This window comes from Pleurodeles waltl, chromosome 10 (assembly GCF_031143425.1).
Source record: "Pleurodeles waltl isolate 20211129_DDA chromosome 10, aPleWal1.hap1.20221129, whole genome shotgun sequence".
In the NCBI taxonomy this organism is placed as follows: Eukaryota; Metazoa; Chordata; class Amphibia; order Caudata; family Salamandridae; genus Pleurodeles; species Pleurodeles waltl.
This window is the reverse complement of record NC_090449.1, coordinates 357,047,507-357,119,595: the sequence shown is the minus strand read 5'-3', so window position 1 is coordinate 357,119,595 and position 72,089 is coordinate 357,047,507.

Below are 72,089 nucleotides of genomic sequence, written 5' to 3'. Positions count from 1 at the left end.
CACCTGTAGAATAACATTGGAGATTCCTGATACATTTTATAAGCTGCAGTTTCCAATTGGGTTCAGGTTGCTATGTCATGCTTTTTGTCATTGGAATTGTGGAAAGGAGCTCTATTTAATGTGAAAGTTGGGTTCTTGATCCCAATTTTAAAAATGCCACTTTTAGCAAGTTGGCATTTTTCTTCCCTACGCCCTTTTTTTTTACCTGACTCAAGTCTTGGGTTACATGACTGTGTGTAACAGACAGACTTTGTGAATTCCTCCCAGACAGTCACACAAGAGAGGGTTTAGGTGTGCCTGGATGGGCCATCTGCTGACGGGTTGGTGGGTGGTAGAGTGGAGCACAGCCCAACTTACAGCTGAATAGCCTGTGCTCTGCCTTCCCACAAATGGCCTAACAACCCTGTATTGTTACTGCAGCCAGCTTGGAGCCAGTTCATGACAGAAATGGAATTCCATGCATTTCAAAGCCACTGTCTAGAAGCTTCTCCCACCTTCCAGAACAAAGGCCCCAGGGTGTAAAAGGGGACCTCAAATAGAAACTCTTGAATACACTTCTGGACCCCTCAATACTCTGCCAGGAAGAAGTAGTGATGTGCTACTGGAAGGCCTGCCACTGTGCTGGACTGTTACTCTGAGGGAGCTCCTGCCCTGATGAGCTGACCTGCTGCCCTCTTGCCTGAGGAAGAAGAACCTAAGCTGCAACTTCATCTTGAGCCCAGGATCCCAGAGTGACGCCAAGTCTTGTCTGCTGGCCTACTGATCTGAATCTCAGGGACATAGCAGGCTCCCCATCATTATGCACCACCTCCTGGACCCACTGCAGGGACTTCCTGGCCCCCAAGTAGTTCCCCCCAGGTACTGGACTCTTGGTGTTTCTCAGGGAGGTTAAATAAGGCTTTTAAGCTTCTTACAACCACTAATGGGCCTGTTTGCATTAAGACTGTGCCCCTTGCACAAAAACAAAATGTGTGAAACACCACCAGCCTGACTCTTCGACCTGCAGAAACAGCCCGTGGAGGACCACCAACATGTGATGTCTAGTCTGCTCCTTGCGCCACACCAACAGGTCCCACAAGGCTCTCCTTGCTTTTAGGTGCTATTTTACACTTTGTTCTTAATATTCCTTCATTCAGCTGATTCTACTAACCAGATTTATTTTATTTATAAAATTTTGCTCTCCTTCTCTAACTTGGTGTTTGCTTGTGCCATACCCTGGCAAATGTTTGAGCAAGGTCCACAATCCAGTCAAGTAAAAACTCAACCTAATTTCTCATGGTTAGGCATTAGAATCATAACGCTAATTTTAACTTTAGAAGGCCATCTCTCTGCGCACATCTATATTTTAAGTAAGAGATAGCTTAACAAATAGGAATGCATGGTGAAACTAGAGAATGAATTATACTAAACGCCATATCACTTTTTGTACATTCTTTTTTGAGTGTTTAACAACTGAGCAATATAAAATGTGGTTTTACCTGTGGAACATAAATATTTGTGCGTGTGTGACATAAATATGTTCAAGCTATAAGACCTTCCATGAAACATTAATATAAGCACTATGGTTAACCTCTGAATACAGTTTTTGAATTGTGCTTTACATATTGAGTATCCCAGCGCACTGGGCGTTCAGCATAAGCCTTATGTTTATTTCTGAGAAGACGATTACTTATTCTGAGAAGCACATCTCGGGAAACTGAAGAATCCAGTCCAGGAGCCGACACGGGCATACATACCTACAGTCTCAAAGCAGAGCTGAGCTCCCGTTGTATGCGTTTGCAATATTTAAGCACAAACATAATTTCCACTCACTAGTGCCCGGGCTTGGGGCAGTTATTATATTAGCATGTGCGGTTGATGCACAGTGCAAGCCCATTTGGCACTGGCTACATTTTACACATTTTTAGTTTCTTGGACTCTGATGCGGTTTTTGCTCCAACACAATCAAACCTATTACACGCAGGTGTTCAGTTCTTAATGTGTGCTTGTTGTTTCAAGTGCGGTGTACCGGCACTTATTTTTCTGCCTCAAGCATTTACTGCGAGCACACAACACATATAGGAAAGACGGAGGAAGAGAAAAACGAAAAAACGTCACAGAGGGAGAAAGAAAAAAGGTGCAAGGGTGAGCTGAAGGGCGCGGGTGGCTGTAAATTGAATAAAGAGGCCTGAGATGGCTTCAGGATTACGCTGCCTCAGTATTCAGTGCTCGCACATTTAATTACAGCAGCCACGTGTTTAGGAGGAGGGCTTTGGGCACCTGCACATTTTTTATTTGCAAATTAAGTACTGCACATGTTAATGTGAAACAATGCAAATGAGGAAAGTTAGATGTGATGTTACAAACGCGGGAAATAACAATGGGTTAAAACATAGAAAATTTGGTGTAGTGAAGTACCCATTGCAACACTTTCAAAAGGACTGCCGCCTTAAATATATATTGGGTCACACACAAGCAGGAAGATAAAGAAAAAACAATGGGGCACATTTATACTCTGTTCGCGCTGCATTTGCGTCATTTTTTTTTACAAAAATGCGGCGCAAGCTTAACTCCATATTTATATTTTGACGCTAGACAATTCTAACATAAAAAAATATTGGAGTTTGCACCATTTTTTGGATGTGTAAACCTACCTTGCGTCAATAAGATGCAAGGTAGGCGCTCCCATCCAAAAAATAGCACTATCCCCATAGCGCCATATTTATCCCCCCGTACAAAGATGATGCACGGGTGGGATTCGGCCCCAACTAATGGTGCTAAGCTTGCTTAGTGCCATTATTTAACACCTGGGTCAGACCAGGCATTGGGGAGGCGTGGACCCATTTCCATTGTCAAACACCAAGAAATGGGCCTACAGGTGCCCACCCCAAGCCCCAGGAACACCCCCACCCACAACAGCGGGACACCAGAGGATGGGGACACCATCCCAGGTAAGTAGGGTAAGTATAGGAAAGTATTTTGTTTTTACCAAGGGGCCCCCTGTATGGCACTGGGTGCAAAGGCCATTCATAGGGGACACTAGTCCCCAGTGCTGGCCTTTGGGGTGGTGGTCATGACGTCTGTCTTTTCTAAGAGAGGAGCCATCTTTTAGGATGGTTGTGCACCTGGAAATGATGCAAGGCTAGTTAGCGGCATCTTTTTTGCTGCTAATCAGCCTAATGTCATTTGTTGATGCACAACCTCCTAACCACGTACCACCAACCCCACCAAGCTAGCATCATTTTTGTTGACGCTAGCCCAAGCTTAGTGCCATTCCATTAATATGGCGCCTGGCTGGGGCTCAGGAATGGTGCATGCTGGCGGTAAACATTTTGGTGCAGAACCGGGTTAGCGCAGTTATACATCAAAAAGTTTAAATATGCCCCAGTGTATCCCCGAATGTGGCATAGTCTTAAACGATTGCTTTTTAGTATGCACATCCTTATTCCCTCTAAATATTACCTATACATTTGGATGCTTGATACTTCTGCAGCCGTTTCCCTGTGGTTAAATTCAACCAACTGGGGCTGAAGCTGTCATTTAATGCGCAGTTTTGAACACACCTATTATGTAAAGAAGATGGAAAGTTGTTTCCAAACGCTCGGATTTCAAACTTTACAGGAAATGTCAGCTGTGTCGAGCACATGCTTTTCTTCCATCCATCTGTGGTCCTGAGCATAATAATACGGTGTAACCTCAAGGGTGAGGCGCCCTGTACACGCAAAAGGCAAATGCCTGTCTGCAGATATAGACATGAACAGCAATTAACAACTGACGTATTTAATACAAACACCTGCTGGTCTACCTCCTTGTCACTTTCCATGCCACAGCCTTCGGGTGTCCTGATCACATCGAACAACGGATGATGTCTATTAATTTTCCTTAGAAGTGAAGAGCAAACTTGAAATAGCATGCATAACTTTCAACGCTATTCGAAAGAACATCCACTTTACCTCTTGGATAAATACAGGCTCCCTTGGAAGCCCCAGATGTCCGGGAACCAGTGACATTCTAAGGGGCATATTTACAAAGAACTGGCGCAGTGCAATGCTGCACCAAAACTGGCAGTGCGTGTCAGTTCTGAAATTCAGGGATGTGCTGTATTAAAAAAATATGACAAATCACTGTTTCCCCCCGCGCTGGCATTAAGTTAGCTGCCTAGTGAAAAAGCAGCCACCCTTGCGCCACGGTGCAAGGTTGGCTGCATTGCGGGGAGATTGTTTTTGTGCAAGAAGGGTCACCTTCCTGCACAAAAACAATAATCAATGGCAATTTGCTCTTTCTATGTGTGCAGCGGAATGCAGCGCACATAAAAAGAGCAAAAAACAAGGAAAAATGAAAGCATTTTGAGTTTCGCCATGCTAACGCCATCCCTGGGATGGCATTAGATTTTGGCACTGCCACAGATTTACGATTTCCTTTAAATCTGGGTCAGCATCAAAATGCAATGGGTATTGCTGTGTTATGCCCACAGCAACACCCATTGCACGCCCCTTCAAAGCAAAGTGCTGAATGTCAAGGGACTGTATTTCAAGGTGGCTTTAAGCCACAGAAAGTGGCTTAATGCCACCTTGTAAATATGGCGCATCGGACAGCTCCACCGGAGCGTCACAAAAAGTGACGTTCCGGTGCCTAGCGGCTTGTAAATATGCCCCTAATATGCCCCTAAGTTGGATACCTAAATTTGAGTATTGGGAGAGGGCAACATTCATTTGGTTAACCATCTTCTATAATTATATTTGCTTTCAGTAGTACTTTATTGCAATTACATTTAAAACTGTATTTTAGAAAACATCTTTCTATGATATGTACAATAATTTTAAAATACATTTTTTTCACATGGACAACCTACATTAAAACTTGAAGGTGTCTCATTTTAACTCATTGCTCATGTTGACTCGTGAAAACATTTCGCCCCATTTTGCCCGAAGTTGCGTAATTTCTTTTTACGCAAATTAGGCACAAAACTGTCTCCATATTTATATTTTAACAGTAGACCCGTCTAACGTAAAAATATTGGAGTTTGCACCATTTTTCAGATCCTTGAACCTTCCTTATGTCAATGAGATGCAAGGTATACGTTTCTCATCTAAAAAAATAGTGCTAACCCCATAGCCCCATATTTATCCCTCTGTGCTAAAATGACGCACGGGTGTGAAGAGGGGCTAAATAATGGCGCAAAGCTTGCTTTGCACCATTATTTAACACCTTGGTCAGACCAGGCGTTAAGGGTCCTGTGGACCTATTTTCAAGGTTAAACACATAGAATGGGTCCATAGGTGCCCTCCTCAAGCCCCAGGAACACTGCCACCCACACCAAAGGGACACCAGAGGATGAGGGACCCCATCCCAGGTAAATAGCGTAAGTATAGGTAAGTATTATTATTTTCCATTAAAGTCCCATTGGGAGCCCAACTTGGGGCCCCCTGCATGGCACAGGGTGCAATGGCCATGCCCAGGGGACACTGGTCCCTGTGCTGACCATAGAGGTGGTGGGCATGACTCTTTTCTAAGACAGGAGTCATGTGGTATGGATGGTTTTGCTTCAGAAAATGACACTAGGCTGGTTAGAGTCATCTTTTTTTACTCTAACCAGACTAACGTCACTTTTTGTTGCAAAACTCCCTTCTCCAATAACACCAGCCCCAGGAACCTCAGGAATGGTGGAAGGCAGTGCTAAACTTTTTAGTGCAAAACTGCGTTAGTGCAGTTTTGCACCAAAAAGTATTAATACGCCCCTTCATATCTCTAGAGAAAGTGTTTATTCATTTCTAAAGTGCACAGCTACCCAGGCATATAGGGGGTCATTCCGACCCCGGCGGGCGGCGGGCACCGCCCGCCGGGCGGAAACCGCCCAAAGACCGCACCGCGGTCAAATGACCGCGGGGGTCATTTTAACTTTCCCGAATGGAGCTGGCGGATTTGCAGGGGTGCGACGGGTGCAGTAGCACCCGTCGTGATTTTCACTGTCTGCTAAGCAGACAGTGAAAATCTTTGTGGGGCCCTGTTAGGGGGCCCCTGCACTGCCCATGCCAGTGGCATGGGCAGTGCAGGGGCCCCCAGGGGCACGACGACACCCGTTCCCGCCAGCCTCTTCCGCCAGGAACAGGCTGGCGGGAAGGGGGTCGGAATCCCCATGGCGGCGCTGCAAGCAGCGCCGCCATGGAAGATTCCCTGGGCCAGGGGAAAACCGGCGGGAAAACGCCGGTTCCCCTTTTCTGACTGCGGCTTTACCGCCGCGGTCAGAATGGCCCGGGAAGCACCGCCAGCCTGTTGGCGGTGCTTCCTCTGCCCTCCACCCTGGCGGTTTGAAACCGCCAGGGTCGGAATGAGGGCCATAATGTCCTGTTGTGTGTCAGCACAATATTTCTGAACTTGTAACGGGTATGTCTTTAGCAAGACTTCTTTCTTCTTCTAATCCATACTCAAGACTAGCAACAAGAACTTGGGGCCAGATGTAGCAAAGGGTTTTCCCCATTCTGTGTCAATGGGAAAATGTGTTTGTACATATGGCCCTTAATTCCTTGTAATTTTTCCAAACCATTATTGATCTTCAAACACTTATGAGCAAGATTACAATTTCGGAGGCTAACTCTCACAAGTATCTGTATGAGAACTGTTCAATCGTTGGCAACTTATACTATGTCCCCACCTCAGTAAATCGTCGACTTCAGACCATCATTACAAAATTATTAAAGATCTGCATACTTTAATTTTCTCTAGGGCTTTCTTCTGCTCCGTGTGTATGTGAAGTGTGCAGACTGATTGTGGCAGGTGAATTAACGTCGCAGGCCTCTTTGCAAGTCACTATAACAAGAGCAAGAAGGAAGCGTAAAACCATGTAGTCACCAAAGAACAAATAGATTATCATACATATCTTGAAGAGTCAGATATCTTCTGCAGGGGAGTTGTTTTGTTGAGGCACCAGAGAGTTCAAAGACTCTAGAGAGGTTTTTTTTAGCAGAATGTTGAGTGAGGCAGTTGCAAGTACGTTGTCCGTTGGGCATTTATTTTGACCAAATTCAGCAAGTGTGCCAGCATGTATATATGATTCTCCCACAAAGTAACCACAGCGAGAAGCAAAGCCCTTTCTGAAGAGTGGACTGGATCCTTGGAGCAACAAGAGTTTGACATTTTGGTACAATGCAAGTTCACAGCAACCAACCAGTCATATTATCGGGATCAACCATGTCTTGGAACATCCTTAACTGCTGCAAGGCAGTTACACAAATGAGTCACACAAAAATGAAGTAAACAGTGGAGGGATCACGAGTTATTGAAACAAAACATTCTGAAAGAAATCAAGGCAAACTTATTTCTATATTATTCGATAGGATGTGTGAGACAGAGGAGCTGGCACCACTGGCATTGAGGTTCATGGTATGCGTTTCAAAACGTTTCTCCACTTTCTAGGTTTTTTAAGTCAAAATGTTCCAGTAAGGGCCAGTGATGCAAGGCAGAAAGCCGTAGCAAGAAAAATAAAAAGCTGAGGAGAGCTGAATACTCTGGTTTACAGTCCTTCTGCAGCATCATCCCTTACAGTTAAACTCCAAGAATGACAAACTGCAGACATACAGCTGTTTTTTTTTATTTTTCAGGAAGTCTGGCCACTTTGTTTCCAAAAGATTAAGGTCTTCTAATTTCCAGCAACTTAAAAAGGATTGGAACACTTTCTATTGGTTTACATATCTCCTAACCCTTCAAACTGCTCAAACTGCAGTAAATTTCCCTACAATTCCAGTTCAAGTTCACAGTAAAATATTTAGTACCAACTGGTATCATGGTTTCACATGCAGCAGCAGCTCTCTTCGTCCATATAGCAGGCTTCACTTCCCAGACACTCTGAATATAATTTTCTGGAACATGACTGAGAAATGCCCAGTAATATCTGGTAAACTGTTTTTCACCTAGCCTGAAAAGGATTCCCCTTTATCCTGGGCGTTGTGTCCTCCTTAGATTTAGGAGTGAAATACCAAATGATCGAGCAGGCTTTTATGCAGGACCTGCATCCCACTGTTCTTGCCTGTTAGGAAAAGGCTTTCCTCCTTAGCCTGCGGGGGCACTTTTCCAGTCCTGGGGTTTGAAGGAACAATTTTAGACACAATCTATACAGAGTTCTTTGTAAAGCAGACAGGAATTCCTGTCACAGGAAGCATTTAAGTCGTATCTTCTTTATAGAGTACTCCAACCCCTCTTTTATTTGAATAGATGAGCACTGTAATAGTGGTGTGAGTTATTAGCCATGTGAGGCACAGATGTAGTCCTAAATATTAAGTTGAGTGAAATATACTTAATATTCACTTAAAATCCACTCATTATAACCAGCCCCCAGGTCCTTGGGTGCTGTTTCACAATCTCACTGAGAACAAATCAGTCCATCTAAGCCTGTGACGTGTACCCTTCCCAATTTAATAAACAACTCATGTTAGGTCTCGAAACAAATGTTATTTGATCTCTGCTCAACCCTTTGCAGTCTGTAATGGAAGAAGCAGTAGACATTCCTCCAAATAAATAGATGAGCACTGGTCTATAATACAGGTGTGGTTTATTAGCCATTTGAGGCACAGATGTAACCCTAAATATTGAGTTGAGTGAAATATACTTAATATTCAATCATTATAACCAGCCCCATGGTCCTTGGGTGTTATTTCACAATCGCAATGAGAACAAATCAGTCCATCTAAGCCTGTGACGTGTACCCTTCCCAATTTAATAAACAAACCATGGTTAGGTCTCAATACAAATTTCATTTGAACTCTGCTCAACTCTTGGCAGGGTGTACTGGAAGAAGCAGCAGGCATTCCTCCAAGAAATCAATGTTATATTCAACCAATAATGTAAGAAACGTCATTATTGGTGGTGGCTAACTATTCACTTCAAGAAATAATCCTTGTCAGGGTGAACTCTTAAAGTCACTGAATTAACCCTACCTTAGCACCCTGGTAGCTATGGCATAGAGCAGACAAGCTTATGTTAGTGCAGAATGTAAAGGATTTAAGCAGCGTAAAACAATTAGTAAAGTTAAAATGCAACACAAAATATCAAATCAGATTAGAAAAAGAATAAAATAGCACCAAAATGACAGAAGTCCAATAAAAAGAACCAGAGATGTAAAGTTTTAAACTTGTAAGTAAGATTAGTGCCAAGAAAGTAAACGGTCATAGTAGACCAAGACCTAGGAACAGGTTGACACTGACCATGACAGAGTATAGGTCAGCTATACCGACCAAGTGTGAGCCAGTTGAACATTTTACCTTCTGACTTTAGTCATTTAAGTTCCAGTTCACCACAGGAGTACACTTCAAAACTCCCAGGAACTCAGGGTAGGCATAGGGTGTCAAGTAGCGTCCAAACAGCAGGGTTCAGTCAAAGTCCAATTACCAATGGTAAGATGAGAAGATACAGGAAAACACAGCTTGTAGCTTGTTGCTTCACAGCATTTTTAACAGGAGGTCAGCCTTATGATCCTTAGAGTCAATTTCTTAGCCCTGGGTACAAGAGAGCAGTTCAAGTCCCCCAGGGCTCTTTTCAGATAACAAACAGCAGGTTTAGTCCTCCTCTAATCTTCCCCAGGTGCAGGTGTGTTCTGAGGTGTAAGCTTGTAGGTACTACATTTTTGTCTGCCTCATGCTGCTGGGTGGGAATGGCAACTGGGCACACACTTAACAATAAGGTAAAAGTTTGAGGATCCAACTCTACACACTTTGGGCGTTTTCATAATGGCTTAAGCCTTCAGCTACACTAACCTTGAGATCTGAGGGCTTGGGGTGAGTGAGGGGAGCATACTATGGTATTCTTAGGCCCATATTTATACTTTTTTAGTGCCACATTTGCGTCATTTTTTGATGCAAAAGCGGCGCAAACTTATAAAATGCAATTATATTTTGTAAGTTTGCACCGCTTTTGCGTCAAAAAATGATGCAAATGCAGCACTAAAAAGTACAAATATGGGCCTTAGTGCCCTTCCACATCTAACACTAAAATACAGTTTGGGGCAGTGATGGTACCGACAAAGTCAGATACAGAGGTCAGGTATGACAAAGCACATCTTTCAACAACTGGAAAGTAGATTCACAAAAATGGTTTTGGCATTCGATTTCCGTCCCTTTCAAGTGAGGCCCCAGTGTACATATGTAGAAATCCCTCAGACCTGTCAAGCAGGATTTGACACTTCAGCATTATTTGACACTTCTGTAAAAAAAAAAAAACATTGTGATTGGAGCCTGCATATGGGAACACATGAAGAACCCTGTTCAGCTGTCAGCTAAAATTGCCTGAACAAGGGAGGCCTCTCTGAATTTAGAATAGTTCCTGGGTCCATTCCCCTGTTCATCCTGTCAAGGTAACACTACCACCTACCATACCCAGGTCTTAGTTCACTGTTCTGTAAGCAATTTTCACACCTCTTTAAATGCTAACTACATGCTGGTAGAAGTGGGAGAACAAATGCAAATTTAGCCTCCAGGTAATACATGGAGGGCAAAGGTAACTTTCTTAAATCGCTTTTCCTTAACATTTTTCAAACCTCCAACTACAGCCTACCTAGGTGTGCCCTCAGCGTGCAAGCTTAGGCACCTTGGTCTTTGTTTCCCGGAGACAGAAAAATTACTAAGCCTTATGTTTCCACAACTAAAATAGCCTGGTAAATAGCCTCCTAGTCAATTCTGCAATGCTCCTAGCAGGCTTCTAGACACTAGGGCCCTCATTATGATTGCAATGACAGCAGACAGGGAGGTCTGACAGCCCTATATGACTGCAACACATGGGCCACGGTCTGACCGCTGGCACACCAGGATGCCGCATGTCGACAGCCTGGCAGTTGCAGTCCATCATGGCAGTGCTGCAAGCAGTGCTGCCCTGGGGATTACGAGTACCCTTTCCGCCAGCCTTTGCATGGACAGCACCATCGCGCATTTCACTGCCTAATGACCTGCAGAGAAATACGCAATGGGTGGTGTTGCACCCGACGCACCACAGCATTGCCATCGGCTCGATTACGAATCGGTGTCAATGTTGTGGTGAGTCTTCCGCTGGGCCAGCGGAAATCTCCTAATAGGGTGGCCAGCATACCACCAGCACTGGCGGTATGCTAGCTTCAGTGGGTTCAGCGTCTTCAAAAAAGAATGCTGAAGCCATAATGAGAGCCTAGGTCTCTCTCCAGCCATAACATCCCCAGTATCCAGTCATCTATAGTTACTCTGGTTCTCTTTGAGTCAGGGATTCTTCCAATTTGTATGTCCCTGGAGCTTGGCAATATACAACCTTGGAGAGCAGTTTCAGTCTCAAGTATCACCAGTAGTCAGGAGTCCTAGAGTCTTTTTTTGTTCCTACTGAGTCTACAGGTGTAACCTTCCAAGGTCTAAAAATGCCAAGAGGAGGTAGTGCAAGATGGCTGTTTTACCTTTTGCATAAGCCTGTGATTGGAGAATCTATGCTACACCTTAATTCTGTCATTTTCTTCCCTTAGTATACAACTTTTCTTTTTACTAAAAACATTCCCAGAGGTGTTCATTCCAAAACGGCAATACCCTTCTTTCTTTGCAAGAGGTTCTGGTTGTCTCTAAACTCCTCCTATTTGGATGAGTCTTCTTCCCTCTGCCTTAGCAAAGAACTGGTATTTTCATTGCTGGGAAAACAGCCAGAACAATTAGGAGGGTCCTGTGAATGATTGAGAGAGCAAGACATCCTAATTGGCATCTCCAAATGAAAAGAGGCAGTGTTGAGACTGCCTTTGTTTGGCCAACTGTTCCTGCCACCTTCCCAAAGGCCTCATATTTGTACATGGCCAGTTGTTAACAACATCCATGCCTACCTGAGCACAGAGGCCAAGGCACTGTCAGCTGCAGAGCAGGGTTTTTATATCCAGTCAGGAACATGTATTAGGCCTCCTATGGTAAGCAAAACTGGTTCTGGGCCAGTCTATACACAAGCTGCACAAAATAAGTTTTTATTAAGGTACTTTTCCAAATGCCTTAAATGTCTATTGACAACATGAAGTTAGATTTTTTTAAATGCCATGGATCATTTTGAGAGCATTTTCTCAGAGAAATAAAGAATGTAATTGTTCATTTTAGCTAGGCCAGTTCATGAAGAATCTAGTTGAATCCATACAGGAACATTTACTGACTGTGGGGGACACATTCCATAATTTAGTGTGCCACTTTTTTTTAGAATAAGCATTGAACCCAGTGGGTATACACGGCACAATTTAGCGGCGACTTAAATTAAAAATAGTTTTCCATGCATGTCAATGCAATTTTTTTTTTCTCCATATGTCACTGTAGTACTTTTAATCTTTTTGGTGTGGCTCTTGAACCATTGCAGATGGCCACATTAGAAAAGAAAACGATCCTGGTGAAAACTACAGAAACATTTTCCTTTCAAATATCAAAGCCAGGATGCGATGGAAGACTTTCCATTGCATACAGAGTCATGTTTTGTTTTCTCATTATATTGCTGCACCATCTGTCCGTAGTACGCAGTGATATCACAGTAAAACTAAGTGAAAGTAGCCTGGGCTAACCACATGACTACTTTCACTTTTGATCATTTGCTAGGGACACAACTTTGTCTGCCAAAAACCTATCTCTGTGAAAGAAGAAACTCTGGAAAGGGGACAAAATCCCCCTTCCCATCTTGTCACTCCCCAGTGGACCATAGCTTGGGTATCACTCTCAGAGTAAAATCCCCAAGCAGGGATTCATTTGATTTGATGCCAGGGAGCAATTCTTTGCAGGATGAGCAGCACTTTGCGCAAGGCCAGTGGTATGCAGATGCAGGAGGAAATCACTAAATTGATTCCAGATATGTTGGCCACAGAAATGTTAGGGACATGCATCATTTTTGCCACAGTGTGATGCTTGTAGGGCATTGTGGATAAGAAAAGAACCTGGGATCCACCTAAGCACACCACACTGGATTACCTTGGTTGTCTTGTTTTCATAAACGTTTGGTTTTGATAGGTCTCCCTAAGTGATGGCCAAGCCTCGGTCCAATTACAAATCTATCCCATCTCCAAAACACATAATTTCTTTGACTGGAGATGTTTCCATGTTGCTTTGACGAATAGTGGCTGTGTATTACAATGGTGCGCACTTCCCAAAAATTCCTTGCTAATGTATAAATCCGAAACAGTCAGTGATGTTGAAACCTGAGCATATACGTTATGAAGAGTGACAGGGTAGTTCCACACCCAGCCACTGGGTGCGTAGGTTGTGATCCAAGAGGTCCACAATGAATAAATGAAGTTGAAAGAACCACGGCACATCCAATCATTCCAAATATTTGTCCTTTAATCCTCTTTGGTTATTCATCGGATAAAACAACCGCTATAATGTTCCATGTACAAACAGCCGAAATGTGTTTCGTCGTAACAACGACTTTTTCAAGGCTGTGAAATAATATTCAAAATAACATAGTAAGGCAATAGTTCCAATGTCTAGAATAAGATCTTTACTCTCACCCAAATGTGATATGACCAGTTAATATGGCCAAGTCATTGCCTTAGACACTCACCAAGAGGTGTTTCATTATCCTTGTTTCGGTGCAGGGTGAGTTAGCAGACAGCTATTTAGTGCTTTCTATAATACTAGAAATAGGTAATAGGCATACCGAACAAATGTTACTCTTGGATAGAGAGTTCAAAAGTGAATTATTAAACCACAAAGTGCAGAAAATTATAAAAATGCATTCCAGTGACCCTAGCGACAATGGTACGGAGAAAACCAAAGGTTACACCAGAGAACGTAACTTATTGATGTAGTATATGTTATTAGAACCTTGTCAAAACACATCCATATTGTGTCCTTCAAAGTAGAAATTATTTTCCAAATATGAGAGTATAACGATTTGTGTTCAGGGGTACACCTTAGAAGTAAGTCAATGGTAGTACCTGGACCATGATAAGTCCAACTAAGGGAGAAAGGGACCAAGAAATCAACTAAGTGCCAAGCGCTAGTAAAGTAATTTGTATGGATCGTGATGTTGTATACAATGGAGGTCTTTAATAAAGAAAGCGTCCCACTTTATGGATAAGGGGATATATATTCTCACGATGTGAGGCACTACATACATATTAATATCCTAAAACAACCTAATGCTATGGTTGTGTGCATGAAATACCAATAAAATTAAAAATTCCCAAAACTCAAAAATATTCACTTCCAATCACACTGCCCCAAACACCCACAAGAAAGATAAATACTGGGGTGAGGCAATCCAGCATATATTATCACGAAGGAAGAAAGTAGTTCTAAAATCTTACGCCAAGTAAGCAGTATTGATTGTTACAGCCAATAATTCCTATCTGTGAGAGATACCTGTTATGAAACGCTAACCGCATGTCGTAAAACGGAGAGAAAGGAAAGGCACGCTGCTTTTAAAATTGCTGCCTAATTCTGTTCCACTGTATGAAACCAAAGTCAACCCGGATAAATGAGCTAGTCTAAGAGTTCGTAAAGTTGAATAGGCGGCAGGGAAAACGGTTAAAAGTTCAATTCAAGGCGGAGGTGAGATCTTACCCGTAGTGTGTCAGAGCTCGTCTGTCACTTCGAGTGTTAAACGGGCTCGTGCTGAATCAGACGGGCATTTAAAGTTTATCGAACTATAGAAATGGAAAAAGGACCAAAATGTCACTATATCGGTGGCGGTCATCTTATAACGAGCAGAAACAACACACAATCGGGAGGAATCCAGCAGTAAAGGTCTAATATCAAGAAGGTTCGTCAAAGATATAGAGTGAATGGTGAAAAAATGAATCCAACTACACATTGGATGATGCCAGCAACGTTTATTTTAACTTTAGACCATTATAAATCTCTCCTAGGATAGGTTTGCACTCTCGAGCTGATAAAGAATAGATCACTAATTGTTTGGCAAACGTGGGTCACACCTTTGGTGTTTTTCTCTGGGTTCATTTTTTCACCTTTCACTCTATATCTTTGACGAACCTTCTTGATATTAGACCTTTACTGCTGGATTCCTCCCGATTGTGTGTTGTTTCTGCTCGTTATAAGATGGCCGCCACCGAGATAGTGAAATGTTGGTCCTTTTTCCATTTCTATTGTTCGATAAACTTTAAATGCCCGTCTGATTCAGCACGAGCCCGTTTAACACTCGAAGTGACAGGCGAGCTCCGACACACTACGGGTAAGATCTCACTTCCGCATTGTATTGACCTTTTAACCGTTTTCCCTGCCGCCTTTTCAACTTTACGAACTCTTAGACTAGCTCATTTATCCGGGTTGACTTTGGTTTCATACAGTGGAACGGAATTAGGCAGCAATTTTAAAAGCAGCGTGCCTTTCCTTTCTCTCATTTTACGACATGCGGTTAGCGTTTCATAACAGGTATTTCTCACAGATAGGAGTTATTGGCTGTAACAATCAATGCTGCTTACTTGGCATAAGATTTTACAACTACTTTCTTCCTTCGTAATAATATATGCTGGATTACCTCACTCCAGTATTTATCTTACTTGTGGGTGTTTGGGGCAATGTGATTGGACGTGGATATTTTTGAGTTTTGAGAATTTTTTATTTTATTGGTATTTCGTGCACACAACCATAGCATTAGGTTGTTGTAGGATATGAATATGTATGCGGTGTCTCACAGCGTGAGAATATATATCCCCTTATCCATAAAGTGGGACGCTTTCTTTATTAAAGACCTCCATTGTATACAACATCACGATCCATACAAATTACTTTACTAGCGCTTGGCACTTAGTTGATTTCTTGCTCCCTTCTCCCTTAGTTGGACTTATCATGGTCCAGGTACGACCATTGACTTACTTCTAAGGTGTACCCCTGAACACAAATTGTTATACCCTCATATTTGGAAAATAATTTCTACTTTGAACGACACAATATGGATGTGGTTTAACACAGTTCTAATAACATATACTACATCAATAAGGTACGTTCTCTGGTGTAACCTTTGGTTTTCTCCGTACCATTGTCACTAGGGTCACTGGAATGCATTTTTATAATTTTCTGCACTTTGTGGTGTAATAATTCACTTTTGAACTCTCTATCTATGTGTAACATTTGTTCGGTATGCCTATTACCTATTTCTAGTATTATAGAAAGCACTAAATAGCTGTCTGCTAACTCACCCTGCACCGAAACAAGGATAATGAAACACCTCTTGGTGAGTGTCTAAGGCAATGACTTGGCCATAATAACTGGTCATATCACATTTGGGTGAGAGTAAAGATCTTTTACTAGACATTGGAACTATTGCCTTACTATGTTATTTTGAATATTATTTCACAGCCTTGAAAAAGTCGTTGTTACGACGAAACACGTGTCGGCTGTTTGTACATGGAACATTATAGCGGTTGTTTTATTAGATGAATAACCAAAGAGGATTAAAGGACAAATAATTGGAATGATTGGATGTGCTGTGGTTCTTTCAACTTCATTTAGTTGACAGCTCCTTGTGCATTCACTCAGACACACCCCAAACACAGGATACTCAGCCTCACTTGCATTCATCTGCATTTTGAATGGGTCTTTCCTGGGCTGGGAGGATGGAGGGCCTGCTCTCACACAAAGGACTGCCACACCCCCACTTGGACCCTGGCAGACAGGATTGAACTGAAAGGGGGCCTGGTGCACTTCTTCGCCACTCTTTGAAGTCTCCCCCACTTCAAGGTACATTTGGGTATATAAACAGGGCCTCTGCCCCTACCAACTCAGACACTTCCTGGAGAAGAAACTTGTAACCAGAATCTGCATCCTGCCAAGAAGAACTGCCTGGCTACCCAAAGGACTCACCTGCCTGCTTTCTGTGAAGGACTGCTGCCTTGCTGTTGCCCTGCTGCCTTGCTGCTCTCTGGCTGAGGTGAAGAAGTGCTCTCCAGGGGCTTGGATAGAGCTTGCCTCCTCTTCCCTGAAGTCTCAGGACTAAAAATACTTCATCTCTTCAAGAAGGACTCTTTGTGAGGTGAAATTTGACACACAGCCTGCCAGAATCGACGCACAGCCTGCCCTGCAGTGAAAAGTTCACCGAACGGCAAACCGGAACGATGCAGCCTGACTTTGCAATGAGCAGATTGACGCAGCGCCAGCGTAGCAACTGAAAATGTGATGCACGGCCCACTAGATCGACGCATAGCCAAGCTGGAACAACGCATCCCGTCTTCCAGAGAGGAATCGACACAGCATCTGCCGTGCGGTAGAAAATTTGATGCAACGCCCACCGGATCAGCATAGGTCCTGTGACTTTGTCCTGCCAGTGCAGGAAATTCTTGCACCATCCCCGGGGCGGCTGAAAATCCCGCAACCCAAAGAGGATCCACGACCGAGTGACGGAAATCGATGCACAGCTGTCCCTGCGTGGAAACTAAACAACACATTGCTGTGTGCGGCCCGAGAAATCGACGATCACCCCTTTGTTCCCCACTTCTCCTCCTCTGTGGCCCTTTGCGGAGATTTTTCTTGCAAACCAGGTACTTTGTGCTTGAAAGAGACTTTGTTTGCTTTTTAAAGACTTAAGACACTTTATATCACTTTTCAGTGATATCTCTACATTTGCTTATTGCATCTTTGATCGTTTTGACCTGGATTTAACCAGATAAATATTATATAACACTGTGTGGCGCATTTCTGTGGTGCTCTATGGTGGTATTGTATGATTTATTGCACAAATACTTTACGCATTGCCTTCTAGGTTAAGCCTGACTGCTCAGTGCCAAGCTACCCGAGGGTGGTCACAGGATCATTTGGATTGTGTGTGACTTACCCTGACTACAGTGAGGGTTCTTGCTTGGACAGGGGGTAACCTGACTGTCAACCAAAGACCCCATTTCTAACAATGGCCCTCACATAGAAGGAGAAAACACCTTGTGCATCTGACACTGATTGTTTTTCGAATGTAAAGTTCCTCTTTGGTAGTTTATTTTTTAAATGAAGAGCGGGTGAGTTATTTTCCACAATGGACACAAAGACCCTCTCATTAGCTCAACTGGTTTGGCTTGCAGGCTACGTCCCAAGGGTAAAATGCAGCCCTTAATCTTCAAATATGCCACTGCAGAGAACAGTCACCATAAATTGTGTCACATGCAACATTGAGTCCTCTCCCCCAAGCAGTAGTTGGGGGAGAGGGATCGAATGTGAGCACAACAGTACCTCCATTTATCATCAGGAAAAGGCATAGTCAAATCATGTTCCCACAACTCTCTAGCAGCTGGGGGGACCAGACGGATCCAAGTTCTGCATAGTGAGGCAAAAATGTGTAATGAGCTGGCATGGTGGTTGGGTAGAAAATAGTAAGTCTAAAGCAAGAAACACCGGCGGAGCAGTGGGAAAGTCAATGTTCTGGGTGCACATTGCAGCACATAATTGACGGTAAATGAGTCTGCATATCGGGGTGTTGTAGGGCACCTGTTGGGCTAGCTCAGGTGCAATGAATTGGCCCTAGGGTATTGGGAGGCCATACTAGTAAGCTGCATGTTTTGCAGCCTGATGCATACTTCGGTTGCACACGTTAACGGCATAGTTGGTGGATCAAGCAGTGGCATGGACGGGGCATAAAGGGTGTGTATGTGAGTTCGACGGTGTAGTGCATGCCACGCCAGAGTTGTGCAACCCAGTGTCTCTGGCAGAGCACGGACGCCACTGAGTTGTGTTACAATACCTTGATTAAAATTAAGGGTAGACTATTTTCTGGAAACCCTGGAGGGCAGAAAACTTTTATAGGTTAAACAACTTGTGGATAATTAGGAGCATATATCCTTCCAAAAGGCACTTACTGGACAATCTTGCTCAAAAATACATACTAAAGATACAATATCACAAATATTGCAGACCCTTCCCACTGCAGACGGGTCTGTAACATCTAACCATGCATTAAACAACTCATTTCATCATTATGGCATCAACAATTTACAGAACATTTAACACATCAAATACATTAAGAAATACAACTAAAATTGAACTACAATGGGAAACTGATTTTTTTTATTTCATGGCCCATACAATTATGGAATAAAACTAAAGACTAAACTATATAAATTCCTCTAGAGTAGCAAAGACTATCCTTACACACCAAATTCAAATATGTTTTTTGAATCTGTAAAATATGCCTCTTGTCTGCTGACTTTCAGACTAGTTACACTGATAAATTCAAACTATAAATTATTAGCTAAGGCCCTGGCAATAAGAATAACAAAATATTCTTGTTTACCGGTTCATTAATATTAGAATGGATTAATTATTGGTTGCCAGCTCTGAATCATGAACCATTACCTGATCAAAATACTTGGTTTATATACCCAAAAAAACCTGTGTCTAATATGTTTTTATATCTTGAAAAAATATTCTTCCAAGTCAGTTATTTTACTAAATGAGGTTATTGGTTTACAAAACTACAAACCTTGTCAGGGTGAACCAGAAAAGTCACTAATGTAACCTATGCTTAACCGTCTGGTACCTGGCCACAAAAGCAGGCAGGTTTAGCCTAGAGGCAACATGTAAATATTTATGGAGAACGCAAACAGTAATAAAATGAAGACACATCACAAGAAAAAAAGAAAATACATTTAGAAAAAGAGTACATTTTAATAGGTAAAGTAATACCAGAACAAAAATATAATAAATAGATCTGGAGATATTCAATTTTAAAGACTTAGTAAAAATAGCACCTAAATACACAAAGGGCCTGATTCTAACTTTGGAGGACGGTGTTAAACCGTCCCAAAAGTGGCGGATATACCACCTACCGTATTACGAGTTCCATAGGATATAATGGACTCGTAATACGGTAGGTGGTATATCCGCCACTTTTGGGACGGTTTAACACCGTCCTCCAAAGTTAGAATCAGGCCCAAAGTGCCACTCATGGTTATCTTATCATGGTAGACAGCAGGAAAATCACAAATTCAGGCTCAACTTGATGGAGCACAGGTCAGAAAGGGAAATGAGGTTAGTTCAGCTGAAAAGTAACCTTCTGAGGTCAGTTCAATGCTCTGAGTTCCATTACTAAAGAAGGCGACAACAAGAAGGGTGCTGAGCTTCATTGATATTCATTGCTGTATTGCAAAGTGCAGGTTGGGCATTGCAGATGGATGTTGCTGTAGCACAGAGACTGTCTAATGTAGGGGACAGTCATTGAGAGCTTTTGATGCAGTAGTGAAGAGCATGTTTCAATTTCACTTTGCGTTGGCAGTCATCAATATTTGGCAGAGTCTTGGTGGGAATGGGCTACTTCACGGCAAGGAGCTCAAACTTCAGCATTTCATTTTCACTTCTGGAGGATTACATTCTGATGACAATCAAGGGTCCAAGACCTGGGGAGGCACCTCTTGGGGATTAGGCACTCACTCTACTTGAGGCAACCTGGGCTCAGAAATGTCCAGATGATGGTCCAGTTGCTAGTCTCATTCATAGGGAGACTTCTGAAGCTTGTTTTGTCCCTACAGCTCACACAAGAGGTCGACCAACTGACCCTTTGAGTCACTTTCTATAACTTAGGATGAAGATAAGTAGGTTCCAGTGTTTTCCTCATACAGCATGGCTGTCCTTCAAGCAGCAGGACAGTCCTTCTGTAAGTTCCACAGGTCCGTGAGTGCTCAGAGTGGCTCTGGAAGTCCACTATTTATACCAGGTGCCAGCCTGTGTGTGAGGGCATGTGGGAACACTCCCTGTACTTAGCCCACATCTGGTTCTGGAAAGTACTTCTCCTTCTGTCAAAGTTCAAAAATGCCTGAAGTGACAAAAGGCAGGGCAGGCCTGGTGACAGGCTCCTTTGTGAATACGTGAGACTAAGCCCTTTGAAGTTTAATTTGGGCTGGGTACATCCTTTCCCCTTTCATCCTGCCAAGATGGTCCATTCCATAAACTCCTTTTATTTTATTGTCTGAAAGCTATACACAAACCCCAGTAGCAGAGTTATTCATGGTCGTGTGACCCAGAACACTGCAGAAGGCATACAAGTTTGGAAGAAGAAAATGCCAACTTCCTAATAGTGGCATCTTCAGAATTTTAACTTAAAATACTTCACCATTTAAGAGAATTTAAAATTATGGTCCATTTGAGGATAAACACCATACCACTATCTGCTCCCAATCTAAAGTTGGCACACATTAAATTTAATAAAGGTATCTTGGTGTTAATTATTGGGAAACATAAACCTTACAACAGTAAAAAGCAATTGTTGGAGTTTTTCACTACCAAGACATGTGAAACGTATGTTTACACGTCCTACTTTTCAAATACAATGCACTCTGCCCTATTGGCATTTAGGGTCTCCCTTAGGGGTGACATATGTAATACAAAGGAAGGTTTAGGCCTGCCACTATGTTTATTTTGCCTGGTCAAAACAGCAGTTTAAAACTGCAGTCCAGGCTGCAGCAGCAAGCCTGAGACATTGTTTTTACAGTTATTGTGATGGGTGGCAAAGTGAATGCTCCAGGTCTGCTAGAAGCATTTACTTTACATGCCCTGGGTGGGTACTTGTAGTAACATTTACTAAGGACTTACATGTAAAGTTAATATGCCAATTAGGTGTAGGCCACTTTTACCATGTTTAAAGAAGAAAGTACAAGCAGTTTAGCACTGGTTAGCATTGATAAAGTGCACAGAGTCCTAAAGCCAACAGAAACATGTTCAGCAAAACAGGAGGAGTGAAGGCAAAGTGTTTTGTTTTTTGGAAGGAGAGGTTACTGCACCAATGATGTTAGGTCTAACAGGTAGGATCACGTTTTTACCATTGTTTATGTGATGGGTTTGCACTCTCAGATCACAATGATACTTGCATCCTTGTATCAAGTGTCATCTATTTCAGAATTCAAGCTTAAGAGTGAGAGACAGCTGAAGTGACACTGTGGGCCTATCAAGGATGTCCAATATCTGTAGCTGACTTTGCTGTCTTTATAGATCCATTGTCAGGCAATTTCAATCCATTCTTAAACCCTCGTGCTTTTTCCAGAGACTTATTATTCCAAAACAAAAGTTTCACTGATGGCGTTTCCCTACCACTTAAAGCCGAGCATCCAAATATTGCAAAAGTATTATCGCTCTCAATAAGACTTTTTAGATGGCTTTGAAATAAACTCATGAGCACTTGAGTTGTGCTACTTAACACCATATCAAAAGTGCTACCCAATGATCATTTTAGCATGGTACACCTTGAAGTCAGAGGTAATTGGAGTTTTCATCATGGAGAATTACAACAATCTCCATGATCTTAACTGACGTCCATTGATAGAGAATATTAAGAAAATCCACCAGCAATACAACAAATGTAGCCAAGATATTTGTTGTTCTTCCCATGGCAGTCAAGTTTCCTGCAAACTAGTTTTTCATTAATATTTAAAGTTTAATATGGAGGTTTATTTTGGCAAATCTTAGATACCACATACATCTACAGAAGCTGTTTCTTCTAACGGAAGGTGGCTGAATAAAGCTTCCTAATTTTAGCTTTATCTTCAAGCCTCTTTTGAATATTATTTCACCTATCCGTGCAATGCACATTTGTTTTATAATTCTCTAAATACATGAAATGAATGACGAGTATGATACTATTTTCAGGGATTGCTCTGCAGCCCTCAAAAAGTGCAATACAAGACACAGATCATATTTCAGCAGAAAGATGCTTTGTAAAGAATGTTTAAATTTTTTGATTTGCATGCCGATACCAGGCCAATAGATTATAAAAGCGAGTTTCCTTTTTTTAACAAAATAAAGTGTAAAGGTTGTAAAAAGTAAGTATGATACATTTTTTTTTTTTTAAGTTGTGCTGCGATCAACCAGAATCTTGGGATTTAAATAAACAAATGATCATGAAGTATTGTCATCTAGTGAGATGGTATATATTTTCAAATATTTTCAAATAGTCAAATATTTAATGTTAACCATTCTCCGCCTTGACAAATAAATAGGACATTGGATTTGACAAACAATTTTCTTAGAAATATTCACTTCTAGGGACTGCACCCTGAAGCTCTTAAACCGAATGGCTTATTGGAAAAAAGCAGAGAATAGTTGACAATTACATTTAATTTTCCTTCATATATGCAGATTTGAAGCAAATTCAGTTTTTCCCTAGGTGGACGTCACATAACACTCACTCATCTATGCAAACGTTTAACATCAACATCGCAATCTCATGTCCTGTGAGCCTGCATAATAATGCTGGGGATCAGTTTCACATAGCATGGGTTCGCCACTACCTCACTTCTTTCATATAGGTAGTTTGGCAATTTGTGACCTTTTGTAGAAAAGTAATTCAGAAGAACCATTTTTAACCCTTTGGTTAATCTACTACAATGATAGGGTTTAGGAAAATCTGAATCAATCATTAAACCATTGTGGGACTCAGTACTACTAACATGAAGTTCTATGGGTAACGCACCTCTCAAAATTAGAAAATGCAAGTGCTAGTACATATAATAAAATAGGCAACCAGAAAACAGTCAAATATGTGGACATTTAGATAATTTTGTATTGGAGAAAGACGTCGTGGAAGGTTTAAGTATAAACATAATTATTTTTGAATTACGATTGCAAAGATGTTAATGACAATGTGGAATACGAAGATTCGGTTTTACCACCATTTCTATTTGTTATAAATAACCTAATGTTTTAGCTTATAATTTGTAGCCTACCTATCATGATCATTCTGTGAGGAATGCACAAAAAACAATATACAAATCAGTTAACTGTCAAGGAAGCCTAGATTCCAAATGCACCAAGGGTCAAAAGAAAAAGTAGATTGTACTATGCACTATGTACTAAGAGGTAAACGCCTCTTGGGAATGTGTTTGTACAGAAAGGCACCCCTTCTGCGCAATACCACTCCTGCAGGCAAAGCATGCTGCAAGGGTGCTTGCATTACTGCTAAGCAGCCAATGTGGGAAGTATTTATGCAGCACACAAACAGGAATAGAGTGAGAACACAAGAAAAGTCCTGCACTAATTTTGAAAAATATAGTAAATTGTGATAAAGTATTTGACACTAAAACAACAAAAGTCCAATCTGTAGAACTGCAGTTATGAATTTTTAAATGTTTTTGTGAAAGCAAGTGCCTAAAAGATGAAAGCAACAAAATAAAAAATATGGGCGACTGCAATGGTGCTCGGTTATGGTCCAAGATGTGGATTGGGCAGGTCAGCACTTACCTTTTGACTTGCAAAAATGTTTGAGAAACTTGTTCTGCGATGGGACAAGGCTGCAGGAGATATCCGGAGAGAAAGCGTAGTCACTGGATAGCCTTGTGCCAAAGCCACAATGAAGATTTCTACATTCGGACTCTGAATGGAAGTTGAAAATCTCCAGCAGGATGAGGCAGAGGGCTGTAGCCAAAACCAGTTCCACAAATCTGGATACTTTGTTGGTGAAGGACCACTGAAATGGATTTGCTGCTGCAGACAACAATGTAACAGGAGAAGCCACAAAGTCAATGTGACCCGTGATGCACCACAGACAGATAGGTCAAAAAAGGTAGGTCTCGTTCTCCTGGGTGGCAGAATAGTTTTTAGCCAAAACCTTTCTGTCTTCACTTTTGGATATTGTCTATCTGGGCATATTTAGTACCAATTCCAATGGTCCAGGACAGGAGGGGCACCACTTGGAGGGTGCAGTCTTCCAGAGTGACAGTCCAGCAGAGTAAGATTCCTTCCGGCAGCACAGCAGCCCTTTTTCCTTTCAGTGTATTCACAGGTCCAGCTGTGTATTGCTGAGTGGGTCTGAAGGTCCTATTTTTAAGCCCTGGTGCCCTGGTTCTGGAAGACAAGAAAAACTTTTAGACAGTGACTTTGAAATGCATGGAATTTCCTGCCTCACCTGCTATGGCTCCAAGATGGCTGTATTGAAAATGTGGGGTTGTTAGGCCCTCTGTGTGAAGGCAGATAACAGGCTATTTAGTTACAAGTGGTGCTGTGCTCAGCTCTGCACCTCCAATCCTGCCGGCAAATGGCCTGTTGTGAGACATATAAACCCTCTATTTTGTGACTCTCTGGGAGGAATTCAGAAGGTCTAACTGTTAGTGACATTGTGTTATGTGACCCAGGCCAGGCTACAGGCACAAAAGAGCTAAGGACAGAAAATTGCCAATGTTTCTAAAAGTACCATTTTTTAAGTTGTGATCAATAGCCTTACTCTACTATTGAAAAGCCTCTTTACCACAATTCCAAAGACATCAAACATGGTAAAGCTACCAGTTCCCATTTGGAAATTGCAGCTTGTTAAATGTAATCAGGAATCCCCAATGTCATCCCATGAGTGGGCTGGGCCTCACAAAAGGACATGTAGAACTTAAAAGTACATGTCCAGCCTTTTATTTACAATGTACCCTGCCATATGGGCTACCTAGGGCCTATTTTAGGGATGCTTTATATGTAATAAATGGGGAGTTTAACGCTTGGCAGGGTGTTTCAATGCTAAGAGGACATGGTAACCTAAAACTGCATTCAGGCTACAATGGCAGACCTGGGACATGTTTAAAGGTGCTATTAAGTGGGTGACACAATAAGTGCTGCAGGTCTACTGGTAGCATTTAAATTGCAGGACCTGGGTTTATGGTAAACCAATATAAAAGTGAAGTAAATACAACATTTGGGTATAAGCCAATTAAACTATGTTTTAAGGGAGTGATTTGGTAATTAGGACCACTGAGGTCTGACAATACCCTCTCCAGTACATGGATAGAAGATTGTCACTGTGTAACAAGGACTGTAATTATGTCTGACTCTGTACTTTCAAGCTATAAGAAGCAAGAAATCATAAAACTTAGCATATTGGTGCAGCAGAAAACACAAATAAACCACACGTCTGATCTGACTCCCTGCTTTAAAGGGGGTTCAACATTGGTGCTGTGTAAAAAGGAGATATCACTTCCCAAATGTTTGGGGGAAAAAAAAATGGTTTCAAGGAAATAGATTATTTACAAAGGCAGTAGGTTTAAAAAAAATATGTTTTATTGAGTAAATAGTTGTTCCTGTCCATCACAGCTCCCAACAAGGAATTGTACATTCTATTAGCAACAGCAGCATGAACATTGACATTAGGCATCTATTATATCATACACATCGCTTAGCTTCTTTCTGGTTAGCATAACTCATTCAGGTTTAGTTTTGTGCGTGTGTTTGTGTGGGTTTAGTCGCATGGTGAGGTGGTATGTCTACATGGTTAAAATAATTATGTACTACAGTGTAATCATTTGGGTCTTCACCTATAAGATATTAGGTTCTCCAGGTCAGGTCAACTCACCCATGTAACTGCAGTATGCTTGTGTCCCAAAGAAAGAGAAGGTAAGTTGGAAAGTGATAATAGAGTGAACAGGGAACAAACATAAAATAAAAAATTAACAAAACCTTAACAGTAACTGGCTTCTGAGGGGGTCTTGCAGGAGATTTCTGAGGGCATGGAGAGAGTGAAGGGTGAGGTGGGTGTGCCAGTGTCTCAAGTTATTCCAGGGTTTCAGTCATGGTGTCCATGTATGTGCTTGTCTTGCTCTATATGTTGGGACGGGGGGATTCAGTTAATGTATCAAGTGTTTCTTCAGTTTGTGTCAGATGTGGTTGAGTCCACATCCTCCTTGCCAAATTCACTTTGGTCTGATCCCGTGTCCCCACCCGGGCGCTCCCAGCTCTCCAGTACCTCGGACCACAGCTCCGCCATTGGGCGTCTTCTGAGCCCTCATGCATCCTTCTGGCGTAGGACGTTTCCTTCTGCCCGGGACCACTGGGTGACATCCCTAGCCCAGGTTACTATTGAGGGCCCTAATTTCACCTTCTAATGTAGCGCAATTCTATCACTAGCTAAGGCGAGGGCCAGGTCCAGGAATCTGGTGCCGATTTTGTGCTTTTTTGGGTAGAGAGAACCCACCAAGTAGGCATAGCTCTAGGGTGCAGGGGAGAGTATGGCCCAGTGTCTCATTAATATGGCGCATCACAGCCTCCCAGTATGCAAAGACAGTAGGGTTGACCTAACATGGAATTCCAATGTCTTGGAAGAGGCTATGGAGTAGCTTTAAGATGCCGCTTTAGGAAATAACTTTATTCTGTGAACATTAAATGCTGTGTGCCAGTTAAGTAAGCCTGCAAAGGGACATTCAGCAAGTTGTCAAAGAAACAGAGTCCAGCATCATAACACAAGGAAGGTGAGGTGAAGGCAAATCATGAAATCAAGCAATAAAGATTTATGGAGAAATGTGCATTAGTGTGGCAGAGACTATGCATATGCAATTAGCCCACTGCCCGAGCATTCAGCACTGTTAAATGTTTGGCCTTAAATTTGGGTCTGCAAATTGTTTCACCTTAAATTGAAACTATTGTTTCTGAATATTTTATTTTTTCCCCATCGAATGTACTACTACGTTTCCCAAGACATACTGCAACTTCGCCTATCAAGACAAAAAAATCCTCGCTTTGCTAGGAGTTCTCATATGAATCAAAGGGCATCGTTTCCTGTATACGATATTTGACGGCATTTGTTTTTACACTGCGTACTTTTGGGCAAAATTGGTTGCACTCGGCATTGTATGATCGCCTACGTACACTGAGAACTGCATTTTTATTAACGGATATAGCTCTTGAATACATTTTATTTACTTGATGATGAATCACTAATATCGAAACTTGTACGGCTCTTTGATTTGTTTGTTGCCATTAAATGAAAAGCTGTTTGATTAAATGCACAATACCCTATGATTTAATCAGCTCCCCCTAAGCAAAAACATCATCGTGGTAATTTCACGAGATAGCACAAGTTCCTGGGCTCTCCCAGTTTTCTCATTGGCTACTCCGTGTGTTTGATAGTGTGGTCAAATCATGATATAGTGCTGCAGAGATTCATTTTGGTGAAGATGGCCAGGCAATTTATTAATTAAACAAAAGTTTATTTCCGAGCCTCACACATAAAAATATTTTACAAACAATGGTATCTGGGTGATCAGGAGGAGCCAGGGTGTGGATCGAGAGATTTCTGATAGGTATGTGGCATAAATACCATGTGGTATCCTCATACATTCATTGCGAACATGCTTTAACTCGTCATAATAGGTGAGATGGAAGTTCACACTGCCTAATCAAATCTAGTTTAGGTCTTTCGGCAGAGCCTGTCAACAAAGGTACCATATTTCTGGCGAGGAAATGGTGGGCACCACAATCAGAAAAAACTTTACTATCACCTATCAGCTACTGCGAATCGTCTCATTTGGTCACAACACTTTTATAGAGATACCGGCTGAGCACAATTTAGGGGAATGACAAACCAACACCACATGAAAGGGCACAATGGAAACTGTAGAAGAAAAGAACAGGTGCAACATTCCACAAAACGTTCGAGGCAAAATGGGATATTGAGACGCCTCTAACAGACAGCTTGATAGACACATATACTCAGTAGTGTAGCTTCCATTGGTGCAGCAGATGTAGTGGCACCGAAACCAAGGGCGGCCCACTGAACCATGATTATTGTGCTGTTTCACAGCTTAAAATGTAGCCAGGGGGCTCCCTTCCTTGCTTGCCGTAGGGCCCATGGGAACTAGCTAAGTCAATAAGGGATACCTGTGGTATGTCAAATAATAATCGAGCCCTTTTCATAGAATGACCGCTTCATTCAAAATCAATCAAGCATAGAATCAGACAAGGGTAGATATCTGATGAAGAGTACAGCCACTTCCTTACCTTATGGGTGTACTCAAAGTGAATTGCTCTCTTCTTTGATGCATAATAGTAAGTTCAAGGGCTTTATTTCGGTTCGCAGAACCATAATACATGTAAACACATTTAAAAGATACAACTCATTACATTAGTTAGTCAAGAATTCAACTTGCCAAGGATAGAGCTCGCAGGGTTCCTTCTTTCGAGTTTGACTAAGTGATCAGCTTCACATTCCTTTTGCATATTGGTGCCTATAACCCTATTCACCACAGCCCAAAATCAGTAAAACAAGTACCAGGATGTACAAGAAGACCCTGTACTCAATCAATTACTCTTACACAGAACTGTGAAATTTGAGAGCACTGCCAGGCAACAAAGAGGGTTGGTGGTGAGGATGGACGCCACTACTTTGCTCCTTTACCAGTGTAATTGTTTTCAATTTGGAAGTGGAGCAGCGACTGTTTGGTAGCAATCATGTAAACATCCATGACCATAGACCTTTGTCCCTAACACACACGCATACATGCTAACAAGAATATTCAGATATAGGCCTCTAAATGCATTTTTGTCAGTGCTCTTAGTTGTTTGGTTAAAAACTGTAGTAGGTCTGGTTTACAAACAAAGTAATTTGCAGTCACATGCACTATACTAGACCATAAACACTGGCAAAACGTGTGGACACTGCTATCAACATCTCATTCCGTACCACCAGCTCAATCATGTACAACGTTCTCCCCAAACTAAAGCATGGATCTTTTCAAGAGGTAAACTCTGGAAGCAGCCAAGACATATCATCCTTGAGAGCATTCATCAAACCCACAGAGGATCCACATGGAAGCAGCGCTCCACTCCAGCCCCCTGTTCTGTCCCTCCCCCAACTCCCCTTAATCAGATCGAGAATAGCCCACGCACAAAACAGATAGCCACCCACACCCCATTACATTAAGTTCCTCTGAAAACTAACAGCTTCAGCAACTTAACTGAATAGAGGAGCCAGGGTCTTCTGAAGTCAAAGGGATGACATTTCCCAGCAACTGATGGTGCGACAAGCTGGGCCATAAAGTTGAGTGGGAAAGAGCATTAAAGATAAAGGACAAGGAACCCTTTCCACGGCTGAACGAATAAACCCATGAAGCAGCCTGACCAAAGCACACATCCTGCAACATCAGCAATGACACAGACCCAACTAACTAGCTCCAGAGCACACAGAGACACCCATCTCATCCCAAGAAGATAAGACTGCCAGGCACACACGGGACCTTACAGTGTCCTTTTCAAGTATTGAAAAATCTCCCACTCCAACTGCACATACTCCACAGACCTAGGATTAAATATGCTCTAGAACAAAGTGCCAGCACTGTGCCCAACCTACTCAACAGTTCGAGAAGGAGGCAGTCTAGGGCAAATTGAGAAGGTCAGGGCAAGTAAATAGAAAGCTTGTGAAAAAAACACAAAGAAGCAATGCAGATCAAGGCCATGATTCACTGGGGAGCCAAATCAGGCTCCATAGCCACAAAGGGTTGTACGTTGGAAATTACAGCCAAACACACCCCTGAATTCCAACCAAGAAATTAGGCAAGCCATCATGCCATGAGTGGAAGTAGAAGTTCAGTAGAAAGGCAGGCCAGAGGAGGGCCACACCAACCAGCAACCATATTAGACAAGGTTGGTAACAAGAGCACGGCGAGAAACCTGTGAGAGAGGCGATCCAATGTGAAGATTCACAAGAATAGGCTGCGGTCAGCATCAAGGTTGGGGATGGCGAGAAATGGCTGTGTCCTGGGAGTGCAAATATTATTGGGTTACAGTCCCACTGGCTGTAACTCTGGCAAATGGATTCTATTTTTGCTTGAAAGTATGAGAGAAGTTTCCCATTTGCGCTGTCTGGCAGCAGTACTTTTCTCCCCTCACTCTGCCTAGTTCAGTCGCTGAGCTTGTCAGGAGTTGATTTGTGTAAATAGCTGCATCATGTTTAGTCTTAACGGCGTCAGTAATATCAAACCTATAATAGTGTTCTATAACTAGAATATTAATGAATAAACACATAAAGGCCCTAAAGGAAGACAATAAGTTAAGTACAGGAACTGCTCACAATAAATGTTTGTCTGTATTAAAACATGCACATTAAATATAAACCAAAATACAGAAGCAAACGTACCAGGTAAAAAGTATAGGTAAATATATGCAGGTTTATTTATGAAAGCAACTTACAGGACATGTTGGATTTCAATCACCTGGATGTAGTACAGCCTGGTAAGTTCATCCCTCAAGATACAAGTTAAAAGCAACCAGAAAGGGATAATAATATTTGCATTTTATTTCCTATTCCATAATGATCTCTGCCCACTGAAATATCTCCATATAAAAAGGTTGTTCAGAATTTTTCATTTTTGATTTGCGTTTTTGGAACATTAGAGAAGTAACTTAGCTTAGGTAGACATTGCTGATCTGGGCCGAATTTTTCTGGACAACATTTTTGCAGTGAAGATGTAATATTTCAGGAACCACGAGAGCTATGTACTTACATCATTTTGGTGTCAAAACATATGTTCTGGGGGTCAGGTTTATAGAGACAGAAAATAACTCCGTACAGCAATCCTTTCACCGTTTTCCAAAATGGTGGCCATAATAGAAGAAGAAGAGACATATATAGAAATGAAACAAATAACAATGTGTTTTTAATACTTTTATGTATGTATCAAACAATGTTTATGAGCTGATTATGAAAAAATATTGTTTATCACTCCTGTTTTAGACACATTTTCATAGTTCACTTAATTTATTTATTTAGGCAATTGCTTGTGGTACATTTGCAGAATGTTGAACATTTGACAAAAGCATATCAACAGGGACATCTGTTTGCAGTACGGGTTTTGCAGGTACATGTACGTGTAAGTTCTGTGGGTAGAGGCTTTAGAAATTCCAGAAGTTTCAACACCCCATCAATATCTTCCCGGCCAAATTCACACAGATCATTCTCTACATATGCATGACCCAAAACATTTAGACATCTTCTGATCAAGTTGAATCCTCTTTTAATGTGTCCATGCACAGAATATGAAGTCATTGGTCAGTCACTTAGCAGGAATGATCTCGTGAACCCACTGTACCGAAGATCGTCAAATGTGTGACAGTCAGAACTCATTCTCCACACACGGATAAGGTATTTTCTTTTCATCTTTAAAGTCACATTCTTCTTCTGTCTCAAAAGATCCTTTAAGAAACTTCACAGGTTCAGCAGTTGAAGATCCAAGCTTTGTTTCAATTTTGCTCATAGTGTCATCATGAGTAAGAATATGTGTCTTGACACGAGCACTGGGCATCTCTGGGTCATGTTTCTTGTACAGATTATGAAGGGGGATTAAGTGTCTTTTCTCACTTGTTCCATAACGTATCCAAAACTCTGACAATCCTTGACATATGAACATTGCAACAACTCTAAGTAGCACAATAATATCTGTGTCATTTGACAGTACAATGACTCAATTGGAACCATTTCGAACAGCCCACTCAAAATTTGGCACAATGCTAAGGTCAGCTTCCTCCATGTTTCTGTCGAGTTCTTGAACAATATGGACCATACCTTTTGAATATATCTCTGCAGGCACTAACTCCTCATTGACAATAATTTCACTTGCAAACTTGATGTTGATGACCAGAATTTATCAAGTTGCACAGATATAGGTATTGAATTTTTGATGCAGACAAGGTCAATTGTTCCACTTGTAGACATTTGTCTGATTTGCTAACATTCTTTGACAAACAGTTCTATATAACAGTCAAAGACAATGTGCAGTTCTTGCAAGGTGCACACTGGCCTTGATATCTGTAGAACCTTTGAATGACCTCTTCAAATTTTTGCATTGATGAAATCTTGACCATTTGCAACGTTGACATGGAGTCCACAACAACAGCACCTTTTTCTATAAAAATTCTTCAAGTGAAAGTTTTTTTTCAAGGTCTTGTACGAGTTTGTGCTTCACTGACTTGTTTCCAGCATCTCCATTAAATAATGTGCTTGTTGGAAGAATATCATCAACAGAATGCCCTTGAGAAATTCACCCCTTTCTTTTTCTACATCCATCTCTCTATGTGGTGCGAAAGTTGTTTTTTTGTACCCTGTTTTGTAGCAGCTGACTGGATAAAACTCTTACTATGGAAATTAAAGCATGGAAGTTTAACTTTACTGATTATGTTAAACAGCTTTTTCTCGTTCAATACAAATCTCTCCTCCTTCAGTTCTGCAAATAGGTTTGATCCATGTTCCGGGACATCTAGCAGATGTGTCTTAAGACGCTATCCTTATATTATTTGGTCACACAGTTGTGAAGTCGCACAGGCTCAGTTATGTCAAGGGAGTTTCCGTGCTGCTGCATGAAATGGAGAAGGTTGTCAACATGTTTACTAAAACATTCCTCTCTTTTTCCCAAAAGTTTGTGGCGAGGAGCAGTTTCAAGATCATCCATTAATTTTGAAATTGGCACCTCTCTAAAAACATTGCAAATAGAAAAAGACTTCATGGAAAACTAGCTGCCATTGAGCAGCATTCATTTTTACGTGTATGTCCAACAATTCCTTTGGAGCTTTTCTGTGATCTCTGGATCGTCTGTTCCAGGTTCATATCTGGAGCTGCAGGATTAAACCTTTCCTCTCTGTCTTGCACCACAAAATGTGTTTGGATAAACTTTCTGTAGAGGTATGGGTTTTCCACCACTAGTTCCTTCATTCTTTCCATATACTAGGACCCATACCTCAGGTAGATTTGCAGTCAAATTCATGAAACACAGTAATCACTAACTCCACAGTCTTCACGTGCAGCTCCAAACTACCTTCCCGATCAGCAGGCACTAAGTTTTTCTCTAGAGCTATCATAGATAAAACATATGCCCTGTACTTTCAAAGTTCTGATTTTTCTTCAAATTCTTCGACAGACTCTACAAACTTGTTTTTCAGGTTTTCGGATTTTATACTCAGTGTATTGAACATTGCCTGGGTTTGCCTTATGTCTTTTGAAAGTAGTGCACCCTGTACCTTATTCACTTCTGAGATATGATAGGCAAAACCTAATTTGTCATTCTTGTTCCAGAAAGCCTTCCAATGCAATGTTTCTTTAGCCTCAGATATGATGAGCATACCTTGTAACAAAAAAACATAATGGGTTCTGCTCAATACTACCTACACTGTTTTGCTTCCAAAGATTTCAGCCACAATAAGTGCATTAGCTATGTCACATCCACTGAGATAACTTTCTGTACTCCCCAACACAACTTTTGTCATGAGGAAAATGCCCATTGTTAGAAATGGGGTCTTTGCTTGGCAGTCAGGTTACCCCCTGTCCAAGAAAGGTCCCTCACTCTAGTCAGGGTAAATCACACACAGTCCAAATTATCCTGTGCCCATCCTCTGGTAGCTTGGCACTGAGCAGTCAGGCTTAACTTAGAAGGCAATGTGTAAAGTATTTGTGCAATAAATCATAAAATAACACATTATAGCACCAAAAAAATACACCACACAGTGTTTAGAAATATATATAATATTTATCTGGGTATTTGCAGGCCAAAACGATAAAAGATGCAATCAGAAATTGTAGAGATATCACTGAAAAGAGATATGAAGTGTCTTAAGTCTTTAAAAAGCAAACAAAGTCTCTTCCATGCACAAAGTACCTTGTTTGCAGTGGAAAATCTCCGCAGAGGGCCGCAGAGGAGGAGATGAGTGGAAAAATGGTGCGTGCGTCGGTTTCGCCCTTTCACACACGGACTTGCGTCGTTATTTTCCACGTGGGGAAGATGTTCAGACGTGCGGACAGTCTCCTCTGTGGGTCGCGGGATTACCAGATGTCCCGGGGTCTGTGCGTGGAATCCCGAGCTTGTTGTCCGGCTGCGCATCGTTCCGGTGGGCTGTGCGTGGAATTTTCTCCCTTACGGCAGGAGTTGCGTCGAATTCCTCTCTGGAAGTCGGGCGGCGTTGTCCAGGCGGGCCGTGTGTCGAAGTTCCGGTCGCACCGCAGGCGGCGCGTCGATCTTTTCCTTGCGGGATGGAGCGGCATCTTTCCGGATCAGCGTGCTGTGAATTTTTCACTGTGGAGCAAGCTGTGCATCGATTTTTTCAGCGCACAAGGAGTCCAGTTGAAAGATGGAAGTCCTGAGACTTCAGGGAACAGGAGGCAAGCTCTATCCAAGCCCTTGGAGAGCACTTCTGCACCAAGGAAAGAGCTCAGCGAGGCAGCAGGCCAACAGCAAGGCAGCAGTCCTTTGTAGAAAGCAGTCAGGTGAGTCCTTTGAGCAGCCAGGCAGTTCTTCTTGGCAGGATGCAGGTACTGGTTCAGGTTTCCTCTCCAGCAAGTGTCTCAGGTGGTAGGGCAGAGGCCCTGTTGAATACCCAAATGTGCCTTTCAAGTGGGGAAGACTTCAAAGAGTGGCTAAGAATTGCACGAGGTCCCCTTTCAGTTCAATCCTGACTGCCAGGGTCTCAGTAGGGGGTATGGCAGTCCTTTGTGTGAGAGCAGGCCCTCCACCCTCCACCCTCCCAGCCCAGGAAGACCCATTCAAAATGCAGATGTATGCAAGTGAGGTTGAATACCCTGTGTTTGGGGTGTGTCTGAGTGAATGCACAAGGAGCTGTCAACTAGACCTAGCCAGACGTGGATTGTAAGGCACAAAAAGATTTTAAGTGCAGAGAAATGCTCACTTTCTAAAAGTGGCATTTCTAAAAATAGTAATATTAAATCCAACTTCACCAGTCAGCAGGATTCTGTATTACCATTCTGGCCATACTAAATATGACCTTCCTACTCCCTTCAGATAAGCAGCTACCACTTCAACAATGTATGAGGGCAGCCCCAATGTTAGCCTATGAAGGGAGCAGGCCTCACAGTAGTGTAAAAACGAATTTAGGAGTTTTACACTACCAGGATATGTAAACTACAAATGGTACATGTCCTTCCTTTTACCCACACAGCACCCTGCTCTAGGGGTTACCTAGGGCATACATTAGAGGTGACTTATATGTAAAGAAAGGGGAGGTTTAAGCTTGGCAAGTACTTTTAAATGCCAAGTCGAAGTGGCAGTGAAACTGCACACATAGGCCTTGCAATGGCAGGCCTGAGACAAGGTAAAGGGGCTACTTAAGTGGGTGGCACAACCAGTGCTGCAGGCCCACTAGTAGCATTTCATCTACACGCCCTAGGCACACATAGTGCACATTACTAGGGACTTATAACTAGATTAAATAGTCCAATTGGGTATGATCCAAAGTTACCATGTTTAAAGGGAGAGAGCATATGCACTTTAGCACTCGTTAGCAGTGGTAAAGTGCGCAGAGTCAAAAAGCCAGAAAAAACAATGTCCAAAAAGTGGAGGGAGGCAGGCAAAAAGTTAGGGGTGACCACCCTAAGGCATGTCAGGTCTAACACCCATCATTTGATAAAGAACACTGGATTGCTCATCAAAATTTCAGCTACAATACAGAAAACACCCTCATTGCAGAAAAGTTTCAGGATCGGCTGGTCTTCAACCTTAGCATGCACATTATGGAAATTTTTTAGAGCTCTGAATATTGTTGCGTAGTTCGTGACTGGGATTGTATTACTGGTAAAAACCCAACGTTCTTTAGTGATATGGTATTCTGGGAGATCAGAGCATTATTTCGAGTCCACTGAGGAACTGGCTTTTCTTCATCCTTCAGTCTGCACCGAATAAGCAATGTGATAAATTCAGTTAAATCAGCTTTGTGGACCGCAGCACCCGGTAGAAGAAGATCCATGTCCTCAGCCACTTTGAAACGTTCTGGTAGATTGGGACGTGTTGATGGCTTGCAATGATTTTGCACACATTGGCAAAGCAGTTGGGTTATATGTTTGTAGCTTTGTTTGTTTATGCCTACAGCTCACACAGCTTGTTTTTCAGCTGCTACTTCATTGGTACCCTCTTGAAAAAGCACCATGGCAGTATGACGTGTGCTGGATGATCCAGACAAAGAAGAGCTGTCTTCAAAATCAAAAAGAGTAGCAATTGTACATCATTTCTTGGTAAAGTGACTTGGAAGTGGTGTGCTGTCATATTCACATGATTTTACAGCATAAGCTGCTAACAAGTACCTCCTCCGTACTATGTCATTATAGCTTGTTGATACACCGGTACTATTCAGTGAAGTGGTTAGCTCTCTATGTTTGCACTTGTCACTGATTGTGTGGGCAGTCACCTTGTGCAGCCAAGTTTTCTTTTTGTTGTGATGTAAATCATAAAGCATAATTTAGAAGAGAAAGTACTTTTGCACAGCATAAGCCTGTCGGTTCATGGGATTGTCTTCCACTCATTTGTTTATATCTTCAAACTCATTATCAATGTTGTTGGCTTCTGTTCTGAACTCAAGGACTTTAGTTTGTAACAGTTTTGCTTTGCTGATAATAAACAATGATATCAAAAGTGATAAAACAACATCAGAAATTCTTGTTGGCTCCCATGATTTGTGGAACTCTAGGGTATCACAAAATTTGTCATTAGGTACAAAATCTAAACTTTTAGGACATTTTTTAAAATGGTTCCTGCTGATTTTACTGCATCCTGTGATCTTATTTTGGCAGCAAGAACTTCAGGAGTCAAATCAGCTGAGAACACCATAAGTGGTTCTTTCTTTTTGTTAGACTGACAAAAACAATTTTTGTCATTGTACATTCTCACCAGAAAAATCTTAATTTCATTATTATGGGTCAATACAGTTTCATCAATGTTGATCATTATTTCTCTGACTATGAACCCGTAGCCAGCATTCAAGAATGGTTTTAAAACTTAATTAGCTTTTTCAAAGAATGCAAACTTAACTGAAAGCAGGCAGTTATGTTGCTGCTTGGAGCTCATTGTACATTCATATTTTTGAATGTATGCCCACATGCAGTTCGGGTGGGCATACAAATCTGATGCAAATACATTCACCTTGCTATTTAGATCAGCTACTCAGCTAAAATCTGCATTTTGGAAGAATTAACTGCAGATAAAAACATGTTTGCCCTTTGAGACTCACATACTCTGTACTTTGCTCTTTTGTCAATCCCTTTGGCCCTAGTCCTGGCTAAACCAAAGATAACACATTGAAGATCCTCTGCTTTCTGATCAGTTGTTGGAGGTGGACAGGGGGTAACCATCGATCTTCTAAGTGGATGTGCAGTGGGTTTGTTTGTCGTTGTTTCCTCAGAAGACTCTGATTCTTGTTGTGATTCACTGGTTTCTGCTAATTTTCAACCAATTTTTCCCAGGCTTTTTTCCACTGTATATGACTTGTAGAACTTGTTACAATGATAAAATATTTGATCCTCTTCACCCATCAGTTTCAATCTTTTGTGAACTTCATCTTGCCGTACTCCTGCAACATCTCGAGCTCCCTTCTGATCAGCTGCAGTTGATGTTAGCTTTTCTTTTGGATTAGTTTGGCATATGACACATGTTTCTTAGTGAAGGCGTTCTCAGATTTTGTAGTTAGCTACACTTTGTCAGGAGATAAAGATCTCCTGCTACCACCTGCTTTGCTCATGTTTACGCATTTGAATCATGGGAAAAACTGAAACAAGAACAATGTCAAAATAAATTATCATTATGATGGCGAAAACACATCATTATAGAGCCGTCATTTTAGAAAATGGCAGAAGGGTTGCTCTGAGAAGCTATTTTCTGTCTCTATAATACTACTTGACCTCCAATACCTAATGAACAAAATGAAGTATATAGGTCTCATGGTTCCTGAAATGCTATATCATCACATTAACACATCCGCCATTTTTAAAAATGTCGTCCAGAATAAAATTGGCCCGGATTAGCAATGTCTACTCATGCTAAATTACTTATTTAATGATACAAAAAGACAAATCAAAAATTAAAATCTCCGGCCAACAATTTTTTACGGTGGTATATCAAGGGGCCAGGACTATAAGTGACAATTCGCAAAGTAGAGCCGCCATCATTTTGAAGTGAGACACCCCTTTATATTGATGCATCAGACTATTTTGTTAGGGAAGCGTGTAGAATACTTCTTTACTACTGTACATTACAGTTTATGCCTCCCCTTTATGTTTACTCACCACATCATTGAGGTGATTTGGTATGAAGCATCCTTTGAGCGACACTTCTTTTAAAGCATGTCAACCATATCACAATGAAGAGCCTGAAACAGGAAAAAACACATTATGATTGTTGATGCTTGAGACATGCTGCCTTTAGATGACTTGTTCTAAGAGTCACTGCTTTCTTATTATTGTCCTGTTGTGAATTTTTAACTGTCACATAAAAATCAGCAAAACTAGTGAATTCCTTTCTCAAACCATACATAGTAACCTTTGAATTTTCTCGATTGTAGAGAATGTTAGATTAAGTGAAATATGTAGATACCAATGGAGAAGACCTCATATCCATGAAATCACAAGCATTTTAGACAATAATATCCGGTCGTCTTTCCCTCAAACACCACTTATCAATACTTTATTTGCGCCTGTACTGACAGTTTGCCAGTACCAGCATGTGTTATTTTACCAGCTCTGTTTAACAAAACTTTCTTTGCCAACGGAGAGTGCTGGTACTTGTTACAAAGGAGAAGAAGCAAAGTGGCCGTTCAATGGTGTGGATGCTTTGTTCATGCCCTGCTGGCTTGCAACTGCTCTGTTCCAGCAGCCAGAATCAACAGCACCCAAGATAGGTTTGAGGTCTTCTACAAATATGATGTTTGTCAAACTCCCCATTATTCCCAGTGAGATTGGTACCTTGAGGTGGTGGGCACAGGAACTAATTTCTGAGGACCAGGACTTATATTACAATCATCATACTTTGACCCAGGGCAAAAGCGAGAAAGACAGAAGAGGAAGAAAGAAAAAAGGGGAAGACAAAGACAGGAAAATATTAATAAATGGAGAAAGTAGAATGAAAAATAAGCAGCAAAAGTGAAACAGGGGAAGACAGTGTATGGCAGTCAAAAAATGATTTATGAGCTGAAATCAAGCCTATGCACTTTTGCTATTAAGCAATCCTGGAATTCGGCAGTAGGATTCTAAGTAAAATGTAGGACATCTGCACTTGTCATCCAGAAAGGGAGACAGGGGATCATTCACCAACCCCTGCACATTTTAGTACCCCTGCACATGTGCTACCACATGTTTGTGTAGATTTTAAATAATTTCTACCATACTTACTAATAACAAGGCCTCTAATTTGGCTAAAACCAATAGGTACCACCAGCTGCTGTGAGTTTGATGGCCAGAACTCAGAAAACCAGTAATCTTGTACTTGCAGAACTCATAAAACAACTTCATGCCTGTTTGCACTTATTTTGATCAATTTATTATATTAGTTTATTTTTTGGCTCTGCTGGATGTGGAGATGGGCTGGCAGACCACCTTCAGGACACTTACAGTGGTGCAGATCTAGGGTAGCACCACTTAGCAGGGTAGGAATCACAGATGGCACCCAGATGTTGGGGTCAGGGTTGCTGGAACCTTATGTACCTGAGGTTCAACAGGTCAGGTCCTGTCCTTCTCACCCAGACAAGAGAGTATCAGGCAGCAGGTCAGCACAGCAGGGCAGCAGCCCTTCAGAACAGCAGTCCAGCAGAGAGGCAGAGCTTTCAGCTGCACAGAAGTGCTTCTTCCTGGGAGAGTATTCACAGGTCCAGAAGTGCATGACAGAGTTGGTGTCTGAGATCCAGTATTTAGACACAGTTGTGCCTTTTAAGTGGGAAAGGCTTCTAGAGGAAGGCCTTTGGAGTGCACAGGTGCCCTGCCTTCCTGACCCTGGCTCCAGACTAACTACATGGGGTATGCAACCCTTTGTGTGATTGCCAACACTCCTGTTCATGTGTAAGCAGGGCTGTGTCCAGCTCTACCCTCCCATTCTGCCATTGCTGGCCAGTCCAGGCACATCTAGGCCCACTATTGTGTGTGGGTGCCTAAGAGAAATACCCAAAGACCAACTGCCAGCTACTGCCAGTATTGTTAGCCAGACACAGACTGTAGCCACTAAATGGCTTAGGCAGGAAAATCTCACATTCTAAAAGTGGCATTTTCAAACTCGCAATTTAAAATCCAAACTTTACCATGACAGAGGATTTTCACTACAATTCCAAAGACACCAAACATGATCTGGCTACCTGCTTCAAATTTGGAAACTCTCACTTATTAAATTGAATAACGCAACTGTAGTGTTACCGTATGGGAGAGGCAGGCCTTGCAGTATGAAAAACATATTTAGGACATGTAAAACTAAAAAATGCATGTCTAACCTTTTAAATACACTGCAGCCTGCCCTCTGGGCTGTACAGTGTCTATCTTATGGTTAGCTTCTATGCATTAAAAAGGAAGGTTGAGACCTGGCAAAAGGTTTGTTTTGGCAGGCTGAAATGGCAACTTAAATCTACACCCAGAGACTGCAATAGCAGGCCTGAGGCATGTTTAAAAGGGCTGTGTAAGTGGATGGCATAATCAGTGCTGCAGGGCCTTATGTAGCATTTAATTTACAGGCCCTATGTGCATGAAGTACTGCTTTTTGGGGGAATTATAAGTAAATTAAATATGCCAAGTTGGTGCAAGCCAAGCCAACTGTACCATGTTTTAAGGAGAGAGCACAAGCATTTTAGGACTGGCTAGCAGTGTGCTGAGTCCTAAAGCCAGCAGTAACAAAGTCTGAAGAAAAGCAGGATAGAAGGCAAAATGTTAGGGGTGAACCAAACCAAGGAAGCCAGGTCTAACAGTGAACTGTTTCCAGGCAATTTATTTTTTCTATACAATATTTATTGGTACCTCAGAAGGATGAAAAACTTTGTTGGCCCCCCTGGAATTTAAAACTGGAAACCTATATGTTGAACCTATCTCTCTGGGTGAGATGTATTAACTCTATAAAACATATTATCTGAAAGGTGCTTATTTCAGCTCTATAAAACAAGTCCTGCTCTAAAGCCAAATTTATGAGCATCACGATATGGAGATCTCAGCACACTTTGCACACAATTTAAGTTAGACGAGGGGTGCTTTGTGACAGCTTCTTAGCGGTGATCATACTGATACTCTGCATTCTCTATTGTAATCAAGAATACAGGAGCAGAATGGTGATCCTCTTAGAATTTCACTCTGTACAGTTCATGCAATGCATGAATTCATTCCCTACCAATTCATGATTGCAATTTGCTTTCCGGTACTTGCAATTTTATTTTCGAAAAACAGAATTAGCAGAATGCAAAGAAAGATGTTTGTGTACCACTGGTTGTGGGATTCAGTGCATCAATATGTGCTGAGAAGGTAACATGACAGGTTAAGCTATGGTGGATTCAGAGCACATTAATCTCTGTAGTGACGAAGGAAATTTGAAAAAAAAGGGTATATTACATATGTCCTTTTGTAGTTGTAACGTTGAATGTCAATGTTAGGTGCAAGCACGCCTGAGAAAAGTCGGGCATTTTTTTTTAAAGGTCCCTTATAACAACTTAGCTCAATGAATGACTTGATTTGTTTTCTCCACATTTACAGTATTACCATTTTTTATTATTTAATTCAGGAGGGCAACATATAACTTTATAGTTGAACAATATAGTGTCCCCCTGTTTAAAACGTGACATTTTTAATTTATTCAAAACAAACTGAAGTATGTTACTGCTGGGTTTGGAAACTAGCGTGTTTGAGATAGATACAAAATTTACAGCATTCATGTACTTGTACCAGGAATCTTATTCTTGACTCATTGGTCAACTGGCAATGTAAAAATATGCTTCGCAGATATCAATGCGCCGAAATTGTGTCATTTTCTTTACGCAAATTCGGCTCAAACTCAACTCCATATTTATATTTTGACGCTAGACGCATCTAGCGTCAAAATATTGGTGTTTGCACCATTTTTTGAATGCTTGAACCTACCTTGCATCAATGAGATGAAAGGTAGGCGTTCCCATCTACAAAATGGTGCTATCCCCATAGCCCCATATTTATCCCCGTGCTAAAATGATGCACAGGTGGGAGGAGGGGATAAATAATGGTGCAAAGCTTTCTTTGCACCATTATTTAATGCCTGGGTCAGACCAGGCGTTAGGGGACCTGTGGGACCATTTCCATGGCTAAATGCCATGGAATGGGACCCACAAGTGCCCACCCCAAGCCCCAGGAACACCCTCACCAAAGGGACACCGGAGGATGAGGGACCCCATCATAGGTAAGTATGTTTTAATTATTTTTTTTGCTGTCGGGGCCCTAACTTGAGGACCCCTGCATGTCACAGGGTGCAATGGCCATGCCCAGGGGACACTTATCCCCTGTTCTGGCCATTGAGGTGGTGGGCATAACTCCTGTCCGAAGACAGGAGTTATGTTTTTAGTGGTTGTGTGCCAGGAAATGGCGTTGCTAATGCGTCCCTTACTAGATCATTTATTTACTCTGGGACTCGTTTTAGGCCGATGAACCTTTTGACCCTGATTGAGGACGAGATCACTAGTCAACATGTCAATCAATAGATCAATAACTTCATCAATATTCACAATAGCAAATCAATCAAATTAGTTAATGACGTCAATAAGAATCGAAACACACCATGACCTTTCAGTCATGAATAACCACACCAGATTTAGCAAATTTTATGATGTTTATTCACTATTGATTACACTCTACTAGCAAGTTTATTAGTCTCATAACCATAAAGCACACCAATATTGTTATAATGTGGCAACTTGAATACGATTTCATCAAAGCAAAGATCATAAATATTAGAACATAGCACAACGTCAACATGGGTTAACTTTAGCAGAGTATCCTTAGCGCATTGTTCAACAGAGCATAGATTCAGTCATTTGTCTATTTGCGTCAGTTTAGTGAATTCCTTAACTAACCTCGAATCAGCATTAGCATGTTGGGCAAAACAATTTACTAACACAAATTTAGAAAACATCTGTCTACGGTCTCTATAAAAAGAAGCAGTTGGTACCTAGAAAGGAAAGGCAAACAGACAATTACAATTTCATCATCATATAGTTACCCTCCGTGATGGGTCAGCATACGGAGTCAGTCTTCGTCCTCAGGACATCAGTTAATTCACCATCCATCAGGAAACACAGCAAAGTTCAGCAAAGTCGGGCAAAAGGGAATACTTCCCTCATAAGGAGGAAAAGTATAGGACGGGTAGAGCAAATTAAGGATGGTTTGAAGAGTCAAACAGCAAAGTCTTTAGGTAGAGTAACAGAGTGTCATAGTGACAGCATGCAATGGCAAATGGCTTGTAATAGCTCGCAATGGCTAGGGCAAGAGAGCAGCATAGATTGGCTCGGAATTGACCGAAATGGCTAATTTCTCCTCGTGTCCAAGAGTTTTATATCAAACTGGTTGTACAGTCCCCCAATTTCCAATTGGGCAAGTTTTGGTGCACCATCATCTCCATCCAATTGTCTTCTTGCGCCTCATTTAAATTGTCACCCCATAATAGTTCTCTCGTAGTTTGTTGGCTCCTGTGATTGACGTCTCCATCGGGTAAAATGTCCGGTATGATTTCATGTTCTCGTGGTCCTTTCACAGACCCAGTCAGTAGTTCCATTGTCTAAACCAGTTTAGGAGACCTTGTACCTGTTGCAAGTTTACACTGTTGCATTCGGCAAGAATGTCTTCTTGAGCAAGTCGAGTCTTCACGAGAATGAATCTACTACGGTTACACTCATCTTCTAGCTTCTGGAAAAATACGGTCATGTCCTCCAGCAAGTCAGCACACTGCACATTAGTAAAACACATTTAGGGGGTCATTCCGACCCTGGTGGTCATGGACCACGAAAGCACCGCCAACAGGCTGGCGCTGCTTCCAGGGCCATTCTGACCGCGGCGGTAAAGCCGCGGTCAGAAAAGGGGAACCCCGCCGGTTTTCCCCTGGCCCAGGGAATCCTCCATGGGGATTCCGACCCCCTTCCTGCCACCCTGTTTCTGGCGGTTCTTACCGCCAGGAACAGGATAGCGGGAACGGGTGTCGTAGGGCCCCTGGGGGCCCCTGCACTGCCCATGCCACTGGCATGGGCAGTGCAGGGGCCCCCTAACAGGGCCCCATGAAGATTTTCACTGTCTGCTTTGCAGACAGTGAAAATCGCGACGGGTGCTACTGCACCCCTCGCACCCCTGCAACACCGCCGGCTCCATTCGGAGCCGGCTTCTATGTTGCAGGGGCTTTCCCGCTGGGCCGGCGGGCGCCCTTTTGGCGGTCGCCCGCCGGCCCAGCGGGAAAGCCAGAATGGCATCCGCGGTCTCCTGACCACGTAGCGGCCATTTGGCGGTGACCGCATGGCGGGCGGCGACCGCCGCGGTCAGAATGACCGCCTTAATATGAAACCGGGCAGCTAGACCCGACTCATGCTAACTAAGGCCTAGTAAATTAATTAGCAAAACCTTAACATATAACTCTTAATACTAGTACAAAATCATACATTAGTGCATACATTTTTCATCATTAGTCAATTTCATTAATCATCCTATACATTGGTGGCCACTCCCCGTGGGCACATTTCAAACACACGTTTAGTAAAACACATTAATACATTTTCTAGGCGGCATCATTATGCATTAGTTCGTATACATTTCATGTTAATTTTGATTATAAAAAGCTACACTCCAACAGCGCTAGTCTGGTTAGATGCATTTTTTTGCCTCTAACCAGGCGAGCATCATTTTTTGATGCACAACCCACTCCTTCCCTATCGCCACCCCCAGTCGGCTAGCGTCTTTTTTGAAGACGCTAGCCCAAGTTTAGCACCGGCTTGAGCCATCCCTTTAATATGGTGCCTATCTGGCGCTGTGGAATGGTGCACGCCAGCGCTATACCTTTTGAGCCTAGGCCCAAGGAACATTTCCTACCCATTAGATTGGTAGTGTTAATGCCGTGGTCGCTTTCAGCTCCTGGTGTGATTTGTTTACTTCTTTTCCAAAAGATTGGAAGAAATTGCTCAAGTTCATCTCCTCTATAAGCTTAACCTCACTACGACTTACTGGAGTTAGACTGCTATTCACGTGCATCAGGACAGCTTGGAATTTCCAGAAGTCTATGTTGGCAGCTTTGAGTTTAGTATCACAAATGAACAGCCTTTTTGGTTCACAATAGTCCATCACTAAGGCAGTAATCACATATTAGGGTCTTTGCCAAAAAATCATTAAAGTATATTTGAGAGGAGAAAAGGGGGTGATTGTTCCAGGTGGTATCCACCCTGGCGAAATGGGTATACTATTGTGGTATCCAGAAGACCCCTAACTCATTGAAAACAAAGACCGTCTTCTAGTGCAGGACAGAGCTGGAAATTCAATCTTCCAATATTGTGTTTCCCAATGGGTTGAAAAAAGCCCACTTCCTCACAAAGTTTGATGCTTATAATTCCTATTTAATTTTGCTCGTCCTAAACAGTAACATAAAAGAAGGACAGTCAAGACGTTTCGCCCATTACGGCACGCAAGCCTGGGGCTTTCTCAACGCTAATCATGTACAATGTGAATGAAAACAGACAAAATAAAGGAAGGATAACATAAGAAAATGACATAAGAAACAAAAAAATATAACTAAAAGGGATGACGAAAGCCATATGTGTAGTGAAAGGCCACAAAGACAGCAAATGTAGATGTCCGACGTAGTAAAAAATAATCAAGATTAGCCAGGTGTGCACGTCACGGGTGCCAATAGAAGTATCATTTAATCAATAGCAAGAGAAGAATGATTCTGACCCACAAAGGTTTAAAATTAGGCAAATATTTAAAGAATGATAGTAATATTAAACATCATATGTAATTTGTTGTTTCACAGTCAGATATGCAGCAACATTCAATATGTATAGGGTGCAAAGTAATTTCACAATTTAAGCACATCAGTTATCAAGTTTGTAATATGTATGCATCTGGTAACCATAAGTAGTGAATATTGTACAGGTAGGTTCTAACATAATTGGAGGACGTCCATCACGATTTGGAAAGAATTCCCAACGGGCAAATGCGCCATCCAAAATTAGTGCAAGTAGCAGTATTGGGTAGAACAAAGATCAGGTGGGAGAAAGTAATGGAAAAGGGAGAGAAAAAACAGGAGAGAGGGAGGGGGAAGAAGGATAGAGAATCCATTGAACGTTAATACCAGTTCAAGGTTCTGGCTGGGATAGTTAATGGTTATTTGTAGATATGGGGTATTCTTAGATGGGACATCATAAACGTATCTAGTGTTTTTAATTGTTATTTTTTGGGCTTGATATCAGTATACCAAAGATCATGTGGTCACACATTGCGTGTCGCAAAAACAGAAGTGAATTCATATGAGCAGAAGACGGTATGTCTATTGGTAAAAGTGCTCTTATGTTATCACTGAAAATATAGTTCCAGAGCTTAGAAAGGACTTTTGTAACCCAAAATTGGCACCATGAGCAAGAGCTTAGAAAGAACTTTCAAATCCAAAAATTAGCACTGTGAGCATGCATGCTTGAGGTAAAAAGAAGATGATTCACAGTATATCGTATGTCCATTGGCTAAAGTGCCATTGTGATATCACTGAAGTTAGTGTTCCAAACCTTACAAAGGGCCTTGTTATCCCAAGATTACCACAGTGAGCATGCATGTGCAAAATAGCAGGAAAATGATGTACTATATATAGATACCTGGTGGTGAAAATAATAGAGCCTAAATCCTAATGAGAAGTAACGTCATACATAGGGCCTAATTATGAGTGTGGTGGTCTGGACTTATGGAGCAAGGATCGCCACGGTCCACCAGCACTGCCAGGCAGTGCAGATCGCCGGGGTGATGAGGCAGGATAAACAGGCAGACAGAGCAAGTGTTTTTTCTGGACACATTATGAGGTTGCACACCACCAATGTGGCCGTGGTGGTCCAACTACCAAGTCTCAGCAAGTGGAAATCGAGAGAATAAAGGGAGCAACTCACCTGCAGACAGTGTTACATGGCCTGTGCCGCCATGGAGCACATCACACATGTCCTGCTGCTGTTATTGCTCATTGGAGGTGCACAAAATCCACGCCACTGTCGACACAATTTACCTGTCATTAAAATCAACAACACATCGTTGAACCATCATCGACATTGGATGGGGGTCACTGTACTTGCACTTGTCACTGTGTACACAGTTGGAGTTGTTCACAAAGTAGGAAATATTCACAACCAGTAAACACCCCTTTGGGCAAGTCGCTCACACTGCACTGCAAAAATACACAAAAATACACGTCTGCACAACTTAGGGACAGTGAAGTTTACACAACACTGTGTCACACAACACCAACAACACAGCAACGTCATATCTACCAATACAACTGAAACCCTCACATTGCACATATGCCATGGACTATCATCAGATTCAACACACATATGTGTGGATGTGTCATGGAATACTAACACCCCTCCCATGAAACGGCCCTGTGATGGACCCACACATCACCCACATTGCAACACAATAGAAGGACAATGGGATGCACAATAGTCAGAGAGACAAATATCCAAAGCTCACTATGCAAACAATTCCTGCAAAATAGGGATGGGGCATCAGGAGCACCCAGGGAAGGATGCTGCACTGGGAAACATCACACTTTGCACACACCCCTAAAACAACATTTACACAGGAACTGGTCCTACATGTATTTCATGGACATACAATACTAGAGCCAAGTGACATGCCTATCTGCAGTATGTGGAAATGCAAGTCAAGAAAGCAAATACAACTTCATGGGGCATTCATCTAGATGACGTAGCTGCAAGGTACACTTATCAAAATGGAAACATGCTCAGTCAATTGCAAAGGAAGCTTGCACAATTCAACTGCTTTCATATGTGCACAAAGAAAGCTCAAGTTGTCACATGAGATGAATCTACAGTCCATATCGGGGGCAAGTCTAACACCATACATGTTGACATTGGACCACACAAGATGAAATAGTTACCATACCAAACATGAAACGATGCATTGACACCACAATTGCATTAACAAACACATAACCATACAGTCCACATCTACCCTTGTCCTGGGTGACACCAACACTTCCCACAAATTCAGATTTTGCGAACAGCAAATGGATCATCAGTCAGACTGAAACACACACAACTGTAGGCAGGCAACACAAATTACTCTGGAACGACAGAAAGATAGAAAGAGAATTTCAGGACAAATGTGTACCCCAAAAAACAACTACTTCAGTTTATTAAAAAAGAAAATGCTTAATAGCAAAGGCCATTGGCCCGTCCATGTTAAAGTGTCTGCACAGCACTGTCCCACACTTGACTCGTGTCCCTGCCAGGTAACCTCCAAAGCAAGAGGCATCGAGTAGGCAGGCAGGCAACATCATCCTTGAGTGGTTTTCAGATTTGGGATGGGTGGGTATGGTTTGGGAGGGGTGGACTGTTTTTTAGGAGGGGTGGGCTGCTTGAGGGGGCAGGTGTGACAGGGGAGGGCTTTGATGTGGAAGGGATCAGTTGGGAAGTGGGTGGGAGCCACTTGGGTTTGGCCAGGAATAGGGGAAAGGGCAAGCTCAAAAAGGAAACTCTCCTTCAGAAAACAGGGATGGTCAACAGAAGGGGTTGTGGATTTGGAGGTTGAGGGACTGGTTGTCTGGTGTGTGGGTGTAGATGTCTTGGGTGTGTGCCTGTGTGAGGTTTGCTTCTGTTTGGATGGTGTCTGTTACATGTGTGAGTGTGAGCATTTGCGTGTCTCGGGGGCTCGGACGTGAAGGTGCTGCATGATGTGGGAGTGGTGGATGTGTGTGTGTCTGTTGGAGGGGTGTCTGTGGGTATGTTAGATGTTGTGTGTTTTTCTGTGTGTCTGTTGGGGTGGTGTCTGTAGGTATTCTGGTTGTGGTGGATGTCTGTGTGTCAGTTGGAATGGTGTCTGCAAGTATGATGGATGTGGTGGATGTCTGTGCATCTGTTGCGGTGTTGTCTGCGGGTATAGTGGGTGTGGTGGATGTGTCAATGGCTGTTGTAGTGGTGCATGTGGATATCCTGGATGTGGTGTGTGGATCAGTGGGAATGGTGGGGGTGTCTGCTGAAGTGGTGGCTGATGTTGCGTTTGTGGGTCTATGTTGAGTACCTGCATGCCGGTGTGTCTTGTGATGTTTGTGTTTATGTGTGCTGCTTATGTGTGCTGGGTGGATGCATCCAGATGTGTCTGTGTGCTTGGGATAAGTAGGGAATGGGGGATTTGGACTGAGAAGAGAGAGGTGGGGGCAAAATGAGGGGGATGACTGGCTGCCATCAGTGAAGCCAGAGCCTGAAAAGATCTCTGGGGGCCTGACATGGCACTATGAATGCCTTCCAGGAAAGCAATGGTCTGCTGAAGTTGGCTGGCCAGACCCTGGTGGCATTCACAATGGCAATCTGACCCAGAGAGATGTTCCACAGGAGGTCAATAGCCTCCTCACTCAGGGCAGCATGGGTAACAGGGGCTGGGAAGGAGGTACCTAAGACAAAAGAGACACCAGCCATTTTGGGTGAGATGGTACGGCCAACTGTGTGGGAAGCAACAGGGAGGGCGGCAATAGAACTGGGGTGGCAGGCAAAGATGGTACAGAAGTAGGTCCAGATGGGACCCCCGCCACTAGGGAGTGCCCACTGGAGGTAGAATCCAATGTTGAGGATGTAGATCCAGTCTCCTCCATGCCACTCCCCTCACCCTCTGGGCCACTGGGTCCCTCTGTGTCGGTGGTGTCTTGACCAGAGGTACCATGGCAAGATGCTTCCCCTCTTGCTTGTGCCCTGTATCCTTTGCTTGCTTAGGCTGATCCTGAAAATACAAAGATAAAAGGGTCACCACATGTTCCTGATCATGCTTGAACAATAGCTATGATTAGCAAACAGTACCATAATGTCAGGTAGGCCCCAGCAACGAACTCCACCTAATTGGCCGGTACATGTACCATAGCATATGCGTGCATACCATCTGAACTGTCAACAGTAAAGAAAATGTCTTAGCTGTCCATCTTTGGACATGTGCCATTACAAGTGCAGACTCATGCCACTTCAGGGAGTTGGGTTCTGTGGAATGTACCTGTACCACAGAACACCCCTTTGGACATATGTGTCCATCCTACAGAGATGGCATCCAAGAAACAAAGGCATGAGTTGTACAGTTTCTGCAATTTGACCAAGCTACTGAGTCACATATCACGGCCTCCCATGAATCAACACACTGTCTGCACTGTGGGATTGTCATTTATGCAATAAGCTTGTACAGGAAAAATATGACCCATGTGAAGGTGACAACATGGCTGTGGGAGTAAGGGACATGTCACGAGTTAAAGACACATATTGACAGTAATGCTAAGTGCACATATGGCTTAGATTAATTACCTTCCTCTATCATCATTCCTAATCTAATCAAGGGAATGAGACATTCTGGGCAGGATTTGCCACCAGAGCCTCATATTGGCCTCATGACAGGATCTGCTGGGGTACAGGCAGTGGGCACAGCGCCACAATTGCATAGCCACAGTAACTCTACCCTAGCCTAGACTAAGACTCATATTCGGAGATACTTTTGAAAGGCCCTGGTCTCTGCAGGCTGACCATACAGAACCTACATGACACTCCATTCCCATCACTTCCACAGTACATCATGTAGCCAACAGCAATTTGGCATGTGGTGTGTGTGGCAATCTGAAGGGCAGAGTGAGCCATGATATGTCTTCCAAACAACAGTTTAGCAAGGGCAGATGTCTTAAGAAATCTCTGTGGCACCATATACATTGCTCACATTACTCTCAACTGACTCATAACACATGGATACTCAGCTCATGCTGTCATGCACCTACATGTGGTCTGATATTTACAACAATCATAAAGGAAGAGATGTCAGTGGATGGCAGTAATATCACCTCACCTAGTTAAGTGCATCCAACACAAGGAGGATCTAGGAACCCAAAACCCTCACACAAAACAATGTGATTGAACTTTCCATATGGCACTGGCCATGAATACATTCACATTGTACATCCCATTGATGACATGCAGACTACAAAAACAGGCTCATGAGTAGATAACCTGGCACACATGGCCACACTTTAGCATGTGAGGAGGGAAAGAATGGTGAAGTACAGAGAAAACTGTGCAAATGTGGTATTTACCTGCTCCTCTGGTACACCATAGAGCTGTCCATAGAGGGGTCGGACCTCATCCACTAGCCTCTCCAGCTCCTCTGGAGAGAAGGCACAGACTCTATGACCTGCAGGATATGGCATGATTACTCCCAGAGGCTGTACATAGCAACTCAGGTGGTGAAGGTCTTGCTGGCAGCAGTGTCAGGAGTCAAGTGAATGAATCTGCAGTACATGGCGGTCACGTCTACCACGTACATGGTCGTAAACTGTCGGCATAGCCAGCCATTGGCCAGCGACCACCACTGGCAACAACGTTAGCCTTTGGCTGTGTCTGCTATGTTTACATTATGATTTCTGCGGGTAGTCGCAGGCGATTCCTAATGTCCAGTGAAGTCAGGCAGCTGCAATTTTAGAGGCCCTGAAATGCTGCATTGGTCTTTGCAAATTGCATCACACCTACAAATAGATTGGTTTGTGCTCACAAAGATGCTTATCCTGTCTTGTAATGTAGGTCCTACTACTCAAACACCATTGTAACATGTTGCAGGGCACAGGGGGCACAGTCCACACCCGCATACAGTCATTTCGGCGGTCTGGATAGTCAGTCACATTTCGAGGGGCAATTGTGTTGGTTCAGATACAAGTTGTGGGCACATGTGTGGAAAACCATGGGGGTTACATGTGATCCTTGTGTTCTTTGTAGCTGAGTTGCCATTTCTATCCCTTCTCAAATGCCTTGTCACATGATATCATTGAAATGCATCATGTATGTTGCTGTGGATACAATGACTTATGTTAGAAATCATGTCTTGTCATACATAGGTATCCAGGGAGAGGGAGGATGCAACAACCTTCTGTGTACTGTCCGCTGCCAGACCTTCAGACCTTGGAAGACCACCACATAATCCTTCTCTACCATCTGAATAGGCAAACCATAGTGGATTTATGTTGTGAGTTGGAGCCAGATCTGATGCCAGCTATTAGTTATCAAAACCAGCATACCACCCTATGTACAAGTCATGTCAGTATTGCACTTCCTAGCCACAGTAACCTTATAACATACAGTTGCCCTGTCAGTTCGCATGTCCCAACATATGTTCAGTCTGGTGCTGAAGGATTTCCTCCCAGCAATGTTGAAACACCTGGATACCTACATCCATTTTCCCCGACATCAGGATTTAGCTAATGGAAGGCTTATTTTTATGGTTTTGCATGCCTCCCACATGTGGTGGGGGCCATTGATGGCACACATGTTGGCTTGGTCCCACCGCATGCCAATGGACAAGTATACCACAACAGAAAGAACTTCCATTCCATCAATGTACAAGTTATCTGTTTGCCAGATCCCTACATTTCGCCTGTTTGCACCCGTTATCCAGGTTCAGCCCATGATTCCTTCATAATGCAGAAGAAGCACCATAACCCAGCTGATGTCACAAGTGTACCCAGAGAGGGCCTGGCTTGTTGCTAAGTCATGTCTGTCCTGTTTGTGTGTGTGCAATGTCAGGTGTTACAATCATGAATTGAATGACTCGTTGCATATATGTCCCATTCCTTAACAGGAGACTCAGCATATCCAAACCATCCTTGGTTTTTGATGTCAATAAGGAATCCAACTATGCCAGGGGAAGTCTGTTTCAGTGGGGCCTATGGAAGAACAAGCAGAGTGGGAGGAGCAGGCTTTTGGGATACTGAAGACCATATTTAGGTGTCTTGATGGACAGGAAGACCCCTCCCCCACTCATCCGGGAAAGTGTATCAGATAACTGTGGCATGCTGTATGATCAATAACATCGCCCTGCGGATGAATATCCTCTACATCCCAGAAGAGTGGAATCATGCAGTGCCACCGGGTGAGACTGATGAAATGGCAAGTGAGGATGACAGCGGTGCAGAAGAAGGAGCTGGTTCGAGGGGGGCTCTCATAAACAGCTACTTTTCATGAGTGGAAGTATGTCATGTGCTCTAATGACTGTGACTGTATGAACTATAGTTGTGAGCATGTGTGGAGTTGAGCGTTTTGGAAATAAGTAGGGAGCAGATATTCTGCAATATTCAGTCAACGGGTGCTTGAAGCAATAGCCTTTGACATATCCCAAACCTCATCTAGCTTCTTAGTTTGTGTCAGTCTCATTGCAAAGGTATTTCCTTTCCAGATGCTTGCTGTGTGATTTGTTTAATAGGTATGTTTTCAAGACCATACTCCTTGTTTTGTCTTTTTACAGGTACCTTGACCATGACATCCTCATGTGGGCATTTCAGAGTTGTGACATTGCCAGGTATCTGATGCAGTTCTGGCATTCAAAGTGGATATGGGTTGTTCCAGACAATGTAGGTCACAGATTTGGGGTGTATGAGACCTGTGCCAAGGCAGCTTGAACAGTGTTTGGGTGGAAGGTCAGAAGTGTACTTTGCCCTAGCTTTCGAAATGTAAGTATCAGGCCCCTCCACCCTTCCAACCCAGTAAGACCCATTCAGTATGCAGATGAGCGCAGGTGTGACTGAGTATCCTGTGTTTGTGGTTGTCCGGGTGAAATGCACATAGGAGCTGTCAACCAGCCCAGCCCAGAAGTGGACTGGAGACAGGCTGTACGGCACAGATGGATTTTAAGGGCAGAGAAATGCTCACTTTTTAAAAGTGTCATTTTGTAATAGTAATATAAAATCCAACCTCACTGATAAACAGGATTTTGTATTACCATTCTGGCCATATTAAACATGAACTGTTTACCCCTTTCTGATCAGAATCTACCACTCAAACAGTATATGAGGGTAGCTATAATGTTAGCCTATGAAAAGAGCAGGCCTCACAGCAGTGGAAAACGAATTTAGGAGTTTCCACTACCAGGACACACAGGTATTTGTCCTGCCTCTTACCTACGTAGAACTCTGCCCTATGGGTTACCATAGGGCCTACTTAAGTGGCGACGTAAATGTAGAAAAAGGGGAGTTTGAGGCTTGGCAAGTACTTTTAAATGCCAAGTCGAAGTGACAGTGAAACTACACACACAGGACTTGTAATGGCAGGCCTGAGACATGGTTAAGGGGCTACTTATGCGGGTGGCACAACCAGTGCTGTACGCCCACTAGTAGCATTCAGTCTAAAGGCCCTGGGCACATGTACTGTACTTTACTAGGGACTTACAAGTAGATCAAATATGCCAATTGGGTATGTTGCCATGTTTTAAGAGAGCGAGCATTTGCACTTTAACACTGGTTAGTAGTGGTAAAGTGCACAGAGCCCTAAAACCAACAAAAACAGTGTCAGAAAGGTGGAGGGAGGCAGGCAAACCATTGGGGGATGACTACCCTAAGGCTCCCAGGTCTAACACCATGCTATTGTTTGTATTGACCTGACATTTATGAAGCATGCCAATTCCATTTAAGTGAAGCAGCTGCTGAAATGTGCAGATCTTTAGTCCAGGCAAAAAAGTGTTGAGGCAAGATATGTCTTTGGGCATTTTGAGGCCTAGTTGATTGTTATGCAGGCAGACCCAGGACTTTGTTTTATATGTGATGGGAGTCATAATGTGGTCAGTGCATTGTGAATGTGTCTGCTGCCAATACCATTTTGATTATGCATCTTGAGACCTTTGGCATCATTGTTTTGCACACTGGGTAAGGTGTCCTTCTACCGAAATAGTTTCATCTTGGGTTAGCAGGTCACGATGGAGCTAGGTAGCCTGACACATCTCAGAATTGAGCATGATCTGTATCTTTGTCCCTCCAAGGTGAGTAAACTTCAATTGAAAGTTAGTAGGCGAGGGTATTTGGACAAGTGACCACTGTTCTGGTGTTTGAAGTTACTGAAACAGTGTCTCCTGGGAGTTACAGTCATGTCACTCTCCATACTACACTTAGGGGACATCCATACTACACAAGGGGACATGGGCAAGTGACCACTGGGCTGCTGTCTGGAGTTACAGATACAGGGCCTGTTGGGAGTTGTAGTCAGGTCACTCTCTCTACTACACACACTATGCAAATGTTATTCTCCCAGGTGTGTACACTTCAATTGGGAGTTAACAAACAACAGTATTTGGAGAAGGAAACACTGTGCTGGTGGTTTGAGTAACAGGAACAGTGCCTGCTGGAAGTTGTAGTCATGTCAGTCCCTGTACTACACACACTTGACAAATGTTATCCTGCCAGGTGAGTACACTTCAATTGGGAGTTGACAAACAAGGGTATTTGGAGAAGGGAACACTGTGCTGGCGGTTTGAGTAACAGGAACAGTGCCTGCTGGAAGTTGTAGTCATGTCAGTCCCTGTACTACACACACTTCACAGATGATATCCTCCCAGGTGACTGAACTTCAATTGGGATTTCATAAATAGATAGAATTGGGAAAGTGAGCATTGTTTTTGTGTTTGCGGTTGGGGACACAGGGCTTAAAGGGTTTTGCATTCTGGCCACCCCCTCTACTTCCCCACCAAACATACGTTATGCTCCCAGCTGAGTAAACTTAATTTGTGATTTAAGACACAGGGGTATTTGGGTATGAGAACATTGGGCTTGTGTTTGGAGTGAGAGAGACATAACCTCCTGGTCTTAGCAGTCATGTTACTCCCTCTACTTCATACACTTGTAACTGTCATCCCCACAGGTGAGTAAACTTCATTTTTGAGTTCATAAAGAAGGGTATTGGGAGAACTGAACACTAGACTGGTGTTTTGAGTTAGTGAAACAGTGCCTCCTGGGAGGTGGAGTCATATCACACCCTCTACTACACACACTATAAAAATGGTATCCTCCCAGATGAGTACACTTCAATTGAGATATATCAAACAAGGGTATTTGGACAAATGGACAGTGGTCCGATGGTTGGAGTTAGGGAAAACGTGCCTCCTGGGAGTCACAGTCATGTCGCGCTCACTACTTTCCCGATACCTGACAAATGTTATAGCCCCAGGTGAGTAAACGTCATTTGTGACTTGACAAACAAGGGTATTTGGTCAAAGGAATACTGTGCTGGTGTTTAGAGTTACTGAAACAGTGCCTCCTGGCCTTAGCACTCACGTCACTCCCTCTCCTTCACACACTTGAGAACTGCTACTCCCCCAGGTGAGCACACTTAGGGCCTCATTCTGAGGCCGGCGGGCGGCGGTCACCGCCCGCCTGGCGGGAACCGCCATATGGCCGCTCCGTGATCAAAAGACCGCGGAGGCCCTTCTGGCTTTCCCGCTGGACTGGCGGGCGACCGCCAGAAGGCCGCCCGCCAGCCCAGCGGGAAACCCCTTCCCACGAGGAAGCCGGCTCCAAATGGAGCCGGCGGAGTGGGAAGGGTGCGACGGGTGCAGTAGCACCCGTCGCGAATTTCAGTGTCTGCTAAGCAGACACTGAAATTCAAAGTGGGGCCCTCTTACGGGGGCCCCTGCAGTGCCCATGCCATTGGCATGGGCACTGCAGGGGCCCCCAGGGGCCCCACGACACCCCTCACCGCTATCCTGTTCCTGCCGGTCGGAACCGCCAGGAACAGGATGGCGGTGAGGGGGTCGGAATCCCCCATGGCGGCGCAGCAAGCTGCGCCGCCATGGGGGATTCCTCAGGGCAGCGGAAAACCGGCGGAACACCGCCGGTTTTCCTGTTCTGACCGTGGCCATACCGCCGCGGTCAGAATGCCCTGCGGAGCACCGCCAGCCTGTTGGCGGTGCTCCCGCCGACCCCGGCCCCGGCGGTCGGAATGACCCCCTTAATTTGTGAGATACCAAACAAGGGTATTTGGAGAAGAGAACACTGTGCTGGTGTTTGGAGTGACAGTAACAGAGCCTCCTGTGAGTTGCAGTCATGTCATCCTAACTCTCACTACTCCCTAATACCTTACAAATGGTATCTCCGAGGTGAATAAACTTCATTTGGGAATTGACAACCAGTGGTCTTTGAAGAAGGGAACACTGGGCTGGTGTATGGAGTTAGATAAATAGGGCCTGATGGGAGTTGCAGTCAGGTCACTCTCACTACTCCCCAATACTTGACAAATGATATCCCCTGAGATGAGTAAACTTAATTTGGGAATTGACATACAGTAGTCTTTGTACAAGTGACCACTGGGCTGGTGTGTGGAGTTACAGGGGCAGGGTCTCCTGGGAGCTGAAGTCATAGGCACACTATATAAATATAATCTTCCCAGGTGAGTACACTTCAGTTGAGAGTTAAGACAGGAATCCATGGACAAGAGAACACTGTGCTGGTATTTGGAGTTACAGATACAGGGCGTGATATGAGTTGCAGTCTGGTCACCCCCTGTACTACACAAAATATACAAATGTTATTCTCCTAGGTGAGTCCACTTCAATTGCGAGTTTACAAACAATGGTATTTGGACAAGAGAACACTGGGCTGACTGTTGGTTTGACAGACACAATGCCTTTCTGGCCTTGTTAGTCATGCCACTCTCTCTATTTCCCACATTTGACAAATGGTATCCTCCCAGCTGAGTAAACTTAAATTGTGAGTTGGCAGACAGTGGTCTTTGGACAAGTGACCACTGTTCTGGTGTTTGGAGTTGCTTAAACAGTGCCTCCAATCAGTTGCAGTCATGTCACTCTCTCTAGTACACACACTTGACCAATGTTCTCCCCCCATATGAGTACACGTCTATTGAGAGTTCACTAATAGTTGTATTTGGGCAAGTAAACACTGTGCTGGCGGTTGGATTTACTAAAACAGAGCCTCCAGGGAGTTGCAGTCAGGTCACTTTCTCTAAAACATACACTATACAAAAGGTATCCTCCCCTCACAGGTGAGTATACTTCATGCGTGAGTTACCACACAGGGGTCTTTGGAGAAGTGGACACTGGGCTGGCTGAGTGGAGTAACAGTAACAGTGCCTCCTGGCCTTCTCAGTCATGTCAGTCCCTGTACTACATACACTGTAGAAATGTTGACAACCCAGGTGAGTATACTAAATGTGTGAGTTGACACACAAGGGGACATGGGCAAGTGACCACTGGGCTGCTGTCTGGAGTTACAGATACAGGGCCTGTTGGGAGTTGTAGTCAGGTCACTCTCTCTACTACACACACTATGCAAATGTTATTCTCCCAGGTGTGTACACTTCAATTGGGAGTTAACAAACAACAGTATTTGGAGAAGGAAACACTGTGCTGGTGGTTTGAGTAACAGGAACAGTGCCTGCTGGAAGTTGTAGTCATGTCAGTCCCTGTACTACACACACTTGACAAATGTTATCCTGCCAGGTGAGTACACTTCAATTGGGAGTTGACAAACAAGGGTATTTGGAGAAGGGAACACTGTGCTGGCGGTTTGAGTAACAGGAACAGTGCCTGCTGGAAGTTGTAGTCATGTCAGTCCCTGTACTACACACACTTGACAAATGTTATCCTGCCAGGTGAGTACACTTCAATTGGGAGTTGACAAACAAGGGTATTTGGAGAAGGGAACACTGTGCTGGCGGTTTGAGTAACAGTAGCAGGCTTGCTGGAAGTTGTAGTCATGTCTGTCCCTGTACTACACACACTATGCAAATGTTATACTCCTAGGTGAGTACACTTCAATTGAGAGTTAACAAACAAGGGTATTTGGAGCAGGATACACTGGCCTGGTGTTTGAAGCTGTAGAACAGTGCCTGCTGGGAGTTGTAGTCATGTAACTCCCTGTAGCACACATACTATACTCAAATGTTCTCACCCCAGGTTAGTGCAATTCAATTTGTGAGATGACAAACAGGGTCTTTGTACCGGTGAACACTGGGCTGCTGAGTGGAGAGACAGTAAAGGTGGCAAAAGGTGGTCGGCAGTCCTGCCTGTTCAGCTCATAATATGGTGGTCTGAGAGACTGCCCAGATGGTGGTGTTTTTAGGACCATCAACCCTTAGTCTCCCCGTGCCTTAAACAAAAAATGTATGTGTTCTGAAATGTAACTGGTGCTCATTTAAAACGCACCAACACAAGTACCATCAGGTTGACTCCGCACTATACAAGGCTACAAATGATTTATTAGCTATTCTATTTATATATTTCAAACCTGTGCTGTGCCATCATTTGCCTGACAGTGTGATCTCCCTTCTTCTACCTTCTTTGCACATTGTCCTGACTCCACAGATGTAAATATTTTTTGAGCTGAATAACCTAGCTTCCGTCTAGCTGGTTGTCCAGCACTAGGAAGACTACTCACGTAACTGTTTCTCTGTCTTACGCAAAACAGTTCAGCAGCCTTTGCCGCTGGTTAAACCAGTTCCTGTGGATGGTGTCTAACCATCTCTGTCTCTCCTGTTGTCAGAAAGCCACACTTTCTTCTGCAGGTGAGTTTCTCTTGGCACAACACACAGCAGAAAGAGCAGAATAGCGTTGTAGAGGTGCTTTTTGGGGTCGAACACGAAAGCGCTCTACCCTGTTCTAATCTCTCTGTGGGCTTTTGACCACTCTTGATATTCATTCTTTGTTATACTTGTCTTAAATGCTTCATTTTTATTGGTGCATTTTGTGAAATGCCCCTCCTTTGTGTGCTCAGTTCCCTCCCCAGATGATTTAACTAAGTGAACATTTTTGTTGGCCATCACACTATGTCACACTTCCTCCTGTTACAGCATGTGATGGCCCCTCCTCCAGTTCAATTTGCCTTTCCTCCCAGCCACGATCCTTTCTAGACATTCACGCAGGGGGCCAATAACTCTCAAGCTCACGCTCCTGGCAACGGTGGCGCTTTGAATCGTCTTGTACTTGTAACCCTACACTTTGTGGTGTGGGGGAATTACTCGTCGCCTCAGACACACCCAGAAGGACACTATGAGCACCTGGGAAGGCTGTAGATGCAGAGCTTGTGATGGGTAAACGCTCCTGCCAAGGATCTCAAAACTTTTAATGAAAGCCAAATGCTTTATGTCCTCTTGAGGCGGCTCCTCCTGAGGGGGCTCCTCCCTGGCTTCCTCTTGCCCCCTCTTGCTGTCTCCCAGCCAACCCTCTCACTGGGAAATGCCTGGGGCATCAAAGCACTGTGGGGCATATTTATACTCTGTTTGCACCAAATTAGTGTCATTTTTTTTTACTCTAATTCGGTGCAAAACTAACTCCATATTTATACTTTGGTGCTAGACCCCTCTAGCACCAAATTTATGGAGTTAAAGTCATTTTTTGAAAGTGGAGTCCTACTTTGCCTTAATGAGATGCAAGGTAGGCGTTCCCGTGCAAAAAATGACTCTATGGCCTTAACACCATATTTAGGGGCATATTTATACTCTGCGGCGTATTTATACTCTGTTTGCACCGAATTAGTGTCATTTTTTTTTACTCTAATTCGGTGCAAAACTAACTCCATATTTATACTTTGGTGCTAGACCCATCTAGCACCAAGGCCCTGATTTAAACTTTTTTTGCACCGCATTAACGTCATTTTATGACACAAAAGTGGCGCAAACTTACAAAATATTGGCCCTTATTTATACTTTTTGCTGCAAAACTCCACTAACTCAGTTTTGCACCAAAAAGTTGAGCACCGGCTTGCACCATTTCTGTGCACCAGCCGGGCACCATATTTATGGAATGGTGCAAGCCGGTGCAAAGGGTAGGCTAGAGTTTAAAAAAATGACTTTAGTCGGGTGGGGCTGGCAGTATAGAAGAAGAGGGTTTAGCACCAAAAAATGGCTTTAGGCAGGTTAGAGTAAAAATAAATGACTCTAACCAGATTAGCGTCATTTTATGGTGCTAAACCTACCATGCCACATGACTCCTGCCTTAGGAAAGGCAGGAGTCATGCCCACCACCCCAGTGGCCAGCACAGAGGACAGGGGTCCCCTGGGCATGGCCATTGCACCCGGTGCCATATATGGGGGCCCATTTCAGGGCCCCCTATGGCACTTTCAAAAATAAAATGCACTTACCTGTACTTACCTGGGATGGGGTCCCCCATCCTCGCAGTCCCTCTAGTGTGGGTGGGGGTGCCCCTAGGGCCTAGGGAGGGCACCTCTGGGCTTATTCCATGGTGTTCCACCATGGAAATAGGGCCACAGGTCCCCTAAGACCTGCCCTGACCCAGGTCTTAAAAAATGGGGCAAAGCAAGCTTTGCCCCATTTTTTGACCCTTCCTCCCTCCCTTGCACCATTTTTACATGGGAGTATAAATATGGTGTTAAGGCCATAGAGTCATTTTTTTGCACGGGAACGCCTACCTTGCATCTCATTAAGGCAAGGTAGGTTTCCACTTCCAAAAAATGACTTTAACTCCATTAATTTGGTGCTAGACGGGTCTAGCACCAAAGTATAAATATGGAGTTAGTTTTGCACTGAATTAGAGTTAAAAAAAAATGACGCTAATTCATTGCAAACAGAGTATAAATACGCCACTTAGCGTCAAAAAATGATGCTAATCTGGTCAGAATCATTTATTTTGACTCAAAACTGCCTAACGTATTTTTTTTTTTTAAGCTAGCCTACCCTTTGCACCGGCTTGCACCATTCCATAAATATGGTGCCCAGCTGGTGCTAAAAAATGGTGCAAGCCGGTGCAAAACTTTTTGGGGCAAAACTGCCTTAGTGCAGTTTTGCACCAAAAAGTATAAATAAGGCCCTGTGTCTTCTGTTCCGTGGACTACAAAGTGCTACGTCTTCTGCACCCGGACTTCGAAGCGCTTTGTTCTCTGTGCTAGAGGCTTCAATGCACTGCTTCGTCTGTGCCAGGGGCTTAGACGCATTGCGTTCTCTGTGCCAGGGCTGTAACTCTTGTAATAAATGGACACTCTGTCAGATCGAGGCAGATAATTGACAGGACTGGGCATAGTACAGCCTCTCTGAATGTAAATGAATGCCTGTTCCTTGCCCACTATGTACTTGTTATACTACCGAATAATGGCATGGCTGCAGCTTAGAGGGGCACGCAGTGTTCGTAGCTGTCCGTGAGACTGTACTGAACACTGTCACTTGTTTGTACAGGAAAAGGTGACAACATGCTCTGCCCATCACTGAGCGACAGCTGGAAGTACCTAGGGTCAGACTTCAAAATGTTGTGAGAGTATTTTTTAAAATGCCGATCTAATGATGTGCGGGAACTTCTGAGAGTGAAGGAATGAATCAATTTTTATTGTCCGATTAGATAATTTAGTGGTACAGTGATTTACATAGGATCACACCTTTCACTCTGGTTGGACAAGCCGACTCTTGGATTTGAACAGAGGTCCCCTAGTTACCAACTCTCAAATGGGTTAGTAAATACAGTCCTCCCACCTTGGACCATGGTGCCCCATCATCCCATGCTACTAAAGGGTACTTTTGTTGCTTCTGAAGGAATTGAGTGGGCAGGCACAACATTATGTCATTATTTTGGGAGGCGAGTCTAAAACGTGAGCACAGATTTGGCACATTGGGCTTGACACAGCCACATCCATCTGTCCCAAGTGAAGGGATGCCAAACTCGAGTAATAAATGAAGGATGCCTGCAGCTTCTCGATTGATTAACTAATGCACCAAAACAATGCTTTCTCTCAGGAAAAGCGCAAAGCACATTATCTGTATTTTTTGGGGGGGGCACTGTGCACACCTGGGCATCACTGCTGCCCATTTGCAACCATCAGCACACCAATGCTGAAACAGCCACCCCTTCGAATTTTCATCCATACAGTATGCAGCGCCTAGAGACATCCCCACCGACATGCGCCTAGTCTAGTGTCTCGCTTACCAGCAACCTCCCTAGCATCTGAGCAGGTTGGTCTTTTCCAGTGGCAGCCTAGTGACCTGTTCTGATGGACCTGTTGCAGTAGTTTACAATCAGCTCACCCAATATTTCCTGTATGAAATTCATGTCTTTAGTGAAGGAAAACATTAATCAAATGCATGTTGTACTGTTTACTTGAGTCACCCTACACACCGATTTTGCTGAACAGTTTTTTAACTCACAATAAAGCAGGGCTTTAAGTGGGATGAAACAAATAACGGGACTCGCAATGCGGCGTGGCCTAGATAATAAAGGACGTGGATTAAAACACGTACGTTAAAAATCTGTGCTTAGTACTGTGTGCCGCCGACTGTTTTTTTGCTGCTTCTTTCTGTCATTTCATCCAGATATACAATACAGTAACTGACATTACACCTAAAACAAGCCAGAGTCATTGGCTTTGTCAATGGTTCTTAGTTGCATAAGATAAACAAGCAACACCAATTGCTTCGTTGTGTAAAATATTGAAAATGCTTCACTTCTGATATGATGAGACAGTGAAAGAACTATAACAAGTCTCTTTGACATTACATCAATACCAACACAGGGTGGAACTGCTGCAGTTAAGATTTTTTGGGGGGTCATCTTGTGACTCTAGATACATTGTAATGCTGTTGATGACTTATGTTCCAATGTGCATATTTGACCCTGCCTCTTCTCAGATTCTTTGAAATCACATCTCGAAGAGCTGCAGAATACTAATTGGCTTCTCAGTTACAGAAAGCCATATTTGTGAAGATCAGTCAGTTGGGCTTTGCTAATGTTAGGTTGAGCACGCAAGCGCTCTGATGTGTTGTAGTCTATTTGTGGGCTTTTAACCACACCCACCGCACACCCATCACTATCACTCGTTCATGGGCTTGCCTTTCAAAACTCCTTTGTTATCATTGGTAAATGCTTACGTTTGTCCCTCCTTGGGGCAGTTTTGTTACCGCCTTGGCCATCGACCCTGTCACATGGATAATTGCACGTTTGCCGATACGTTTGTCTGTGAGCAAACTTATTTTTCTTTTTGTGGCTCTCATGCTCATGGCGGCTGTGGTGCTTTGAATCGGCTTGCTTATGTCAACTGTTTTACTTTTCATTTTTAATTTATGTGGCAAGAAAAGTCCACTTAGGACACAAATAGCTCTAGCTCAAGCAAACGTGAGACCCATCTGTGGACTGTGTGTGTCAGAAAACATGTTTGTTCCGGGCAAGCACAAAGTTGTAAATGTCTTCCTTGAAACTTTCCAATTGAAATGCATGTAACCGTTATGTGTCTCAGCTATTCCAGACGTTATTGTTTTTTACTTTTCTACTCGTATCTTCTTTTATGCTATACCTGCATAATTACTTTGCCACTTTCCCGTTCCACTTAGGAAAGTGCACAGATTGTGTTATGGCTAGACTCTTCAGCATCACAGTTAGCCTGTTTTTTCATGTACTGAGGAGTTCGAGTTTGAAAACAATTTGAGACATTCTACCAATCTGATACAGCTACGATTTTTTGTGAGATGATGAAGATGCTTTTATTTAACATTTCTTACAACTCTTTCACCACAGTCTGCAGTGGTGCATGTATGCAATCTTTTAGAAAGATCTCACAACTGGACCAATCACTCTCCACAATCTACTGTGCACTTTTTCAATGTATTTGGGGGCTGATTTAAGAGTCCATAGTGCCTTCTTGCTCCTCATTACTATCATTTCTTTTACGTTAATGTGGCCCAAACAAGGACAAATTTGCTGCGCCTCTTTTTCAAAGTGGCACAGTCCATGGATTTCACCACTTTGTAACTCTTTACGCTACCTTATGCCTGCACTGGGCATACGGAACGCAAAGGGGCCATTCTCCCATGGGGGGGGGGGGGGGGAAATGGCGCAAAGAAATCTGAAACATTTCTTTGCGATTTTATTTCAACACTTTTAACACCTGCTCAGAGCGGCCGTTAAAAGAAGGCATGCTATTCTTTTCAATGGGCCTTAATGGGCTTTTCAGGATTAGCATCAACATTTTTTACGCTAATTCTGCAAAGCTCAGAATTAGCGTAAAAAATGTTGTCGTAGTTCCTTAACTACTGCCATGGTGCGCCGTATCTTAGATATGGCGCACACATGGTGGAGCTAGGAGGGCACTAAATGGTGAAGAAAAATGGCGCTCACTGGGTGCAGGGCCACTTTTCTTAAATCAGGGCCTTGGTTTTCTGACAGGTTCTGTGGCTTTGTTTCAAAGAATATCTTCTTCCACTTTTACCTGGAAGATCCCTTTGATTTCATTGTTGATTTCTGCCCATACTCCTTTACAATCTTTTTGGTTCCTCTGCTTTCTTCCAGACTTCTACGTGGTACAAATGATTGGGTTTTCACTCTTCATCAGTGCCAACTCTATGCTCCCAACCTGAATTGCTTTTTCTTCATATGCACAGAACTCCTTGAATCCATTTTCAAATTAAGTCACAGTATAACTCCTCTGTATCTTCCTGAAACTCTCGTCCCTTTTACCCTTTGGACGTATATATTGTGTTTAGTAGTGACCAAAGTTGAGAAGCCAAAGGGCCCACAACTCCTCAAAAAATGATAGCTTTCCTTAATTAATAAACTGAGGGGCAGCAGCGTCAGTGCTTTGTGCCAGTGGTGAAGTATTCCTGCAACAACGAGGGGATCTTCATGCAACAGTGGGAATGGTGCCACACTGCCGCCACCAATCGCTCATATGCCAGTTCTCGCTATTACTTATTCCATCTGGCATGCTTCATTGGAATGTTCTCGCTGTTTCAGATGTATGCCGTCCTTCTCTGCCTGTATTATTACCCTAAAACTAAACTTCCCAACTGTGATCTTGCATCTTAAAAAGCTAACTCAGTTCCACCCTTGCCCACTCTTCCTACCTTGCTGCTTAATGTATCAAATGTAACATACTTAAAGTGTATTGCTTTTCTTGTAGCTTCTCCTTTTTCCCCATATGTATAATCTAAAACCCACATAACTTTATGTAACCACTAATTGAACTTGTACTTATGTACTTTTGATCTACTGTGTACTGAATTTCTTTTAAAAGTGATAATGTTTTTCGAAAGAAATGTGCAAGAAGAACCTCTGCAAAACAGATTTTGCTGTCTTTATTTGTTGCAAAGCTCCCAGAATCTGGTTCCGCTACCTCAGCATCAAACTTGGTTAATTTAAAGGTCACATAACCTGAAAGCCTGAAAATAAACATTACAACAATTTAAACATGTTTTACTAGAGTTTGTGAATACACAAAGTAAGGGAAATTAAAATAGTGCACAAACCTCTGCTGTTACAAAACAATGAAATCATATTTCTGAGCTATATCCCGATTTGGATTGTATTTTCTTTGTCCTGGAGGAAGGCTGAACATTTTCTTACTGTAGTTACAAAATCTCTCCTTTAAATGCAGCATCTGATAACACTATTGATTTTGTCGCGCCACTCTACTTACTGCCTGATGGGCCTGGTAACCTCTTATCTTATGTAATCATCTAATTTCAATCTAAAGTCAATTAGACTTTAGCATCAGATGCTCGTCCATAGGACCGCCATTATTCACTGTCCAAAACATTTCAATGGCATTTTTGAGGAAAATGAACGCCGAGAAATAAGGCTTGCCTTTGGCTGATATCGAACAAGAAGTCAATTATATTTTAAATGTGGTGGGGAACCACGATACTTCATATTAATTAAGAAAAATAGAACTCAACGGTTATCCACTGAGCTGTGAGACCAAGTGGATTATAATGGATAGGCGAAATCTTCTGGAAATTCGCAGGTCAAAGTTGAGTCCAGAAGATAAATTATTATTAACTGCATTATCCAAAAATCACCAGTTTAATCAATACCTAAATTCCAGAGTAAAGAAAGTAAAAAAGAGATAGATCGGCAACATACTCTGAGGAACTCCTACAATGTACACTTAATAAAAACTGCTTTGTGTTAGCTTTCCTCCAAAGCAATTTTTTTTCAAGTAATTTGAATACAATCAGTGGTAGCAGGGAAAGACAGCAACAGGAAATAGGCTTGGTCACCGGAATGGATGTGAGCTTACTGTGAACCAGATAGCTAACTCAGTGTGCCCACATTTGCTAATGGGAGCAGTTTTGAACTTGTAAAGCTATGGTGTGTATGTGTTTTCAAGGTATGGAGACTTCATGCTTTTGTGCTTTCTGCAAGCCACGTGTGAGGTAATAGCAGGGAAATCAACTGCAAAAAACAGGCATCAGACCATAAAAGATGTTTATAAAAAGACAAAACGAGCATTTGCAATGCAATAGGTATCATGTTTGCTCAAATTAAAGCTATTAGCGGCTGGGACTAAAGGCAAACCGAAACCAGAGAAGGGGCCAATCCACACTATAACAGGAGAATGCGTGACATACGCCCTCATTATGACATTGGTGGTAAGTCCCGCTTACCGCCATGCCGACTGCCGCCAACATACCGCCACTAAGGCTGTTTACCGCTACCTATATCATGACACACACATAGCAATCCATCCATATACAGACACACACACAAGTCGCCAGCCCAAAGGTCAGTGATAAAATGGCGGTAGCAAAACCCACACCGTTACGCCAACAGAACTACGCCCACAGCATTTTGACCCACGAATCACCGCAGCGGACATTCAACGGTGCTAAACCATTGGCGCTACATACCGCCGCACTTAAAATACACACACACAAACAAAACAACACCACATTGGACATTTTGAATAACACACACCTGACACCCATACACACAACACATCCACACACCCACATCACTATAAAACACACACACACATTACCCGCAACCCTTTACAACTAAAAAAAATTGATAACTGAGGGAGAGACACACTAAGAGCAACCACAGAACCAGAGCCACAGAACACCATCACCCATACACCATCCATGCACCTCACAGCACACACACCAACACATCACCCCACACACCCTCACACACACTACTCACACTACACCCATGGAACCACAAAGACACCCCAGGTTCTCAGCGGAGGAGTTAAGGGTCATGGTGGAGTAAATCATCCGGGTAGAGCCACAGCTATTGGGATCACAGGTGCAGCAGACATCCATTGCCAGGAAGATGGAGCTATGGCGGAGGATTGTGAACAGGGTCAATGCCGAGGGAAAGCACCGCAGAACAAGGGATGGCATCAGGAAGAGGTGGAAAGACCTATGGGGGAAGGTACTTTCCATGGTAGCAAGACACCAGATAGCAGTACAGAGGACTAGCGGTGGACCCCCTCCTCCTCCCCCACAACTAACAACATGGGAGGAGCAAGTCTTGGCAATACAGCATCCTGAGGGCCTGGCAGGAGTAGCTGGAGGACTGGACTCTGGTAAGTCAAATCTCTATTACTATCACCCCCTACCTGCATGCCATCATAAATCCCCACCCCTACCCTCACCCCCATCACTCCACCATCTCACATGCACCCCACCATCACAACCCAACCCTCCCACTACCAATCTCTGCACGCAAACACCAATGCCTGGACACCCATCACCAAAGCATGCACACTTTGGACAATCACCTATCCAACCAGATCACCACTCATGCAAGCCTAAGCTGCCAGGGCAATCACAACCATACAGGGCAACACACCCATGCACAAGATGTCACATGCAGTAAACACTGCATTTACGTTCCCACAGGTCCCCCACACAAGGCCACCAGAGAGGAGGTGCCAGCAACATCCAGCCCCCCTCAGAAGAGGCCCACAGTGATGTCAGCAGCTTTGCACGCCTGGATCAGGATGACCAACCTGGCCCATCAGGGACCTCCGGACAGTCGGTTACCCAGGCACAGTCCTATACCACCACAGAGTCTCCCCCCTCAGGAAACACCACCACAGCACCTATCCAGCGAGCCCATTCCTCTGTCCCCAGGACACGTCAATCAGCAGTGTGTCCACCTCTACAGGGACCCCAGGCAACCCCACAAACACTGGATGAGCAGGGACCTGGGGTCAGTGGCAGTGGGGACACGGTTCAGGGGACAGTGGCAAAGGACAACACGGAAGCTGAGAGGACTGCTTTGCGACGGGGGAGGACAGGCCCAGGGAACCGACTCTGCAGGATGTACTCACCAAGGTCCTTGGAGCATACCACCATTCCCAGTAAACGATGGGCCAGATACTGGCCAAGTAGCAGGAGACCCAGCGGCTGCAGGAGGGACAGTTCCTGGGGATCAGGGAGGACCTGAGGGACATCCACACCACCCTGGTCACCATTACAAGGGTGCTGGCAGACATGGCCAACACCATGAGGGAGGCAGTGGCACATCACTGGGCCCCTGACACTGGCCACCCCGATGAACAGCCCTCACCTCCACTGACGCTAGTGGACAGGAGGCCCCACCACAGGAACAACAGGCCATCAGCACCCCTCCCCCTACAGAAGGAGAACCACCACTCAAACGGTCCCTGCGATCCAGGCAGAAGCCAGAGAACATTGACAAGCCCCCCCCCCCAGGAAATAAGATTCTACTGAATGTTACCCTTGTGTCCCACTATGTCACCCTGTCCACCTTGAACTGCCATTACTCAACTTCCTATGCCCCCTTGGACAGTGCACTTGTGATACAAATAGAATGGAACTTTTCCCTGGACTCTCCTCCACCACTACCCCAGCCTATAGCAATACCCCATCCACTTATTAGCACATAAATAAACACCCTTGTAAAAAATACAAATATTGAGTCTGTCAATTGTTTGAACTATGTATTCGTTTAACAATCTTTAAACATTGCAATTCAACTGTACAGTAATGTATACACAGGTATGACCTGTAGTTTGGTGCAGTCAACACACCAGGAGCCAGAGTGGGGCACATATATCTGTAAATAGACATGCCAAAGGGTACAGTAAGAGGCCATAGTAGTGAGAATATCAGCCTACCATTGTCAATATCCAATACAAAACTGTCAATGGAAGGTGAAGTTACAGTGTCTTACCTGTGTGTCCCTGGAAGTGCTGTCGTATGATTGATGTTCTATTGTCCACATACTCTGCCTCTTCTTTGTCACTGTCCACAGGCTCCACCGCTGCCACACGCCCATCTCCAGCCTCATCCTCCTGCAGAAAAGGCACCTGGCGACATAAGGCAAGGTTGTGCAACATGCAACATGCCACGATGATCTGGCACACTTTCTTGGGTGAGTAGTATAGGCAACCATCTGTTAGATGGAGGCACCGAAACATGGCCTTCAGGAGGCCAAATGTTCACTCTATAATTCTTCTTGTTCACTCATGTACCTCATTGTAACATTCCTCTGCCCTTGTCCTGGGATTCCTCACTGTGGTCAGTAGCCATGAGAGGTTGGGGTAACCAGAGTCACCTGCAAATATCGAGGAATACCTGTTAGCCAAACACTAACTCTTAAGGCCAACCCCATACCCTTACACCAACATATACTGGGTGGGAACCATGGGCTCACCTATTAGCCACACCCGGTGCCTCTGGAGCTGAGCCATCACATATGGGATGCTGCTATTCCTCAGGATAAAGGCATCATGCACAGAGCTAGGATACTTTGCATTGACATGGGTCTTGTGCAGGTCCCCAAGGCACACTATCTGCACATAAATGGAGTGAAAGCTCTTTCGATTTCTGAACACCTGTTAATTTCTCCGGGGGGACACAAAGGCAATATGTGTACCATCTATTGCCCCAATGATGTTGGGGATATGTCCCATTGCATAGAAGTTAGCTTTCACTGTGGCCAAATCCTCCACCTGGGTGAAAACAATGTAGCTGCGCATGTGTTTAATCAGGGCAGACAACACTCTGGTCAGCACTATTGAGAACATTGGCTGAGACATTCTTGCTGCCACGCCCTCTGTCACTTGGAATGAGCCCCTTGCCAAGAAATGGAGCACTGATAGGACTTGCAGAAGAGGGGGGATCTCAGTGGGGTGACAGATAGCAGAGATAAGGTCAGGCTCCAATTGGGCACACAGCTCTTGGATTGTAGGTGAGGATAATGTGCCTGTCCTCAATTGTTGCCAAGTACACGGGGATGTTTCCATCTCCTATTCATCTGCAGCGGTTGCAATCTAGGGGCCAAAATGATGAGCATATTGTCAGTATTCAACATTTCCAAAATGTACAGTGCATTGCATGTTGTGACTGAAACAGTATGTTGTTGTATAGGCCCAAATGGTGCCTATGTGTGCTGTGACGCAGTTAGGTGCCATGGCCTGCTCCCCCTGAAATGGCGTCCGTCTGTCATGTGTGGATGGACAGGTGGAATTTAGGTAATGCTGCTGACGTTGTGCGCCTTGCGGGAGGCGGTCGAGTATCGCCGTGCAACTCATCATTGGTTGTAATTGGGCCCTATGGGTTACAGTGGCCAATCGTGATGTACGCCGGTGGTGATGGTACGCACCGCCGAGGACGTGACCAACATTTTCTATCTGTTCACTCACTTGCTACCTGACCTTCAACAAGAGAGGACCTACACTGCAAGTGTTGCTGTGACCTTTTCTGGAACCAACCATGGCTCGTGTCACTGGGGAAAGAGCCCCTGCCTTCACCACTGTGGAGTTGGAGAGACTGGTGGATGGGGTCCTACCCCAGTACCTAATGCTGTATGGGCTCCAGACCAACAGGTGAGTACACTGTGACCACGATGCATGGGGCATGAATGCATGGAGTGCTTTATGTAAGGGCCTCGTGTAAGGGGGGTGTTTAAATGGTCCTGGGCAGCGTGCTGCATGTATGATGTGCAATGTCTGTGTGTAAGGGGATGAGAGGGATATGGTGGGCCATGAGTGTAACAGGCCGGACAG